The sequence below is a fragment of the Quercus suber genome, unplaced genomic scaffold (assembly GCF_002906115.3).
Source record: "Quercus suber isolate HL8 unplaced genomic scaffold, Cork oak 2.0 scaffold_22, whole genome shotgun sequence".
NCBI lineage: Eukaryota > Viridiplantae > Streptophyta > Magnoliopsida > Fagales > Fagaceae > Quercus > Quercus suber.
In genome coordinates, this window is record NW_027069487.1 from 773,204 (window position 1) to 845,292 (window position 72,089).

The 72,089-nt window shown below is 35.4% G+C and overlaps 4 protein-coding genes and 1 long non-coding RNA gene across 6 annotated transcripts; 3 read left to right on the forward strand and 2 right to left on the reverse strand.

Annotated features, from left to right (window-relative positions):
• Positions 1-10,802: 10,802 nt before the first annotated feature.
• Positions 10,803-12,339, reverse strand: LOC136063946 (uncharacterized). Its single transcript, XM_065765000.1, has 4 exons — positions 12,208-12,339; positions 11,627-11,711; positions 11,480-11,545; positions 10,803-11,070 (listed from the first exon to the last, which is right to left on the reverse strand). Exons 1-4 carry the CDS (start codon positions 12,234-12,236, stop codon positions 10,957-10,959), a joined length of 294 nt encoding a protein of 97 aa, XP_065621072.1. The 5' UTR covers positions 12,237-12,339; the 3' UTR covers positions 10,803-10,956.
• A 14,672-nt stretch (positions 12,340-27,011) lies between these two features.
• On the forward strand, positions 27,012-37,260 carry LOC111998925 (uncharacterized). 2 transcript variants are annotated; one of them, XM_065764490.1, is made up of 8 exons: positions 27,012-27,257; positions 28,512-28,817; positions 29,124-29,323; positions 29,457-29,807; positions 29,950-30,150; positions 30,258-30,328; positions 35,538-35,677; positions 36,632-37,260. In XM_065764490.1, exons 1-8 carry the CDS (start codon positions 27,218-27,220, stop codon positions 36,976-36,978), a joined length of 1,656 nt encoding a protein of 551 aa, XP_065620562.1. In that variant the 5' UTR covers positions 27,012-27,217; the 3' UTR covers positions 36,979-37,260. The 2 variants fall into 2 exon arrangements, with proteins under 2 accessions (XP_065620562.1, XP_065620565.1); XM_065764493.1 differs by lacking the exon at positions 27,012-27,257 and adding an exon at positions 27,287-27,591.
• On the forward strand, positions 30,336-33,930 carry LOC136063712 (uncharacterized). The gene is made up of 2 exons (XR_010625331.1): positions 30,336-33,219; positions 33,312-33,930. It is a non-coding gene; the product is annotated as an uncharacterized LOC136063712 (long non-coding RNA).
• Positions 37,261-54,878: 17,618 nt separating the features above from the next.
• On the forward strand, positions 54,879-56,457 carry LOC111998864 (LOB domain-containing protein 29). The gene is made up of 2 exons (XM_024030985.2): positions 54,879-55,690; positions 55,804-56,457. Exons 1-2 carry the CDS (start codon positions 55,412-55,414, stop codon positions 56,221-56,223), a joined length of 699 nt encoding a protein of 232 aa, XP_023886753.1. The 5' UTR covers positions 54,879-55,411; the 3' UTR covers positions 56,224-56,457.
• Positions 56,458-70,191: 13,734 nt separating this feature from the next.
• On the reverse strand, positions 70,192-71,907 carry LOC136063868 (uncharacterized). Its single transcript, XM_065764859.1, has 2 exons — positions 70,994-71,907; positions 70,192-70,789 (listed from the first exon to the last, which is right to left on the reverse strand). The coding sequence occupies exons 1-2, from the start codon at positions 71,905-71,907 to the stop codon at positions 70,192-70,194; spliced, it is 1,512 nt and encodes a 503-aa protein (XP_065620931.1).
• Positions 71,908-72,089: the final 182 nt, after the last annotated feature.

Below are 72,089 nucleotides of genomic sequence, written 5' to 3' on the forward strand. Positions count from 1 at the left end.
TTTGAATGGAGTCTTCCATAACAACTAACAATACAATCACCTGGCACATTGCCAAACCTGATATATGCAATATATGACCAAAATGTTAATCACTCTTCCATAACAACTAACAATACAATCACTGTCATTGCCTAGCACATTGCCAAAACTTGATATATTTAATATATGACCAAAATACTAATAATTCTTCCATAACAGCTAACAAATGTTCTCATAAAGTTTATGTAAATTATTGGCCAACACAAAATAGGATACTTATGTCCAGTATCACCATCATATAAGCTTATGAAAAGCTTTGCAAAACAACGACCACAAAAAGGTTCTAACAATTAACAGTCCTACAAACTACTATGCTGTTGCTCCTCAACCTTTTTCAGCTCCACTTCCAGCTCTTCCTTTTCCAACACTAGCTCCAACACCTTTTCTAGATCTACCAACTCCATTGCTTCCAGCAGCACTTGTTTGAGTTGAGACGTTTAATAATAGAAACATAGTAAGTATGCATGCACAACAAACTAAATGACCAAATGTTGGCAATTTGCAAATAATAAGCACAATGTATATAATATAGTATGGAAAGTACTATAGTTGATTGGCTTCCAGTAACACTTGATAGGCGACAGTCCTCTTCCACTCTTAAGCCCATAAACACACGATTGCCTTCTGTTCTCCTAATCTACAACAAGCTTAAAAAAATTGCAGTTAGCAACTATAATAAGTAGCATATACCAAAACTTAGTTAGCAATAAACATGTATTAATACATGATTTTGTCTCCTTATAGTAGATGTTGCTTCTTGTCTCTGCTCAGTCTGGCCTTCACTAGCATCATTAGATTTGGGGGGTACTTTGCATCCTCTTTTGTTGTGACCTAATTGTCCACAATTGGTACATTTTTGTGTGGCAGATAACTTCTTCAACTTATGTGAAATCCTTTGTGCCTCATCAACAGCTTTCTTCCTCTTGTTCTTCTTTGGTCTTCCAGGCTGTACTGGCATCTTCGAAGGCAGAATCTTATCACTTGCTTCCTTGGCAAAAACTCCTCACCATTGGTAGGCTGGATAAGACGTGAGTAAGTTCTAAGGTAAGTCTCAACCTTGTAGTAGTGATGCACATAATTTTCTGCCTTTTCTTTCTTGTAAGCAATTGCTGAAATTGCATGCTTACAAGGGATGACTATTAAATCTCATCTATAGCAAACACATGTATGCTTATCCAAATCAACTACAAACTGTTTTCCCTTACAATGCACTTCAAACTTTGATCCACTGACCATGTAGATGTGTAATCCCTAGTTGCTTCCTTGTTAACTTCTAATTTATCTTGAATCTTACGACAAATTAGGCCAAAGTTCTTCAACATTGTATCCCTATTTCTTGGGGTCCTTTTCATAAGATACCTCCTAATCATCTCACACATAGTCAATATGGACTTATCCCTAGCATCAATTATCTTGGAATTAAATGACGCAAAGGTTGTTCAACAACATGTCACACTTAGGCCAAGTTCTAAAAGCATGTCTGCTCCAATGTGCACAGTTAATACCCATCAAATGCCCATAAGCATTAACATCTACATTTCTCATCATCTCCATCTTTGCCTCAAACCCAAGTCTGGTGGTCTCTCTTGCTGCTGCCCACATTAAATCTTTCAATAGTTTACCCTTATACTTCTTGAAGTTGGCATATAAATGCCTAACACAGTACCTTGTATGTGCTTCAGGAGTAATTGTTGCAAGAGAAGGAAGTAAGCCCTACATTAAAAACCAAAAAAAAAGGTTATTACGTAGATATTAAATAATTTGAACACTAAATTTAAATATAAATATATAAAATGAATACAACATCCAACTTACACAAAAAAAGAAACACATACCTTCTGTTGGTCAGAAGTAAAGGCCCAGCCACGTTCCCTCACAAGACCAATATCAGCTAACAACAACTCTAGTAACCATGACTAACTGGCATTGGTCTCACCCTCACAAACAGCAAATGCTATTGGGTACATCCCATCATTCTCATCAATCCCAACAGCTGCCAATAGTTGCCCCTTCAAAAACCCTCTTAAATGACAAGCGTCACGACTAATAATTGGCCTACATTCCTTTGAAAATCTGATTCTACAAGCAGCTAGGCACACATACATTCTCTTGAAGTGCAATGTGGGTGTGTGTAGATTAATTTTGGATATAGTGCCCGAAGTAGAAACTCTCAACTCTTTACAATAATCTCTAGCTCTTTCAAACTGATAGGCAAACATTCCTTTAAGCATTTCCAATGCAATTTGCCTAGCCCTAAAGGCTTTGTCTAGGGAAATGTCTACTTAAAACTGATTTTTTATGCCTTCCTTTATCTCAACACTTTTGATGTTGGGTCTCCCTCTAAACACCTCTAGCCCTGCAACTACAATCCACCTTGCAGAAACTATCCTACTATGAAAAGCCCTAGAGCATGTATGTTTTTCCCAATAGGTTTTCACAAGTAAAGAGTTTTCTTCACAGTCCCATGAAGCATAAATATACCACTCACAATTCTCACATTTGTAACTCACCTTGCGAGACTCATTCTTAACAATTAACAATGGATATCCGTGCTTAATTCTATAAGACTACACAGCCCTCTTAAACTCCTTATGGTCACTAAACAATATCCCTTTCTCAAAAACGGGGTCAGGCATATCCACCTCAGCTCTAAATTCAATGTACTTGAGGTGCTCTTTATCATCCTCAGAGTTGACAGGAGTGCACAAAACGTCAAAGTGCCCATAATCACTTTCCCCACTTTTTATATTATGCTCCTTATCACTAAAGCAAGTGGACACCCAATTTGATGTGTTCTGCTCATAAGGGTTTACGTTTGATTGGTCATAGGCAGTGGTTTGGACAATGTGAATGGGTCAATAGGGGAGGATGGTCTTTCATATCTATCAAATTCACTATCACCTACCAAATCAGCATAGTCTTCATCAAAAAAATTGTCATCTACTCCAACTCCTTCATCAACTTCTTTATGAAACTCATGCTCATCATCACCTTCATTACCTTGATCCTCATTAACTTTTTCCTTATCAGCTTGTTCAACATACTCCACATATATGTGTACTAACCTTTCAGGTGCAAATTCTAACCAATCACGTACAGCCCTAACGTCATCATCTTTTTCCAATGGAAATAGGCCATTATGAAGTTCCATATGAGGAATTTGGTAAAAAAATTCTACTACATTTGTAATACCAAGATCTCTGGCATACTTAGGCATATCAAAAACAGTAAAAGTGTCAGGATATACATCTGAGACCCTTGATTCAGTCCATCTAGCATATTCAACATGTGTATCACTATGTGTAATGAATACCCCTCCATGATGTATAGACATATCAAATGGTTGATCCATATTCAAAGCCTTGCACACACATATAAATGCATTACTAAAATATTTCATTTAATTAATAAAATATAATTCACATACATGTATACACAAGAGACATTACTATAATATAATATTTAATTAACACATTACTAACATCACCATCTTCTTTCAATGGACATAAGCCGTTATTAAAATAAATATAATATTATATGCAGACAAGAGTTATAAAGCAAAACACATGGACAGGTTGGACCACAACCATTCCACTTAGTCAATTTACCAAGTAAAAATGTGCATTATTTTACACCGTTCAATACACACAACTCATCATCACAAGTTGACCCACCAAAATTATATATCAATAAAGTAAACAATTCTAGACAAAACTCAACCAAATATACCATAAACCATAAACAACAAATCCCACCATAAAGTTCCAATAGCCAAGTAAATGAGTTTAAATCACACACACATAGAGAGTTCTAGCAACAATCCATCACCCAAAAAATTTAACAAAAACCCCAAACATTCTGTGCATCCAACAACAAAATCCCAAAAAAAAAAATTTAAACAAAAACCTCAACAAACCCAAACAACAAAAGCCCCAACAAACCCAATAAAAAAACCCAAAATTCCAATCCAATAATGGTAAGAAAAATCCAAAAAGAGAGAGAGAAAGAGAGCCATAGAGAAGAGAAATACCAAAACTGTTGGCTTGGCCGTAGCTGTCACCGCCGCTATTGCCACCTTGGAGCTGACTTGGAGCCTTCGATGAACTTACTCACGTCTGGGTTCACAATGCAAGAGCTGGTTGCAGAGCCGCTACGGCGGTCTAAGTTCATAAGGGTTAGGAAGTTATGGGCTGGGTTGTGGGTTTAGTTTTAGGATTTTGAGTTCATAAAAGTGTCATAACAAAATTTTGTTTGCTTTCTCTTTGGGCAAAACAGCATCGTTTAGCAATTGCCAAGTCACCGCTACATTTCCTTGCAACTGTGTCGTTTTGAGCTTATTTCGCAAAAAAAAAAAAAAAAAAAAAAAAAAAAAAAAAAAAATCACGTTAGCAAAATGACATGGCAATTAACACCGAAACTAACCGAGGGGGTGATTTGCTAATGGGACCAAACGCTAGATTCTTTTTCCTTATTTTCGTGGCTATAATCTATCCAACTGGATCAAATAACATTTAATCATCAAGTTGTTTTGGGTTACACATGTGTTGCGTCATGCGTGGATGCATTCTTTGTTTTATAAATTTACTAGAAAAAAAAAATTACATGAATTATAAAAGTAGTTGATAAGAAGACACAACTGCTACTTTATTCAAAAAAAAAAAGTTGATAAGAACGAAATTTAAAATATATTTTATCAACTTAGAAATCATAGGAGAAGAAAAACTATATATATTTTTAAAATTTAAAAATCTAAAAAATTTCTACAATACGGTGAAGTTACATAGCGCAACCACAACATCTAAGTTTAACTTTTATTATATAGTATATGATATGGCCAACATAATTAGTTTATTAAAAATCCATACTCAATAAAAAAATTTAAAATTAAAGAGTGATTGCTGTTGATGTTATTTTATATCATTATTGTTGTTGATTTATTTGAACTAGCATTTTAAAATGGAGACTCCCTTTGGAAATTAATATAAATATAACAACCATTCAATACATATAAATATTTAAACACCGTTGACCTTTGGACTAGATGACAAGATAGTTAAAATAGTGAAATGTTTTTTTTTTTTAAGATTACTATTTTAAAATGGAGACTCATAAATAACAACCATTCAATATATACAACTATATAAATACCCATGGTCTCTGGACTTGATGGCAAGATAGCTAAAATGCTTCTTTTCTTTCCGGGTTTTTTTTTTTTTTTTTTTTTTTTTTTGGGTTGGTGGGAGGGGGGGGGGTTACAAATTGCTAATCCAATGTGGGTATTTTTTGGATTTATTAGGCAAATTTTAGCCAAAATCGCAGTTTTCCTAAGCTATTGCAAGTGCTCTAATGTGCAACAGTTTGGTAATGTAATTTGGACAACAGTTTTTATTGTTCCACAACACTTTCACCCACACGTATTTCCACAGAACTTAAATAATGTTACTAGAACAACATTATCAAACGAGCTCTTAGTTCTCCATGGCATGTCAATGAGCATCTTGGTTGAAATGTGATAAGATAGTCATCATGCAAACATTTGATAACTATGTCAGATTATATGGTTGTCAACCTGCTACTTGGATTTGCATCTACCAATACACCCTGCTTTAGTAGCATCTTTTTGTAAATAAGATATCAAAAATGAAGGAACCCTCCAACAACGTTGTTGAGATCTTATGAAAATTCACAAAAGACAAGTTGGTCTGCCTCTTATAATGACATAACCTGCGACAATATCTACTCTGCTACTCCTAAAATAGCCTTATCTTGGGTTAGAGTATTCCCATTGGCAATGGTAAATAGTGTAGAGAAAATTTAGCATAAAGACACAAAAATAGCCCCGCAACCAAACACATAAAATCTTCAATTGCAAATTTTTTTGCAATTATACTACAGTGTCATCCTAAATGTAAGATGGCATTGTAGCACTTTAGTAAAAATTATAATATATTTTAATTGATAAAGTGGAAGAGAGATAGAGGAAAAGAAAGAAAAAGAGTTGTATTGGGATATATTATATTATTTTTTAGTATGTAACATATATTATTTTAATTATTAGAATAGAAAAATAAAAGTTGGTGATAAAGCCAAAAATGTGCCTCGTCAGTATGTTCCTCGTCAGAATGATGGACGACCTCCAAACCTGTTGTCAATACAAAAAGAAAGCAAAAAGGGTACCAGTGTCAGGCCAATTGGGAATACTCCGATACTTAAGTCAGATTACACAATCCAAACTTAACTTGCTCACAATTTGCTATTTTCTGGTTTTTTGTTCTCTTACCTTCTTCTTCACATCGGGCTCACTTTTTATATCCTTCCCTGGGTCAGTGCAGTTATGTTCGTTAAATGCTGGGTTGAGCGTTTCTCTCCTGACCGTTGCATTTAATGAACAACGATTGCCTCAGTTACGGTGTAACGGACGACCGTTGCGCCGCTTCTATTCTCGTAACTACTCCTGACGTAATTAGGGAAGGCCAGCTGTCCGGTGGGTGTTCAGCTGTGTTATTAATTCACGTATTCCTTACTAATTATGATGACGGGGTCTTGCCCCTATGTTCGTCTTCTACAAGGACGCAGAATAGATCGTCTTCCTCGTCGACGATCAATCGCAGGTATCCGTCAGTTGCCCCCCCCATTCCGTAATCGTCATGAGTTTGGACGATATTCGGAATGTGATTGGACGCGACGATCCAATTTTCTGCAATTTCCAATGCCAATCATCCCAATTTAAATGTGAAGCGACTGCCTCTTCGGGAAATGGGCACGTGTTGACTCTTGGTTGGAGGTGTGTGCGATTTTTCATCGTTTTTGGCGCGCTTTAATTTTAAGTTTTCTTTTTAGAGAAAACTGTTCCCCTACCTTCCTCCTATTTTGCCTGCCTCTCAAAGCGCCAAGTGATTCATCTTCAGAAATCCTGGTAAGGTTTCTTTTCTTTTGCTTTAATGGTTGGTTTTGAGCATCTTAGTCAAGAGTGCCCTTCGGTCTCTTTTTTCTTTGCCAAGTTAGGAGTTTTTCTTGAGCATTCTTCCAGTCGACGTCCTCCATTGGGTCTGTTTGTGTCTCGTGACTCTGTTATTAGGCCTGTTTTATTTACTCTCTATCCTTTAATCCACTAGTCTTTAGTTAGGTATCACTTAGAGATGGATCCAATCAAGTATAGGGCAGACAATGTTAGGTCAAGCGAATTGGAGACTGGGTTGTCTTCCAACACTGAGTCTTTGAATCAAGTGATTGATACAGCAGTTTCAAGGCTACCCTCATCTTCTTCTTCTCGTCCCTTACATGCCCTTTCTGAGTCTTGTTGCTTGAAGGTGAGTCATTTGAAGGGTTTTAGGAAGAGGTTTTAGTTTCCCAAAAGCACTTCTGTCAGGTTGCCTCGTCTAGGTGAGAAAGCTTGCAACTTTGCTCACGGGGAGGTTTGTTTTTATGAGGCTCAGTTTTTGTGTGGCCTTCGATTCCCAGTTCAACCTTTCATTTTACACCTTTTGAACGCCCTTCAGATTGCCCCTGGTCAGCTCGTCCCCAATGCTTAGAGGACGGTAATAAGCTGTATGGTCATCTGGGTATCTGCCTGTGATGGAGAAATAATTACAGTAAATGAATTTTTGTTTTTGTACCGTTTGAAGCCGTCTACCTATTATGGGTATTTTGAGCTTCTACCCTGGGATAGGAAATTCAGAGTAGTGAGGGATTTCCCTTCGTCCTTCTGTGATTGGAAATCACGGTACTTTTTCGTCTCTAGATCAAGTTGGAAAACCTTATCCGACGATTTATGGGGTGAAGTCCCAAGATTGCTCCAAAAATGGGAGGTTCCAGCACTTGGTGCGTATTCTTGTGATCTCTTTCTCCTCTTTTCCATGCCTTGAATGCTTATCTAATGTTGTTAATGTTTTGGTTTGCAAATCTTGATCGTCCAAATCTCGAAGACCAATATCGTCATCGAGTTCAAGCTGCTCTTGATTATGCCCGTGAAATAGAGGATTTTGACGATCTACTCGATCCTCGTCACTTATATGATTGCTGCTTAGCTCCTAAGCCGTCAAAATACGTTTTAGAAAAAATTCGTCGGGAAGAGAAAAGTAAGTTCGTCTGTCAACTACTTTATTTCCTCTGACTTTGTCTGTTATCTAACCGAGAGTGACTTCTATCTATATCGTCTTTCTCTTTTTGCATAAATGGCAACTCGATACAGTAAAGACAAATATGCTCAGATTAAGAACTTGAAGAGCGAACCTCTAGCCAACTTGACTTCAGGCTCAAAGAAGAGGAAATGAGGTGATGAGAAGGCTGAAGCTTCTTTTCTAAATCCTTCCGTTCATGTTACTCCTCCCTCTCCAACTCCATCTTTGGAAGTGACCGCTGTCACTCCCCTGGTGACTCGTGCCAGGGGTAAGAGCAAAATTGGGATGAATGTATGGGACGATCCCGCCACAGCCTTAGGCCGTGCGCACAATGTCATCACAAGTGACAAACTGAAGAGTTTGTCGTCCGTTCCTTTACACGAGCTCATTAGTCGACATATCCACAAGCTGGTGCAGGTATGTCACCTCAATTTCCTTGCCTTACTTATTTGTTATGGAATGTGTACGACCTTCTTTTCCCTCTCTTTAGGTACTTGGAGAGTCTTTGCGTATCACGACAGATTATTTGAGTGTGGAGGAGAAGATTGTGATGGCCTTATCAAAAGCAGAGTCCGTTGAGACTGAATGTTCTCAGCTGAAGAAAGATCTGATCGCTGCAATGAATGAACGGAACGAAGCTAATCAGAGAGTAAAGGAGCTCACTGAATCCTTGCGTGTGGAGAAAGCTCTCGTCATTCAAAAAGACGAGGAGATCCAAGCTGCCTTGTTGAAGACTGACGAGGAAAGGGAGAATGTTATTCAAAAATTCAAGCAATCAAAAGAATTCTCAAACCTCCAATTCTTGCAATACTTCAAGGGGTTTGAACTTTTACGTCGCTGGACCATGAAGCATCATAGCTCAGCTATGGATTTTTCTAGCCTAGACTTGGAGAAAATTGACACTGAAGTCCTGGAAGACAAAGCAAAGGAATTGGAGGAAGCTGAATCTGGGGTGCCGGAGAAGGATAAAGCGGCTGAAGACAAGGAGGAAGACGGAGCGGTTGGAGATAAGGTTGCTAACGAACCTCCAACCCTTCCTTTATAAGTGTCTGTTTTGAAAACAATATATTTTCCCCTTCTATGTTTGGGGGTTTCTTTTGTTAACAAACACTGGTTACCTCCTGTTTTGAGGTAGATATTTCTCTTTTTTGTAGTGACGGGTTTCCCCTTGGTTTTGGGGCCGTCTATTAAACTACTTATTACTTTATTTATGCTGTCATATGCTATTGCTTCTCTTGCGGAATCCTTTGTTCTTGCAATTTTTTTGATACCAGCTGAAGTTTGTGCTTGATTTGGGCATGGAGTTAGTAATTGTTTTGATTTCGTCGCATGAGGTGAATCTCACCCCTGTGGGATTTTTATCCCGTGGTTGTTCTTATGAACCTTATCCCGTGGTTTTTAGGATGATTTTTTACCTCGTCGCGGGTTTTCAACCATGCGACTTCAACTATAAATTTCCAGAACTTAGGACAAAAATCTCCGTCAATAATAATGACGAGATTGAAGTCCAAACTTAAGTGATAAAAACTACAAGTTTAAATCACATGGATAAAAATCTCCGTCAATAATAATGACGAGATTGAAGTCTAAACTTAAGTGATAAAAACTATAAGTTTAAATCACAAGGATAAAAATACTGACGGATACCTGCGATTGATCGTCGACGAGGAAGACGATCTATTCTACGTCCTTGTAGAAGACGAACATAGGGGCAAGACCCCGTCATCACAATTAGTAAGGAATACGTGCATTAATAGCACAGCTAAACACCCGTCAGACAGCTGGCCTTCCCTAATTACGTCAGGAGCAGTTACGAGAACAAGAGCGGCGCAACGGTCGTCCGTTACATCGTAACTGAGGCAATCATTGTTCATTAAATGCAACGGTCAAGAGAGAAATGCTCAACCCATCATTTAACGAACATAACTGCACCGACCTAGGGAAGGATATAAAAAGTGAGCCCAATGTGAAAAAGAAGGTAAGAGAACAAAAAACCAAAAAATAGCAAACTGTGAGCAAGTTAAGTTTGGATTGTGTAATCTGGCTTAAGCATCAGAGTATTCCCAGCTAGCCTCACACCGGCGAATGTACCATTTTTGCTTTCTTCTTGTATTGACAACAGGTCCGAAAGTCGTCCATCATTCTGACGAGAAACATACTGATGAGGCACATTTTCGGCTTTATCAGTTGGGATGTTAGTTATGTTATAAAACGATATGATATAATTGATAAAGTAACTTTTTAAGATGACAAAAAATAGAATACGATGAAAATTGCAGATGAAAATGCTCTAATACATGCCAAAAGTAGATTACCCTTTCTTCTTTTACAAAAAGTTTTTATTACTCTAACTTTTTAACTTTCACTTTGTCACTTATTTTTCACTTTTTTCATTCCGTAGTTGAGATTAAAGGTTGTTTTTTCAACTCCCAACCTTTGCCATTAAACTCAATTGCACATGGTGCAAGACCTACCTGATCTCAATCCGGTTTCCATTAACCTATGACTATTATCTTCTTTTCAGCGCACTTTTACTTCAGTTGCAAAGAAAGTCACGTCCGCTAGGGTGATGCATTCTCAAATGTGCCCAGTTCATTGCGCCATAGGCTCAGTCAATCATTGGTTAAGTAAATGAAAAAGGAATTGGATAATAAAGAAAGACCACAAAATGTCAATTAAAAGAAAAACCAGAGGAAGTACAAATAAGCAAAATTCCATCCAGCATATTATGATTGACAACTACAACCACTACATAAGATACAATGAAAACTTGATAGGTTATATTTTAAATCCCAAACTACCTGGGGCTAAATAAAGGTGACACCCTCCTTTGAACTATCTCCTGAATCTGTTCAGATGAAAGAACAGATACTCCACCTTCATAATTGGTATTTTCCATCTGCTGACGCAACTGTAAAACACAGGACCCAGTTGAGAAAGAAAGAAAGAGAATTAAAATTCCTTCCCAAGGATAATTAAACTCAACATTGACCAATAAACCACACCAATATGTTTTAACAAATTCATGCTTGTAAGTAAATTTTAGTTGGGCTCTTTATCATGGGACCAATACCATGGCTCTAGAAAGAGCAAGAGTATGGCTTTTGTGTGTCAGATAACAGCTTGCAATAATACCAAGAATGGACATATACCATAATAGTACAAAAAATGTTGTAACTTTTGTGTGTCAGATAACAAATAGCTTTACAGATTCCAAGTTGGTAATGGATTAATAAGATGGTTGATACTGCATAAGTTCACTATCTCCACAAAACACAATTTATACTTATGTGAGCTAAAAAGCATATATAGGCCTGTACCTTCTCAAGAATTGCAGATTGATCATCCAAGTGAAATTTGCGCATGTGCTTTAGCATCTCCAGTTGCTACAAAAGAATTCACCATCTGTACTTCAGCAATATCCATTTTTGACCGACTTTCTTCATCACAAGTTTGAGAAATATTACCTGTTCATGTAGTTTTTGTTGACTATGCATTCTTTCAGTAAACTCATCTGGTCCAAGCTCAGCTTCATCACAGGCCATCTCTTCCCTATCATTGATGGTATGAGTACTACTAGGAATACACAATTAAAATAAGATCTTTTAAATCAGCTAAACGCTATTGAAAGAATGAAGAAACCACTAATTAAAAACTTCACTCAAACTAATTAAAAAGGGCACTGGGGGAGGGGTTGGGGTGAGAACAAGGGAATGCTATGGAACACCAAGCAGGAGGAAAAAAACCATGTATCGTTTGCCTACTTTTGTTTTTCAAAAGCACCTCATCAAAGACACAGTGACACAATACCCTTTTCTACTATACATGACAAAACAGTAGCACCAGAGACCAGAATAAAGTAAACTTTTGTAAACCATGGAACACCATTCATTGGAAAGAAATCCAAGCGTATTAAAAAGTTCATCATACCATTATCCAATTATCCAAATAAAAGGGTATATAAATTGTTTCAGCAAACACATACACAAATATATATATATATATATATAGAGAGAGAGAGAGAGAGAGAGAGAGAGATAACGCTTACCTTGCAACAAATTTTAAAAAGCAAATCATCAACTCCTGATCATCCTCATAAATATTCACTTTCCCCAGGCATGATAAACCAAAACTTGGATCTGGAGCACAAAAGAATATCAATTAAAAATATTACACCAAGTCGACATCCTAGTACATTGTATCTTGGTTATAGGAACTTCCCAGGGGATAATATTGCAAATGGACAGCAGAAATATTGGTTGATCTGATTGTGTGACCAACAATGACTAATCTATTGTCTGCAAATTGTCATGAATTCATAACTAAGGGGCTCCGAATTGTATCAACATCTACAAATTAAGATTCATGTACTAAGGTAAATGTCATACATTAAGCCTTTAATAAGCAATTAATGATATATTTATAAAGACACAGGTTCGAGTCCAGCAATCAACCGGCCCATAAAAATATCAGAATGATGCTACCTACCNTTGACTTTTTCGGGGTTAGCCTCTATACCCTCTGTAAGACCATGAAGCCCAAGAACTTGCCAGATGACACCCCAAATACACACTTAGCTAAATTCAACCTCATTTGGTACTTCCTTAATACATCGAAAGCTTCCTTAAGGTCGTCTAGATGTTGCTCGGCTTTTCTACTCTTCACTAACATGTCGTCAACATAAACTTCCATATTTCACCCGTTTTGCCTTGGGAACATCTGGTTCACTAACCTTTGGTATGTAGCTCCTGCATTCTTCAAACCGAAAGGCATGACCCTATAACAATGTAACCCTTGACTAGTAACAAATGCAATCTTTTCCTAGTCTTCTTCACTCATGTGGATCTGGTTATAGCCTGAGAACGCATCCATGAAAGTTGGTAACTCATGGCCTGCTGTTGAGTCCACCAGCTGATCAATCCTAGGGAGGGGAAAGCTATCCTTAGGGCAAACTCGGTTAAGATCTGTAAAATCCACGCACATGCACCATTTCCCGCTGGACTTTTTCACCACGACGACGTTGGCCAACCACTCTAGATAATATACCTCCCTAATGAATCCAGCTATCAAAAGCTTCTCTACTTCCTCCATAATTACTTTGTTCCGCTCTGGGGTGAAAACTCGTCGTCTCTGCTGGACGAGCTTTTTGGCAGGATCGACATTCAGCTTATGTTCTATGACCTCATTTTCTATCCCCCGCATATCTTTGTGGGTCCAAGCAAAGTAGCTCTTGGGACGATTCTTTTGATTCCTCTTCCACTACCCATGCGTGGTTTTCTTTTGAGGCCAAGACTACTTGGTAACATTCCCTTGCCAACAGTTGATCTCCACATATCTGACCTACCCCATTCGGAGTCGAAAACTTCACCTTCAAGCAGTAGGTCGATGTTACTGCTTTGAGCCTGCTCAGTGTGGGTCGTCCCAGGATGACATTGTAAGATAATGGGCAATTGACGACCAAGAAGTCTGCTTGGATTGTCACCTGTGCTGGGTATGTTCCAGCTGTAACGGATAGTATGACGATTCCCCTTGGGTAAATTTTATCTCCACTGAAACTGACCAGGGGAGAATTAAAGGATCTGAGCCTCTTAGGATCCAATCTCAGTTGTTGGTAGGCCGTCATATACATTATATCTACCGAGCTTCCATTATCCACTAGCACCCTCCTCGTGGTAAATCCTTCCACCTCCAAAGTGATGACAAGTGGATCATCATGGGGTTGCTTTATTCCACTCACATCCCTTTCAGAAAATGTGATGTCATCATCATACGACCGTCGATACTTCTGGGACGGGTGCTTCATATGAACACTATTAACCTGTCTACAGTACGTCTTCTTCAAAGACTTGTATGAGCCTCATGATACCAGCCCTCTAGCTATTGTCTGTATTTCTCCCACGACTTGCTTTGGATGATCTCGTCTGTCTTCCTTCGCATCGTCATGATTTTTATCTTCAGTCCTAAGCTGAGGCTGATGGTCCCTTTTCACAAACTTATGAAGCTTTCCACACTAAATCAATTCTTCTATTTGTTCTTTCAGATCGCGACATTCATCAGTGTAATAACCATGATCCTTATGAAAACGACAATACTTCTTTGTTCACGTTTCCTTGGCTTAGGCCACTTCAACCCTGGCTCATCCTTTATTTGCATCGGTATTTTTCGGCGGGCATAACCAACGGCGTGAAATTCATCCTTTACGTCGAGGCGTCAGGACCGCTCTTGCAAGCCTTTGTGTCCGAATACCAGTCCTTGCGATCCCTTTTCTTTCCATGAGACTCGTTGGTCTCGTCCTTCTTTTGTTTTCCCATTAAGCCTTTAGCCGTAAGGGCTCCTCCCCGTTCATATACTTCTGAGCTTTAAACAGCAATCAGTCATGGAGGTTGATGGTGTCTTGCCCAATGAAAAGATAAGGTCGAGATTATTGAGCCCCGCCTGGAAGGTCGTCATAATGACCTAATCATCAGCTTCATCGATCTCCAATACAGCCTTGTTGAACCGCTTCACATAATCTCTCAAGCTCTCCCCTTCTTGTTGTCTTACCGTCAGCAAGTAAGAGGTTGCCTTTTGTGCCACTGTCCGCCGATAAAATGGCGAACAAAGGAGTCACTGAGTTGCTCAAAATTCTCAATGGAAGACGTTGGCAACTTGCTAAACCAAACTCTTGCAGCTCCTCTAAGGGTGGCCGGGAACGACCTACAGATAACCTCATCCGGGGTTTGTTGCAGATTCAGGATGATTTTGAAGGCTCCTATATAGTCAAAAGGGTCCTTTGTACCATCATAGAATTCTAGCTATGGCAGACGAAATTTTGGAGGCAAGGGACACTCTAAGACACTGGGCGTGAAGGGCAAATCCGTCTGTTTCAGCAGACCATCCAAATTCTTTGCTGTTTTTCCCTTCATGGCATTTTTTACTTCATGAAGCTCTTTCCTTAGATTCTGCATCAAACTACCATTGCCAGGTACAGACTGTCCAGTTACTCCGTCACATCCTTTCCCTTGCATTCGCAGGGCTGCTGGCTTCTTCGTCATGCTTGCTTCACTTCGCCGATGAAGCGAAGTGTTGCTCACCTCCGGACGGGCTCGTCGTTTCAGTTCTTCATTTTGCTTCATTAACTCCTGTACATTTGCTGTCAAAGCCTGGATTTGCTAGGCCATCACCACAGGATCTGGAGGTGTTACTGCTTCGCCGTCCATCTCTAGACCGGAACTTTATCAGTAAGAGCACGATGGTTGATTTCCCATAGACGACGCCAAACTGATAAAGCCGAAAATGTGCCTCATCAGTATGTTCCTCGTTAGAATGATGGTCGACCTCTGGACTTGTAGTCAATACAATAAGAAAGCAAAAAGGGTACCTTCGCCAGCATGAGGCCAGCTTGGAATACTCCAATACTTAAGTCAGATTACACAATCCAAACTTAACTTGCTCACAGTTTGCTATTTTCTAGTTTTTTGTTCTCTTACCTTCTTCTTCGCACCGGGCTCACTTTTTATACCCTTCCCTGGGTCAGTGCAGTTATGTTCGTTAAATGCTGGGTTGAGCATTTCTCTCCTGACCATTGCATTTAATGAACAATGATTGTCTCAGTTACGTTGTAACGGATGACCGTTGCGCCGCTCTTGTTCTCGTAACTGCTCCTGATGTAATTAGGGAAGGACAGCTATCCGGCAGGTGTTCAGCTGTGCTATTAATGCACGTATTCCTTAATAATTGTGATGACGGGGTCTTGCCCCTATGTTCGTCTTCTACAAGGACGCAGGATAGATCGTCTTCCTCATCGACGATCAATCGCAGGTCTCGACGACGATCAATCTTTGGTCTTCGTCATGCATAATTGGGCAATAATGGCTCTTTACTCATTTAGCATTTGGACATTAAATACTGTCTGGAACTAATGTGTTTACACTCGTCCATACTTTTACTCGTCATTAACATGGACGGTTTGCAATATGGATGAGCGTTTTATTGTTATCCATTAGTTATGGTTGAGTGGGAGGCTTAAATGCTCATTTAATAGCCACTTAACTTCCCTATTCTATGTTCTATAACAGCTGTATAATGATCAGCTTGAGGTAGTTGTAACAGCTATGAGCTGGTGGCTAGAAAGGCTGTACATTCGTTAAACTTGCACCATTTAAGTGAGGAATTTATATCTGAGCATTAATGTGTGCGTACGATCGTCCTTAGTAATGATGGTTGTCCTTAGTAATAACAGTCACTTTATAGACGACTATTTTACACTACTCGTCAGTATGAGCTTGACAATATGGACGAAGCTTTCTTGAAGCCATGATTAGCGAGAAGGCCATCTTTTCCATGTAAGGATACTTCACTTTGGCACCTTGTAAGGCCTGACTAGTGTAGTACACTAACCTTTGTATCTTGGATTCCTCGCAGATCAAAGCAGAACTGACTGTTGTTGGAGATACTGCCAAGTATAAAAACGGATCTTCTCCTTTAACTAACGGGCTCAGTAATAGAGGCTTGGCCAGATACTCCTTAAGGCTCTGAAAGGTTGCCTCACACTTGTCCATCCACTGAAAAGCCTACTTAAGAACTTTAAAGAAGGGAAGACACTTGTTAGTGGCCTTTGAGACAAATCTGTTTAATACTGCTACTCACCCCATCAGTCTTTGCACTTCCTTGACTATTTTGGGAGAAACCATGCCGAGTATGGCTTTGACCTTCTCTGGGTTTGCCTCAATTCCTTGTTGAGACAGCATGAAGCCTAGGAATTTTTCAAATGGAACTCCAAAAAGGCACTTCACAAGGTTAAGCTTCATCTTATACCTTCTCAAGGTATCAAACGCCTCTTGAAGGTCTACAAGATGGGTTTTAGCTTCCCTACTTTTTATGAGCATATCATCCACATAGACTTCCATATTCCTTCCTATTTGCTTGCCAAACATTTGATTCACCAACCTTTGATAGGTGGCTTTTGCGTTCTTCAATCCTAACGACATGACTTTGTAGCAATATAGGCATTGGCTAGTGACGAACGTAGTTTTCTCCTAATCTTCTTCCTTCATTAAGATTTGGTTATAACCTGAAAAAGCATCCATGAAGGTTAGTAGTTCATGGCCAGCCATTGAATCAACAAGCTGGTCAATTCTAGGAAGGGGAAAACTGTCTTTGGGACATGCATTGTTCAGATCAGTAAAGTTCACACACATTCTCCACTTTCCATTGGACTTCTTTACCATAACCACATTCACAAGCCACTTTGGATAGTAGACTTCTCTAATGAAACTAGCAGTTAAAAGTTTTTCCACCTCTTCCATGATTGCTTTGTTCTACTCTATAGCAAACACTCGTCTCTTCTGCTGGACGGGCTTCTTTGTTAGGTCAACATTAAGACCGTGCTCTATCACTCGTTTGTCGATCCATGACATGTCCTCATGGCTCCATGTAAAGACATCCAAGTTCATTTTCAAAAACCCCACCAATTCGTCCTTCAAAGTCTGTTGAAGCTCTTGTCCTACCTTGGTCGTTTTGGAGGGGTCTCTTTCTATCAGCACTACATTTTTCGCCTCCTCCATGGGTTTGGGTGGTTCTTCTTCTACCATCCAAGTGTGATTTTCCTTAGACGCCAAGACCGCCTGGTAACATTCCCGTGCCAAAAGTTAGTCCCTTATGATTTTTCCAATTCCGTAGGGGGTCAAGAATTTTACTTTCAAGCAATATGTGGAAGTTACTGCCTTAATACGATTAAGGGTTGGTCACCTAAGAATCACATTGCAGGACAAAGGGCAATCGACAATCAAAAAGTCTACCATCCTCGTCACTTGAGCAGGGTAGGTCCTTGCTGTGATTTGTAGTGAAATTATGACTTTTAAATAAACATGATCTCCGCTAAAGCTGACTAATGGAGATCCAAAAGGCTTGAGGCAATTTGGATCCAACTTCATCTGTTGGAAAGCCTTTATGTATTACGTCTATCGAGCTTCCATTATCCACCAACACTCTTCGAGTATTAAACCCTTCAATGGTTAGCATAATGACTAGGGGATCATCATAGGGTTGCTTAATCCTCTTCACATCTCACTCAGAGAAGACAATGTCGTCATTCCCAGTGTGACGATGTTTTGTCATTAGGTGATTAACATAGAGGTTGTTCACCTGCCTCTGAACCACCTTTCTCAGGGACTTGTATAATCCTCCAACAATTAATCCCCTAGTGATTGTCCTTATCTCTCCCATGATGGGTTTGAGATTGTCTCAATCCTCCTCTGCTTGGTCGTCAGTGGGTTTCTCATTTGTCCTCTGACAAACTTGATAATCTTTCTTAACAAACTTCTAGAGCCTTCCCTTCTGGATCAACTCCTTTATCTGTTCTTTCAGATCTCGACACTCGTCTATGTAATGTCCATGGTCTTTATGGAAGCGGCAGTACTTCTTTAGATGTCTTCGCTTCGAGGACAAGCTCAATGGCTTAGGCCATTTCAAAGTAGGGTCATCTTTTGTCTGCATGAAGATCTTGTCCACAGGCATTATCAAAGGGGTGAAGTTTAACTTCTCCTTTGATGATGCCTCCTGATTACTTTTGCTGGTCTTAGCTTCCGTATGACTATTTTTATGCTCCTTCTTCTTGCTTTGAGACCTTGCACCTTCGTCCTTCTTTTGTTTTCCCATCAATCCCTTTGCCATCAACACGCCTTCCCTATTCATGTATTTTTGCGCTTTAAACAGCAGATCTGTCATTGAGGTTGAAGGAGTTTTCCTTAGGGACAAAACAAGGTCAGGGTTGTTCAGCCCAACCTGGAAAGTCGTCATTATCACCTGCTCGTCAGCCTCATCAATTTCTAGGATTGCTTTGTTGAATCACTTCACATATTCCCTCAAGGTCTCTCCTTCCTGCGGCTTCACAGTTAGTAGGTAGGAGGTAGGCCTCTTATGGCGTTGGCCTCCGATGAAATGACGAATGAAGGAGTCACTTAGCCGGTCAAAGTTTGCAATGGATGCTGCGGGCAATTTACTAAATCATACCCGTGCTGCTCCCCTAAAGCTTGCTGGGAATGTCCTACAAATAACTTCATTTGCAATCTGTTGGATACTTAGAAGTGTTTTGAATGCTCCTATATGGTCTAGAGGGTCTTTAGTACCATCTAGACCTCCAGTTGAGGAAGACGGAATTTGGGAGGCAAAAGGCACTCCAAAATGCTAGTTGTGAAGGGTGAGTCAATCCTCTTGATCATACCATCCAAGTTTATTGTTGTTTTTCCTTTAATGGTGTTTTTGACCTCGTCTAACTCCTTCCTCATGTTTCTCATCATCTAGTCACTATCATGAGTTGATTGCATTGTATGCTTTGATATGCTATTCTTTGGACTATGAGCCTTGTCATCATTCTCATTGCAATTGCGTCGAGACTGTGACATAATAGGAGTCTATAGGTGTGCCCTCTACTTCAATTCTTCATTCTGTTTCATCAACTCTTGCACGTTAGTAGTAAGTGCTTGGATCTGTTAGGCCATTACGGTTGGATCCATAGGAGGTGATGAAGTTGAAGTGTCCACGCGTCGCGAGGAACTTTGCTGGTAGAGATACAATGATGACTTGCTTAAGAGAATTGCAACTCAATCTTCTCTTCCCCATAGACGATGCCAAACTGATGAAGCAAGAATTTGCCTCGTCAGTTGATGGACGACCTGTAAAACCTATGTCATAGAAAGCACTCAGTGGATAAGGGCACTGGTGTAAGGCCTGCCAAAGACCCTTCGATGCTTAAGTTAGCTTATTCTCTTTCTGGAAAAACTATAATTTTTATAGTTGTGTGTGTCCGTGTCCTTTTACATATTTTTCCTAGCTTTATATAGTCTTAGCCTGAGTTAATACTCAATATACCGTTATATTGTAGCTGGATAATCAATGCTTAATGATGGCAATTTAACTCTAACGTCTTCTGCTCATAACTGATTATTAATTCTACATTATTGAATGAAGGTAACAATTTTGTGCTATTCATTGCTCACTTATTGATTACTGCCTGGAGTTAATGCACGCATGTTCGTCCATACCCTTACTCGTCACTATTAGTGACGGTTTGTGAATGATGGATGATCATTTGTATGCTACTCATTAGTATCCATTTAAACTTTTCCACAAATAATAGTTTTTCCTTGAGTTTATTATAAGAACTTGTTACTAACTGAGTTACTCAAATGCAAATTAAAAATTACACAAATACCTTGACATAAAGACTTAAATGGCCTTGATCTCATGTTGGCACAACTTTGGGTGGGGGTGCTTGGTCTATCTTGGAGTGAAATGTTAATGTGTCCCAAGGTTAGGCTTTTTAAGAAATTGGAGTAAAAGGTTGTGGCTAAAGAACTAAAAGTGAAGAAATGAGATATTTCTGGAATGAAAAAGGCTATGTGTTTGAAGGTTAGACTTTAATCATCTTATATGTTCTTATTAGCTAAAATTTGGTTCTTAATAATGATTGTTATCCAAATATTTAATGGATACATTAATATGGGTACAAATGTGAAGAACATTTTTTTTGTTTTTATTTTTTCTCTTAAAAATCCCAAAAAAAAAAAGTTTTTCTTTTAAAAAAAAGTGGCCTAGCACAAAGGTTCATTACAAACCAATTGCGTTAAGCCATCGTTGAGGCTAGTTAACTAGCTATCAATAGGGTCGAGTGGTTTTCAAGAAGGGGAAAACCAACCAAGGTTTTTTTTTTTTTTTTTTTTTTGATAATATGCAATTCATTAAACAAAAGAAGAGAAACAAAGGGGGGAATCCTCCTTACAAGCTGCAAACAAGGTAGATGGAAAATTTTCGAAATTTAAAAAAACAAGAGAAATTAGAACCTAAAGAAAACTTGCTTGATAACCGCACCATGCACACCCTTATTTGTCATGTCTAGTTAGGTCCTAAGCAATTGGGCAGGCCTACTTAGGCCACACCCAATAATATAAGGACGACATGAGTTTTCCCTCTAAAAAACATACAAGAGAAATGTGACGTCGTGAGGAGTGTAGATGGGAGGAGAGATGACATGAGAAGATAAAAGAGATATGAGAAAAATGAGGTGTGTGTTTGAGAAAATTAAGGCCAAAGACAAAGGCCAAGTAGAGGGTTGTTGGCAAAATATTAGATGTAGTATATAAAATTTTTGGTCAAATATTTACTTAGCAGTAATCCTTCTCCTCGTAATGGAGGGAAAAAGAAAGAATTTCAATTTTTCCTTACTCTCTTTTGTTTATTTAACAACGAAATGAAACTTATAAAAAAATGAAATTAAAGGAACACACTTCAAAAATTATTTAAAAAAAGAAGAAGGAAGTAAACGACTTCCGTTTTAGCTCAACCCTTTTACCAATAACGGCATTAGTAGAGGTGCAAATCAAATTATGCAATATATAAAACATAGAAATGCTATTACACAATATCTTCACAACAAACAGGGTGGGTTGTTATTGGTTGTTATGGAAGAGCAAAAAAGTAATTTAAATTATGAATTCAAATTATGACCTATTAGCCCTTCTTTGTAGGTTTTCTCTACCCGTAAGAAAATACCTAGGGTTTTCTTCTCCCTTCATCTTTCTTCGGTAATAGAATTGTAGTCCCACTTCAGGAGGTTGTTGTGTTCCCTGTGGTACCTAGTGTATTACGAGGGCTTGTGGATTTCTTTTTCAGGGTGTTAGGGAAACAATAAGTGATTCTCTAACCTTTTTCCATTTAGTTTATTTTTTTTTATTTGTTATTTTTTCTTCTTATATTACAAGTCATGAAAGATATTATGGCCAAAACCTTTAAACCTATTTGGAGGGCTAGGAATGGTTTCAAGATTCGAAACCTGGGAGATCACAAACTCCTCTTTATCTTCAATAATAAGCCTGATGCTAATAGGGTTCTGAACAATGAGTCGTGGAGTTTTGATAAACATTTGGTTGTACTACAAAGATATGGCATGGATATTCTGTTGCAAGATTTTTCACTCAATGAAACAACACTATAAGGTCCATAACATCCCTGTGAGTTACATGAACAGAGAGATAGTTGAAGAATTTGTATGGTAGCAAGGAAAGTTATATGTTCCTCGGGTGATCCAGATTCAGGTGGTGGTGGTTTCATTTGAGTTAGAGTGATAGTGGATGTGGCATGTCCTCTTTGTCAGGGTATAGTTGTCCCCCTGGAAAGTGGAGCCAAAACCTGGGTTTCTTTTAAATACGAGCAACTGCCCAATCTTTACTATTGATGTGGTTGCTTGGATCATGATGATAAAGATTATGAGGTTTGGATTGATAGTGATGGCACTTTAGATTTAAAGAAGAAAAAAAATATGATTCGAGTATTCAAGCTCAAGCAATTTATCCTTCCAGTAAGAATGCAATCAATGTTTCAGGATTCTACAAAGATTTTAGGAAGAAAGCTATGGATAGGACTGGCTTGACGGTGGTTAAGCCGGTCATGGTGGACCATACCCTAGCATGACATCTGATGAGACGTTTTCCTGAAGGTAATGAAGGTGAGTATATCCTGGTAACAATTAATGCTAATTTATCTTCAAATCCCACAGAATCTGTGTTGCTAGCTGATATTGACACTATTTCTTGGGGTAAAAAAATCAATCTAGAGGATTTTGAGGAGAGAATTAATGAGATTGATCAAGAAATCAGGAATTTTGATATATCATCAAAAACTGTCAGCGTTACTCAAGATTCTACTACATCTACTTCTACAGGTGACATAAATCCTAGTAAATCCACGACTGGCAATCCTAGGCCCTCAAAAACAGGCCCACTTCAGGATGTTACAAATGTAAGGTTGGGCCAACAAGGGGAGAAGCTCACTAAATAGCTTAGGATAGATCACCTATTGGCCTTAGGAGCGAAGACCTTATTGGTGCTGCACTAGGTAAATGTAACAACTCTCCCCCTATTGATGAGACTCTTGTTTTTAAACGATGTTATACGAAGACTCAGACTAACTCTGAGAATTATGACCCAACAATGTTGGCTAGTGTCCAGCCCCACCAAGAATCATGAGTTGGTTATTTTGGAATGTACGTGGACTTGAGAACCAAACTACAGTTCAAGAGCTTGCAAAGTTGGTGTAGGCACAAGATCCCTCTATCGTGTTCTTAGCTGAAACATAGGCAGACAAAGTTAGGCTAAAGCAACTGTGTGATGATTTACGTTTTGATGAGAAATGGATAGTTAATAGAATTACTAGAGTAAGTGGTTTAGCTTTGCTTTGGAAAAATTCTGTGGAGATATATGTGGACTCCTCTTTTCTTAATTATATTGATGCAATTGTAAATAGGGGCAAGGAGGATTCATAGCGGTTTACAGGTATTTATGGTATCTTAGAGGTAGGTAGGAAGCATGAGGCATGGGAATTGATAAGGCAACTGAATGGCAAGTTTGACATCCCGTGGGTTTGTGCCAGAGATTTTAATGAAATCTTACGAGACCATGAGAAGCTTGGGGGCGTGCCTAGGGGTGAACCGGAGATGAAAGCTTTTAGAGACATTATGGATAAGTGTGGATTTGTGGATTTGGGATACACAGACCATAAATTTACTTGAAGAGGAAAGTGAGGTGGGTGAATGGTATTGGAAAGGCCGGACCGAGCCTTGGCAACCAATTCTTGGATTTCTCTCCATCTAGCCTTGACAAATGGGGTTGTATGACTACTATCTCTTACTCAATTCTTATAAATGAACCTTCTGATATTATTCATCCCAGCTGAGGTATTAGACAAGGTGACCATCTTTCCCCCTATCTTTTCCTTATTTATATCAAGGGACTTCATGATTTGATCAACCAAGCTTCTACTTCGAGCCATATTAGAGGCATCTCCATTTGCAGAAGTGGTCCTAGACCAACCCTTTTTTTTTGTTTTTTTTGTTTTTGTTTTGTTTTGTTTTTTTTTTTTTTTTTTTTTTTTTTTTTTTTTTTTTTTTTTTTTTTTTTTTTTTTTTTTTTTTTTTTTTTGCAGATGATAGCCTATTGTTTTGCAAAGCTTCTGTCCAAGAGTGTCATTACATTATTCAAGGTTTACTTAAAACCTACGGGGCAGCAACTAAATAGAGACAAAACAATAAATTTTTTTTCAGTAAAGCTACTCTTGTGGAGGTTCAAGAGGATATTATTCAAATATTGGGAGTGCCGAAGATCAAACAATATGAAAAATATTTAGACCTTCCTTCTTTTGTAGGTCGCAGAAAAAAGCCAACTTTATGTGCATAAAGGAAAGAGTTTGGTGAAAACTCCGGGAATGGAGAGAGAAGCTTCTTTCTCAACTGGGTAGGGAGGTGCTTCTGAAAGTAGCAGTGCAAGCTATTCCCGCTTATTCGATGAGCTGTTTCAAGTTAACCTAAATACTTTGCCATGAACTAGAGACTATGATACGCAAATTTTGGTGGAGCCAAAGAGGCGAGAGGAAAATTCATTGGATTAAATGGAGTAAATTGTGTCAGCCTAAGAATGAAGGGGGGATGGGTTTTAGGGACTTGCAGAAATTTAATGATGCTATGTTGGCGAAACAATTTTTGTAGCTATTGAGTAATCAAGGCTCTCTTTTTTATAGATTCTTCAAAGAAATTTTTTTTCTCTCATGGGACGATTTTTTATGCTAAAGAGAATAGAGGGTCCTTTGCGTGGAAGAGTATGCTCAAAGGAAGAGACATCATCAGGAAAGGTTTGAGATGGAGGATTGGGGATGGATCATGTGTTCAAATTTTCAAAGACAACTATCTACCAGAATCTCAGTCAGGAAGAGTACTCTCCCCTGTTGGGGATATTCCTCCTTTTGTTACGGTTTCTACCTTCATTAACCATAACCTACGTGGTTGGAGAGCCAATGAAATTGATAGAAATTTTCTGCCTTCTGAAGCGGCCATCATCAAAGCTATACCGTTGAGTTTTTCTATGAGTGCAGATTCTATTTATTGGCCGAAGACACTAGATGGAATTTATTCAGTTAAATACGGATACAAACTTCTTTTTGAGCAGGACAACGAAGACGTAGCTGGTGTGGCTACTACAGAAGTGATGAAGGGTGTTTGGAGTAGCATTTAGAAGCTCAAGGTGCCAAACCGCGTTAGAAATCTTCTCTGGCGTGTAGAGAATGATTCTCTACCAACTAAAACAAATCCATTAAAGAGGAAATTTTTGGATAATGCTCTCTGTCCCTACTGCAAACTCAACCCCGAGGACGGCCTCCATGCCCTATGGTCTTGCCTTGAGTTATTAGCTATGTGGCAAGCTAATTTCGCAAACTTACAGGCTACTTCAAGCTACACTACCTTCCTAGACGTTATCCAACGTGCCCAACATGATCTATCATGTTTTGATTTATCTGCTATGACAGTTTCTATAATATGGTTGTGAAGGAATAAAATGAGAGTTGGTGAAGATTCCTACCCACTGACTCGAGTTAGCTCCATGGCCTATGATTCACTTCAAGAATTTCAGCAACTCCACCCCACTCACTGTAGGATTCCTTGAATAGCTTGGTTAGTACATTGGCACCCTCCTCCACCTGGGTTAGACAAGGTAAATTTTGATGGTGCCTTTTTCTCTAGAGAAAACATTGTTGGTCTCTGCATAATAATTCAGAATGATCAAGGATTAGTTCTGGCTACTTTATCACAACAAATTCCATTACCAACTTCAGTAGAGATAGTAGAAGTGTTAGTGGCATGTCAAGCTCTCCTTTTTGCTCAAGAGTTGCGCTTTGAGAATTTTGTGATGGAAGGTGATTCTAAAATCATTATTAATGCTATCAAGGGCGACAATATGAACTTGTCTGACTATGGTCATCTGCTGGAGGACATTAAGGTGACGTTTGGTACGGGGTAATGTTTTAGGATTCCTAGAAATGTTGAAAGATTCATACGTTTGGTTGCAAATCACACAAGGGAATTAGATGCCAGTGGTATTTGGATTCCCACATAACCCCATTCTATTAGGAATGTGGATTCCCTTTGAAATGGGTGGGTATCTAGATTCCCACACTTAAAAAATTACATTTGTTATAAATTGACAATTTTACCATTTTTCACTTATCATTTAACAAATGGAGATAAAACATACTTATAAAAAAAAATTGGAAATAAAACATAAAACAAATTGTCAATATCTATTCCTTTATTTTTATCTCTTCCCACCACAACAATATAAATGCTAAAATAAAATAAAATATTTATATCTCCTATTTGGGATTGGTTATTTGCTAAAATAAAATACTTATTTTTATTAACAAAACATGATGTTGTGATTTCCATAAAGAACAAGAATTTAAATAGTTATTTTTTGTATTATACATGTCATTTTGAAATGTTAGACTATAGTTTTAATAAATTTGTCTTAATTTATAGTTTATATTTTGTTTTTTATTATTTATTTAGAGGAAGATTAAAAAAATTGATATTGGGTTTATACATCTAAAGATAGTACGAGAAAAATAAATAATTTCTTTAAGATTGCTACGAATAAACTAAACATAGGAATAGTTATATTTCAAGACATTCAGATTACAAGACATCACATTTCAAAGAATCTAAATGTCAGGGGTAATGTGAATTCTCCCATACCAAACGCCTATCTAAACTTCTTAACTCTTCTTTTAAATATGTTTCTTTTTACCATGTTAGAAGACAAGGAAATTGCGTAGCTCGTTGGTTAGTTAGAAGGGCCGTTTGTCATTTTCTTGTCTATCCAGATATTTTTGACGTTTCATCTATGATTTATGTTTGATTAATGAATAATACTACCACTTTCTAGGGGCTTCTTTTTTTATAAAATTAAATAAATAAATAAAAACTTCAATGTAAAATGACATGAATAACCTCATAAAAATGAAAGTTGAATCTAATCAATCTATCAATTGTTTGTGCTGTCACTCTCTAGGGTCTAGACTCTACGACACCTTTCTTCACTCAGCCTCCAAGCGAAGGCGGTCCGCGGTCCTCTACTCTGTACGGACGACTCGCCAAACACCACGTGCCACCCTTAACCCTCTCAACATTAACAACATATATCCCAGCCCCATTTTATACATGTAACCCCACACGCACACAAACTCTCTCTCTAAAAATGGCAAACCAATACTTGAAGCGTATCTTCCTTAACAATCGTAAGTCCTAATATCCTGAAAATCCCACTCTTCGATTTCTTTTTGTTTCAATTAACTATATATTTTTTGGAAATAACTAAATTTCCATTGAGTGACTGTAAGTCAATAGTTCTTAACCAACCCTTTTTCGCCGAGCTTTATAAAGCGAATAGGGAGTAAGGGGGACCTTCGCTTCATTAGAAATTTGACCCGGACCTTCTTTCTTCTCCTGCGGAGTGTTTCATGATTTCTCGTTGTGGTTGTTTGTTCTGTATCATTGTCAATGTAATAGCAGCTAATTAAGAATAATTTTATCTCACAAAAAAAATTATACCATTGCTGAATTCAGTCATAGGTAATTAATAATTTTTACTGGACTGGTTCGATATATATATATATATATATATTTTTTTTTTTTGTTGAATATATAATTAATCATGTTCAATGTGGTGCTATGTGGTGATTGAGAATTAGTAGTATATAAACAATGGTTCATGGTATAGTCGATGCTACTAGCTATGCTGTATATGTTATGAACTGGTTAACTTTTTTTTTACCATTGATTGTTAAGAAAATAAGGAGTGCATGATTTTTTTGTGCGAATTGGGTCTTGTTTGATCTCTGGAGGATCCTTGGAAATGTGTTTAGATAATGAGGAAAAAAAAATTATAAAAAGAAGAAGAAGATATAATAGGCAATGGGATAACTTTTTGAGCCGAGGGAGAGTCGAGGATTTAAGAAGGTTGAAGGCTTAACTAATAGCTCTGTTGCTCACTATAGAACACTCTTACAATGTAAAGGGTGCACTTGGAGATGCTTTTTCCTATCAGATAGAATCTAGAATGCACAGGTATGGGTGCGATATTGTGACATGAGAAAATTTTGAAAATTCATAACATGACATGGCAGATAGGATACCGGTATGACACTCCAAATAAAGCGTCCATGCTTCCTATTAGAATGTTTGTTGTGGGCGACCAAGGCTACTTTGTAACAAGTGAGGTATTGGAAAACAATACGGGGTGATAATGCTAACAGAAATGCAAAGTAATTTTATTCCCTGCTTATTAGTCATGTTTAAAAGTGGAACTCTAAATTTGGGAAAACATTATATGTTACCCGAAATGCAAAGTCATTTTGTTTTCTACTCAATAGTCATGTTTTAAGGTGTAATTCTAAATTGGGAAAACATTTTCTTGAATTTTAGATTTTTTCTTGTTTGTCTGAATGATAAATTTTTGTTTGTCAATATTGCGTGGTTGGTTCTTTTGACAGATTATACCAAAAAATTCCTGAAGGGACACGGAACATGTCAGAGTTATGTGTATGGTATTCTTAATCGGTTTCAATGGCAACGGTCGAAAGCGGATAAAGCAGAAGCAGATTTACTAAAAGAAGCTACGGATGCATCTCAAGTTTCTTTGAGGTCTAAAGTTGAGAAGATGGAAGATGATTCTAGGCTCAGCAAATACAGTTCTGATGAGGAAGATTTCACTGATGGAAAGTGGAAGTTAGAGCTTGCTTGGCTCACAAAAGCCCTTGAACCAGCTCTGCAATTGTGTAGGTGGGCTCTGCCAACAGGTCTGTTTATTCTAGTTCGTGTTCATCTAATGGGATAACTTGTGGGGAAGGTGCTACACTTGGCTTACTGTATAAATCAATCATGGCACTATGATAGAGTCTTTTTGTTTGTGTCAATTTGTCTGACATTGGAACTTTGGAACAAGCATCTAAGAACAGACTACTCAATTGACTTTCAACATTTTTAAAACTGAACCACATTATCTTTAATTTTTGTTTTTGGTCTTCCAAAGAAACAGAGGTTGAGTGGGAACTTTTCAATATCCATGTCATCATGTTGGCTGATATAAAATTCAAAATTTGCAGGAGATGGAATCGGAAACAAATCCTTACCCAGTAGTCGATCTGTTTCAGAAATCATTGCAAGCATTCAACGGAGTAAGATTGGGATCGAGGATTGGAGCTTGAGTGACCTTACCATTGGCTTGTATCTTATTTATCTCCGTCAAGTAGCTACAAAACCATTTGAAGATGTTAAGGGTGTTCAGATATCATCAGATTCAATAGTAATTCAATGTCCTTGTTATTGATGAAATATATGATATGCACACTCAACAAATATTATTTTTCTTACCTTCTGTTTATGTATTTTGTTTCAGTAATCCAAAGTTCTTATTAGGTAGTGATTTCATAATTTAGGTGCATGACCTCATCTACCACCTGGAGTTAGCAAAAGGTTCTTATAAGGATAGTCCTGCAATGCTTGCAAGGAACAGCATGCTTCGAGAAAGCAATGTTTTGAAGTTTGTAAAAAATTCCAGTGTGATGAGGCCTGGATATTATATTGGGATTGATAATCGTAGGAAACTAGTGATTCTTGGAATTCGTGGAACTCAGACTGTCTATGACCTCATCACTGATATCGTTTCTTCAAGTGATGGAGAAGTGACATTTGAAGGTTATTCCACTCACTTTGGCACTGCTGAAGCTGCTCGTTGGTTTCTCTTTCATGAGATGGGAACCATTAGGAACTGCTTGGAGAAATATGAGGTGTTGAAAATTTAACTTTGATCTGTTTACAGATGTTGTTTTCTTTCAATCCTCCCCACATTCCCCCCCCACCCCCCCCCCCCCCCCCCTCTTCCTTCTTATTTTTTTGGGTACCATCGTAGTGAGCCTAACTCATCAACAGGGATATAGGTTAAGGCTTGTGGGTCATTCTCTCGGAGGTGCCACAGCTTCTTTATTAGCAATAATGCTTCGCAGAAAGTCATACATGGAACTCGGATTTAGCCCTGATATTGTTTCTGCTGTTGGATATGCAACTCCACCTTGTGTTTCCAGAGAACTTGCAGAAAACTGTTCTGATTTTGTTACAACTGTTGTGATGCAGGTAGGTGGATGTAATTGATGGTCTCTCAGTTATGTGTTTGTTGTTTCCATTCTTTAAATGATCATGCTTATGTCCTCTTATTGCTTCTCATTTTTCCTTCTATTCAGGATGATATTGTACCTAGGTTAAGTGCAGCTTCTCTAACAAGGCTGAGGAACGAAATCCTTCAAACTGATTGGTAATCAAAACCTAACCTATTCAAAGCTAATACTCCTGTTCTTTTATGGCATGCTAAGTTCAAATACACACATGAGTTAAGGAAGTGTTTTTGAGGATGAGGGCATTCTAGATGCTAAAAGGAATTATAAATCAAATTCAGCCATTGGTATCAAGGAATTATTTCATGCTTGCTAGTTCATTTGATGCACAAGTATTTTTTCTCTCAAGTCTTTTAAGGAATTATGAACTTTCACAATATCAATTATTCAGGTTTTTGAACTTGCATTTTTAGATTGATGCTTGTTGGAAATCTGGAACAACATTATCACACAATAGAACTTCTTTCTTTTAAATGGAATGAAACCCTTTGGCCGTGCCTATCTTGCAGTTTTTGTGTCATCTGTCATCATGAAGGCAACTTTATCAATCTGTTCTTAAAGGGGCTTAAATTGGCCTAAAACTTTATTTCATAATTTCCCCTTTGACAAACCCTAGATTTTCAGGTCATTTTTTTTTTTTTAATTTATTCTTGAATGAGTTGTCCCTTGTCTATTGCCTTATCGACTTTCATCGAATTGAATTGACTCTTGTAACAATCCGAGGATCATGCATTTTGCATTAATTTTCCTTAACTCCAAGTTTGATCATATTTTTGAAGTTTGTTGAATAATCAAATTGCCTAAACATCAACTGATCATAATTCAATTTTGAATTGTATGTAGCAGTTGTTGATGTTGTATCGCTAGTTTTTATTAGGAACACATTAGAAGCTGAAAAAAAAACAAAAACCCTAGTTTTAGGGGATTGCTGATTGACGCTCAAAATGGTCCAATCAGCAGTCCCATCCCACATTAGAGTGCCAATCGGTCCTCCTTGGTCCAATGGCTTCTAAACTTCTGTGGTAGCTCCTCCTCATTGTCATGCGCATGGAACAACCTTGGTTGGTCAGTCTTGAGCTCAGTTGGATCAGATTACAACCTTGGCACTTGTAGTGTTAGTTAGTTACAAGTAGATAGGGTCAAACAGGGCTCGTGCACATGTAACACATTTTTTCGGAGCACATGCTTAATTAGGAGCCAATAGAAGTGAGCCATGTGTGGCCAATTAGAAATTAGAATAGGGCATGAGATGTAAATAGATTCATGTAACCATCAATTGGGAAATCAATAAAGAATAACCATTTTGTTTTATAAGTTTTGTTTCTCTCTAATCTTTTTTTGGAGGTAGAGACCCTCTTGAAGAAGTCTCATCATTTTTAGGTGGTGTTTCTTTTGAAGTAGTCACAAATCATTCAATTAATCTCCATTTGTATGCAACCCATCAATTGGATCCATCACCAACCAAATCCATAGTCACAATTTGAACCCTAGTCTCATTTCCCTTAAGCCCTAGTTTCATTTCACTTCAAGAACTCTCATCAATCATTGAAATCACCTTAACCAAGGGCCATACTTGAAACCCGAATGTCTTCAACATCAAACCTCTAAGCATCCAAACCATCAAGAATTTACATCAAACTTCCAAAACAAACCCATTCTTAGGTGATATTCAAACCCCTTTGGTTCCCAAAACTCTAAATCTGAACATTTCTAAACCAAGAACTCACTTGAATCTTCAAGGAACTCTAACCCTAATTGTTTTCCTAACAGTTTGAAAGATCACTCATTTTCTACCGTCATCACCAATTTATGTTATTGTTGCACTTTTCAATGAATCTGTAGTGGCATTATATTTTTGAGATCTCTCCAAAAGTCCTCTTATCAAAAAAAAAAAAAAAAAAAAAAAAAAAAAAAAAACTCTCCAAAAATCCTGAAAATTTATTTAACTCAAAACAAAAGTAAAAAATGTATATACCAATAAACCTTTACTGTAAATAAACTTATATATATATATATATAAACGTGTATGTGTGTGTTAAATTTTATTTTATTAAATGCTTAATAATAAAGTTCAATGGATTTCTTTTCTCTAATATGAATCCTATTGGTGTCAACACATGTATTGATGGTCAATTGGGCAATTTTAGCCATCACTATATAGTTAAATAATAGTAGAAGCAAATAGTTCCCTAGACTTTTAAGATCCTTGCTTGCAACAATACTTGCAGAACCCTATGCAATCTGAGAACCATCCATACTATTTGCATAACGTTTTTATTTTTTATACTCCCAGCCTTCCCATTTGTGTCTTTAACAGCCTTTAATAGCAGTTGAGCATTTTGGCAAGTTATTAGGATTCTATAATTCAATTCATCACCTAGATTTTGGAGAAATACTTCAAATCCTTTGAAAATCCATATTTTCTGAACATATCTTTGTTGTTTTCAATTATTCTTGCTTATAACATTTATATATTGGCAGCATGTGGTAAATTGACATAAACAGTCAAATTGATCAGCTACAATTCTAAGGTTATCTGTTCTTCATATTGTGTAAATAATAACTAATAACGAAACAGGAAACAATTTCACTATCCAGTAGTAATGGGTATATTGACAATAAAAGGCCAACATGCAAAACACCTCTTGGGATTTGGGTCAACTGACCCCTAGGGTTTCAATTCTTCCTTATAACTCCCTGAGGTTTATAAATCTGTGAAAGTGATCCCTATGTATTACCAAAAAAATCATTTTAACTAAAATTTAATGAAAATAATCTAACATCCAATTAAACTATTTTTAAAAACAATTAAAATAATTTTAAAAATAAAAATTAATAAAACAGATATGAAATCTCTCTCTCTCTCTCTGTCTCTCTTGATGAGAGATCTTTAAAAGTGTCAAGAACTGTGCCTGAAAACCTGTTGCTGTTGAGATGGAGTAGTGACATATCAGTGAGTAAGATAGTTCCTGGACAAGAGTGCCTTGAAGATTTGCATGATTGACGTCTATCCCTGCAACCACTGTAACAGGTGATGCATCCATCTCTTGCGAATCCGAACAAAAGACTCCTTTGTAAGAATGCACGTGTCTAAAATCTTCAATGGGTCATCTGTGATTGCAGATTACCATGCTTAAGAGCATTATAAGCTCTGCTGAGCTTTCTAAGCTTTGGAACTGAAGACCCAAAACCAGTTGGAGTTTTGGATTTGAAGTCATTTTCTGTGGAATTTTAGGGCTTGCGCAAATTGAAATTGAGGGAATGGATTGTATCTGTTAGTGAATTGTAGCTTTCGCTGATTATGCCAGGGGAAATTCTTAGACGCTATCTGGCTGTTGGGAAAATTCAGGAAAATAAAATCGACGGAGATGGTGGTAAGCAGTAGCAATTGATGGAGAAGACGAAGCCCGGAACTAGGCCATGGAGGTCCAAGTTGTGGGAGAGAGAAAGTGTTAGAGAGGGAGACACAGAAAAAGAGAGTTTCTGTCTTTGTTTTTATTAATTATTTTCATTGTTCTATAGCATATGAGTTGTGGTCTATGGTTTTTTGTTTGTTTGGTATCCATTGGGATATGCCATATAAAGTTAGTGAGCTGTTAGCTTCTTGGCAAAGCAAGTTCGGTAGACATCGAAATATTGATTTATGGAGGTTTGTGTCACATTGTTTATTCTGGAGTTTATTGTGGGAGCGAAATGCTAGATGCTTTGAGGATTATGAAAGGTCTACTCTTGACATTAAGTCTTTCTTTTTCCATACTCTCCTTGATTGGAGTTTAGTTGTGCCACCTTGTTCTTGTTTATCTCTCCTCGATCTTTTTGATCGTTTTAATCTGGGTTCTGATTTGTGCCGCTGTAGTACACTACTAGTGTACCTGGTTGGCTCTTCTTTTTTCTTAATAAAAATACTTACATTACTTATATATATATATATATTCATTGTTTTTTATAATAATTTTAGTAAAATTTTATATTATTTTCATTCAATTTTATTTAAAAATGATATATATATATATATTTTATATAATACATCCGGATCAATTTTTCAGATATTAAAACCTCAAGAAGTTATAAGGAAGAATTGAAACCCCAGGGTTCATTTTGCAATTGATCCAAACCCCAAGAGGTGTTTTTCATTTTGATCAAATTAAAATTAATAGAAAGAAATTATGACGTTAACATAACTTAGTAGAAAGAAAAATCTTAGCACTTAATAGGCACATCCATTTGAGTATATATATCACAATATATGATAAACATATGTCATATTTTGAGATGAAAATTGCTCTAGAAAATTCTGTATTATACCTTGATATTAAAGTATTCAATGAATAGAGAAATTTGTTTGATGATAGGAATGCGTTCTTGTGAAGGATATTCAGCATCAAATCTTCATGTTCTGTGATGGTCTTAATAAGCTGGCTTGGTCTTCTTCTTGAAGATATATTTAATCGTGGCAGCAAACCATAAAAGCTTCACCTCAAAATCAATGCCTGGTCTTGAATTGATAATTTGGAAGAGGCATAGGACAAGATAATGGTGACTGAAGAGAGGAACTGACTCCCATGAACCAATTCCCTAACAAACTCAATGGCTTCCCAATAATAACATCTGTTAAAAGAAATCAAACCAAATTAAATCATAATTTGTTTAGACTTGGGTTTCTTTAGTTTAGTTCAATAGAGGAGTTATATTTGGTTTCAACTTACATATAACAATTTTTTTTTTTTTTTTGAGAATCAACTTACATATAACAATTTAGCACAATAAAAACAAAATTAAGAAAATTAATATTATGATGTCGTCGTGGAAAACTACCAAGAGCCTTGTAGCTAAACTAGCACCTCCTAGTGTTTACAATGGAGATGTCCAAGATTCAAATTCCCCTTCCCCATTTTAACTATTAAATTATCATAATAGAAGAAGAAAAAATTGTTGACGTGGAAAATTGTGAGCTTTTAAAAGCTGATATGGCTCAAAAAGAATGAGTCAATAAAAAGTATAAGGCTTTATTTTATATGGATTATAGAGAAAGTTTCATTACGATTTACAGTCTGTCAATTTCATTTTTAAGGTATCTAATATTATTCTGTGGCAGTGGTTGGTAAACACTGTAAACAGTTATTTACATCAAAGAACTTTTTCCTCCCTTCAAATATAGATCACCAAACATGTGAAGGGCTAGTTATATTTTGTAGCATATAGAAGCTGGTTTCTTCTGTATATTGAAGGTAGCTTCTCTTGTTTCATACATCACTTCTCCATGCACATGGAAGTTTGTTTTTGTAATGAACTATTTTTCTTCTCTCTTATTAAAAAACTTATGGAACTTAATTCTTGCATTTTTGTCAGGATGAGTGTGATTGAGAAGGAAGACTGGAAAAATGTAATAGGTCTGGTTACAAATGCAAAGCAAGTTGTGTCTTCAGTGCAAGATGTAGCTCGAAAGCTTGCTGATTATGCAAAATTCAGGAACAATGACACTTCCTCTGGTAAGCTCTACCTGTGCTGCCCTGAATGTTTGCAGATGTTATTGTGTTAAACCTTGACAACTATAGCTTTGGATTCTGCCATCTGAATTTTTTTTAATGACTTTTGCCCCCCCCCCCCCCCCTCACCCCCGCCGCCCTTTGGAGGGGGAAGGGAAAGGGAAGATTTAAACTTGTGACCTCCATTTTATGAAGCATGGTCCCCAGCTGATTGTACTACCCCCTTGGGGTTACCATATGATGACGTGGTGATTATTCATAATTAACAGGTGTTTTATCTTTATGGTTCTTTCATCAATGACTTGTGCTTTAAATGTTAAGATGGATCCGGAATCAGTAAGTCCGTTTAATCCGATGTTGGATTTTATCATCCTTTTCTGGGCACTTTTAGAATTGGTGCTGGTTCCCCCCCAACCCACCCCCAAAACTTCTCTGATCTCTCATTTTCCTTTCATTGTGTGTATGTCTGTCTGTCAAACATATCTACCCCCACCCCCTCCCCCTTATTTGATTCTTTCTAACTGCCTGAGGGTTGTTCATAGGAAAGTTGTTACAGCAGCCGGGTAAGAGAATGAAGTGAACTGTTGTTTGGAGTTCATTTTGATTGTAGAAGTAAAGTTATGGAATTCTCTTTTCAAAGAAGCTATATGCTTCTCATGATAACAAAAATGTAGTGAACAGTTCTCTTTCCATGGGAAGGTTGTTACAGAAGCCGGTTAAGAGAATGAAGTGAACTGTTGTTTGGAGTGCATTTTGATTGTAGAAGTAAAGTTTTGGAATTCTCGTTTCAAAGAAGCTATCTGCTTCTCATGATAACAAAAATGTAGTGTTTACTTTAGTTGTAGCAATCCGTGGATTAACATTAATCTATATAGTTAAGCTTATCATGCCATACTTATTAATTTGCCACATTTGCAATCTCCCATTCACCAAAGTGTTGTTTTGGTATTTGAACAGAAAGTTCATTTACAAAGGAGTCAACTACTGCCACTGTATTACCTTTTACCTCCAACACAGCAAAAGAGAATGCTGTTGTCATTGAAAAGGAAGGAGCTGTCTCTGCAGTGCCTGAGGAGTTATTTGTACCAGGAACTCTTTTCTATCTAAAGAGGAATACGGACACGGAGGCTGGCATAGGCGGGGAGTATTTCACACTTTTGAAGAGGCATCCAGGGGAACATTTCCAGAGGATAGTGTTCTCAAACAACTTAATTTCAAACCACAAGTGTGATAGTCATTTATATGCTTTAAGAGATGTACTCAAAGGCTTCCCAGGACCCGAGGACGAAAGTATTTTCAGATGAATGAAAGCTTAATGTTTTATGATGAGTAGTGTTATACAAACATATCATACTACGTTCTCCAAATACACGGGGTTGGATCCAAGATGCAGTCTCGTGAAATCTTTGCCTCATGTTTGTATGAAAATTTTGTACAAAGGGCTTGTTTGTTGTGTTATTTTTTATTTTTTACTCCGGTACTCTTCAGTAATGTTAATAAATGTTATTATGGTTTTCTGTAATTTGACAGATTTTTAGGGGGAAATAATGTCAATCTTTAGTGATTAAGCTTCATCATTTTGTTTATCTTTTGGTATCAGAATTTCCCATATTAATATGCAGTTTTGTTTTTTAGTCGTAGTTTTTCTCAGAATGGCAACTTCAGAGTAGTCAATAATTTCAAATCATTCTGGATGGAGACCTTAGCTAGTATTGTTGAATATAATTTGCAATGGCACATGTACAAATTTCTTCAAGTACTTTGTCTAAATTATTCAAACCCTACCCACGAGTGCCTATACATCTTGGTAGAGAATCTAGTAGATTGGGTTAAAATTGAGGCAAATGGAGTATAGCTTATGCTTTAGCCAAGTCAGTTAATTTTGTTGATAGTTATGTCGGTTGTAATAACTCTGTCCTCTGGGATTCTGTTTGGGGTGTTTGGAGAGGAAAGACTACTTCTAAATTAGTTTAATGAAAGTTCGGATATATATGTATAGGGTGCGGAAGTGAATAAGCTTAAAGTAAATAGGTTTAAAATAAACACTTACAGGAAGTAATAGTAAATACAAAGTTTTCTTGAGCAGGAATTGGGAAAATGTTACAAGCTCAAGACCTTTAAGAGGTAGCCTAGAAACTAAGGGGAAATTTAAAGCTAGTAAAAATTAAGTTCTGCTTACAACTTGAAGGGACAACCCTTTTATAAGCAAAAGAAAGCACTATTTAAACTATGAATAGTGAATTGTGAACAATACAATTGACTTTTTTACTGTTCACAGTAAATTTTCAATAGATTGATTGACTTAAGCAATGATGTCAACAAAATTGTTGATTTGTGCCATTAGCAATGTGAATCATCCCTCGTGGAGCGCAGCTTTAACATGTCATTTTTCAGGAGTAGTGAAGATCAATTCTTGTAGGGAACAACAAGAATCAAAACAGTAAGAATGAGCTTTAACACACAGACAAAGACATACATATATATATATAGGTAGAGAATCTGCTACTGCAAATTTGCATGGGCTTTTGAGGGCTATTCATATTGTGTTAGCAAGGGTTATTGCTAGTGGTATTTACTCTGACCAACAAAAATCTGAATGCCTTAACCATTTGATGCATGGCACTCAATTAATTCTTAGTGCTCTTTGTACTAAAACTTATCTAATGTGTAGTCACTCTTGCACTTAATTCATCACTATTTCACTACTATTGTTAATTTATATTTTTCAGTGTGGAGCCCAAACCCCATGAAAATGTCCATGCCACTCATTGTTCTTGATTAGCATACTCGTAGTTGAGTGGATAACATGAATAACGTTCTCTAAAATAACTTTAAATAGCAATTTCTCAAGTCATATTATGAAAAATATATAGTGAAAGAAAATTTCTTTGTAGGTACAAGTTAATAATAGATCTTTCCCACCATTACCTACCTTAAAAAGGCATGTTTAGTCATGGATTGGCTCTATTGTTTACTACAAGTAGGGCTGTCCAGTCCTAGGGTTCTATAGCATCCAAGGTAAAGTAGAAATGGGGGCAATCAATACTGGGACCCCTTTTTTTTCCCTAGTTGTGGAATAGGGTATTAGGTATACTACCTTTTGTTTAAATAGCAGTAGCTTTAATAGACCATAAATTGAAAAGAATGAAATGCCAGTTTCTATGATAGTTTAGACAAGGATAAAGAATAGATTGTACAATGAGGATAACCCTTCGTCTTTCTAATCTCTCCCATGTCATGAGTTGATTTAGAACTTATTTGCAACAAGTAATCATAAGTTGTGGCATGAGTTAAACAGGTTTACAATGACCTATTTCAAGACTATGACCTCTTTCTAACTCCGTAAAAGTAAGAGCTTTATGCACAATATACTACTTTTTTTTTCTTTTTATCCTTTTTTTTTTTTTTTATCTCACTTCCAGCCAGAAAATTAGTTGTTGCTCAGTTTTTCTAGAGAAAACTTATTTGAGTAAAGTGACTGACAGTCTGAAATAAATAGTTGTTGCATGCAGCTGCAGTGTAAACATAGGTTTTTTTTTTTTTTTTTTTTTTTTTTTTTTTTCAAGACAGGTATCCTTGTTGGGCTGACCATGATCTTAGGGAAAGAAAGCATCTATACAGGCCCAAGCAGGGCTCATCCAAATAATGTTATTAGAAATGGTGGCTTAGCCCAAACAAAAGAGGAATGGTAGAACCATGAATGGCAGCTCGGCCTTGTTGCTGTTCATCTACTCAAGCTTTTCCCCCCTATTTCTTATTATCATGGGGAAAAAAAAAAGGTGGGTGTGTTTGGAATGTACAAGTAACTTGACGGTGGTTATTATTATTATTATTATTATTATTATTATTATTATTATTTTAGTGAAATATTATTATTAAAAATAAATAAGAACTTGACGAGACTTACAAATTACTATCCTCATACAGTAACATGAATATATCATGTCTACAGTACTCTCGTGGCAATATTTGACTTATAATAGCGGTGATTGTTACAAAAATTATATTGTAAACATAATTGGAAAATTTATAACTGGGAACATGCGTGATGAAATCAAAATGGTACTGGCTTTTTATATGACATTTTAAATTGAAGATAAAGATAATATTTTGTACGCAACACAAACCAGTTTGTGATTGATCCTAACGCATTGGCCACCAGCTCATAATTGAACTGAGAAAGAAAAGTATATTTTTTTCGTGATAAGAAAGTAATGTACTTTATTTTTCTTTTGGTTAACAAAGACCATTGTACTTCAGATCAGAAGTGAAGTTGATAAGAAATGATAGAAAATTCATAAAATGTGTGTGTGTGAGAGAGAGAGAGAGAGAGAGAGAGAAATGGGGTTTTGGTGGGGCTAACATGTTCAAGAGAATTAAGACCAACAAGAATATGAAGTAACCATGTTTGAATTTCAAGCTAAACAAATGTCTTGGTTTAGTTTTAGACTCATACGCACACGTTGAGACAAAGTAATTGGACTCCCTAAACTAATTCTGACAGGAAACTTCTCTCTGAATTGAAATTAAATAATGTTTGGTTTTTATTTCTAGATTCCTTGACCATATTTCCACATCATTACTACAAGTTAATCCATTGGTCAATAATTCTATCACATGATGAGGTTAAATTGTGCTTTGGACTCCCTAGCTATCAGCTTTCCCAAGGTTGTCTGGACCTGTGAGTTATATTTTCTTAGGCATAAATTTCAAAGTTTACACCCAGTTCCTAAGTCATGAAGAACCCCCTTCACCATCATAAAAAAAACAAACCCATCCCTCTCACAAATCTTCTATTACAGCTCTTGATTTGACAACCACCATTGTCCTTATTGTTCTTACTAAAAGATTTTCTCAGTCCCTATATTATGGTTTAGACTTTGAACGAGTGCACCCCATTCAAACTACACGAAATTTTAATATATAAGTTTAATGAATTTATTTCCACTAAACTAAATATTTGAAACATTTATTTATACTTGTGAAAATTATTTTAAGGTATTTGTTGTTGGGATCAAAATCGGTGGTTGAACGTCTAGAATAGATTGTATTAGTTGCAGCAGGATAGTTTACAATATTATCAACGTAGCTTTCATAAAGACCTCGAGGTATGGTTCAAATTCTGAGAATTGTTAACTTGTGTTTTAATTTTGTTGTTATATTATTCCAATTTATAGAAAGAAACAACACAAAGTTAGGTTGAAAGAAAAAATAGAAGTAATAGAAACAATGTGGCTCGGTCTAAAGGTATAAATCAAAATAATACAACAATAACAAAGTCTTAATTCCAAATTTTTTGAGGCCGGTTATAAATCTTCAACAAGATTAATTAGGATTTGCCACATATGTTCTAGGACACCCATGACCCAACTAGTATTTGTATTAGATTTATTTATAATAGAGTGAGGGGGCATGATCCCCTAACCTTTGATTTTTCTTTGTAATAGTACATATTTAAAATTACAAAAGTTACATTTAACTACCTTTCAAGAATTAAGATGATTCAAAGAGATCCCAAAAAATGAAAATGTCGAACTAATCCACACCTACAATCTCCTTAGTCCCTCCCAAAGAAGGGGGAAAAAAATACTTTTTAGTTAATAAATATATAAATTTAAGTGATGCTATACCATAATTGAAGGCGTCAATCATCATAAGAAGTGTTTCCAGCTTATTCATGAACAATCACTACCTCGAGATCCTCAACACTGCCGACGATAGTAGTTAGAATAAGAGTTCTCACTCATGTTTCTCCACTCCCTCTAGAATTATTTTTGAAAAAAATGAAAATTTTGGATCAATATTATTAATGATTATATTTTATTGAGTAAAAAAAGTTTAAACTTTTGGGTTGGAAGATATATATTTTCCTTTTTCATAATAAATTAAGAGTGCTATTTTTGTGTCAAATTATTTGATTTTACATTTTTTTTTTAAGTTATATATTTCTCTCGCCATCATAATCATCAACTCATCATTTTTTTTTTTTTTTTTTGGGGTTTGAAATTAGGCATGGTGGTTAGGATATGAAAACATAATTTTGTTTCTATAGGAGAATTTAAGATATTTTCTGGCTTTAAAATCGAGAGAGCTTGTTAAAAATTTAATATAAAAATAATTATAGATGATTTTCAAGATTTAAAAGGATTTCAATTTACATTTTAATAAACGATTAATTTAAGATATGTATGATAAATGCTACTTTTATTTTGTCATGTATTAATTTAGTATTGAATCTTTCATTTTTAAACGGTGATTTTTTTTTTCATACCTTATCCCCTCCCAAAAAAAAAAAATCATGCTTTTTGTCACTGTTTATAATATCTTAATATATTCCCAATATATTCTAACATGTGTTATCTTCTTTGAATGTTAGCAGGAAAATTTGAGTGTTATCTTATAAGTTGTTTGAATATTACCAGGAAGTCTGGGAGTAAACAATGGAGGTTTTAGATTTCCTCTAGATTGGAGAAGCCAAAAAAAGAAAAAAAAAAAGAAAGAAAAGAAAACCCCAGATATCTGGCAATCATCCATACACGTGCAATGGCCCCATCTGCAACCATAGTGTCGGCTTGACTGGTCTTAGTGGAACATTTGTCACCATCATTTTCCAGCACCATCTTTGTCCATACAACCAAACTTGTCCTTCCATTTTATATTTTTAACAAAGCATGCTTCATTTCTAATTCTAGATTCTTTCATTTTAATTTTTTTTTATATCTGTATTGGTTTGGATTTCATGACCATTTGTTTATGAGTTTATCCACAATATTCCAATGCCAAACTGATAAGAGCGTATCATTCAAATTATTTATTTATAGGATTTTGACTCATTTTTCTTTTCCAATTTATAAAGTTTATTTAGTTCAAAATAGTAAAACTATCTGATTGTATAGTGTTTATTTATTGAGAGAATATTAGATACTACAATTTACAAGTTACAACACCTGTCATACATATATAGACACCATCTAATCATTTAAATAATACAACGATGGTGTAACGCACAAGATCCATTATTTTGAAGTTTAAAACTGCGGTTTTTTTTTTCCGGTCCTACGAACTTAATTATATTCAAATATCAAATTGTTGGCATGTAATTATTTATTTACAAGATCAATTTTTTTTTTAATTAAAAAAAAAAACATAATTTGCACACGATTATTGACTGAAGTCTTTGTATTGTAGGATTCTTTAGTTCACTTCTCAGTTCTTACTGACATTTTCGGCTTTGTCTGTTGGTGTATAAAATTATATGAACATTTTATTTTATTTTATTTTATAAAATCATATAAACACAAACTTGGTAAAAGANTTTGGGGTTTGAAATTAGGCATGGTGGTTAGGATATGAAAACATAATTTTGTTTCTATAGGAGAATTTAAGATATTTTCTGGCTTTAAAATCGAGAGAGCTTGTTAAAAATTTAATATAAAAATAATTATAGATGATTTTCAAGATTTAAAAGGATTTCAATTTACATTTTAATAAACGATTAATTTAAGATATGTATGATAAATGCTACTTTTATTTTGTCATGTATTAATTTAGTATTGAATCTTTCATTTTTAAACGGTGATTTTTTTTTTTCATACCTTATCCCCTCCCAAAAAAAAAAATCATGCTTTTTGTCACTGTTTATAATATCTTAATATATTCCCAATATATTCTAACATGTGTTATCTTCTTTGAATGTTAGCAGGAAAATTTGAGTGTTATCTTATAAGTTGTTTGAATATTACCAGGAAGTCTGGGAGTAAACAATGGAGGTTTTAGATTTCCTCTAGATTGGAGAAGCCAAAAAAGAAAAAAAAAAAAGAAAGAAAAGAAAACCCCAGATATCTGGCAATCATCCATACACGTGCAATGGCCCCATCTGCAACCATAGTGTCGGCTTGACTGGTCTTAGTGGAACATTTGTCACCATCATTTTCCAGCACCATCTTTGTCCATACAACCAAACTTGTCCTTCCATTTTATATTTTTAACAAAGCATGCTTCATTTCTAATTCTAGATTCTTTCATTTTAATTTTTTTTATATCTGTATTGGTTTGGATTTCATGACCATTTGTTTATGAGTTTATCCACAATATTCCAATGCCAAACTGATAAGAGCGTATCATTCAAATTATTTATTTATAGGATTTTGACTCATTTTTCTTTTCCAATTTATAAAGTTTATTTAGTTCAAAATAGTAAAACTATCTGATTGTATAGTGTTTATTTATTGAAATATTTTAGAAATGTGTGGTTTAAAAAATATGTAAATTAATACCATGTATAATTGTGATTTTTTTTTAATGTACCAGTACATGTGCATTATAATAGAGGAGATGGGATTTGCACCCTAAATATCTTTGTTGAAAACATCATAATAAGAAATTTTAGTTTAAAATGTGATGTATACCGTGCGTATGCCTTACTAAAAAATAGATATGCTAATTTATTGTTAAAAAAATGAAAAGTTAATGGATGCTTTAAAGACATTGGTTTAGGAAATATTTATAAAAACTATTTCAAGAAAAAGAAAAAAATAATTAAATTTTTTAAAACTGGTCTATTAATAAATGATCTAAGCACACCTGTTAATCGAACCAAAAAATAAATAAATAAATAGAGTAGCCTCTTGGCCCTCTTCTGTTATTTTTGCACAATGAATTCAGTTCTCAGTTAGCAATTAACTTTGTACTCAAGTAACTTCTTGGATCATCACATACCCTTGGCGTGATAGTCACTTTACAAGTATAAGTATTTGTAGGTTGTGAAAGGCAAACAGGAGTGGAGGGAAGGGAGCAGGGGAATTGCCCCCTGACCTCCCCAAAAATTGTCAAGTAATATTTCTATTCGTAAGGATTGAGATCGGGTGCAATTGCACCATGCAATTAACCTCATTCCTTTGCAAAATTTTTTATATTTTTAACTTTAACTTTTTACATCCTTTTAATACTTTTTTTTTAATTTAACGGTTGAGATTAAAAGTTACTTTAATCTCAACCCTTCACTACAATTACATCAAGTACAAAACCCTAAAGGCATGTTTGGTAAACTGTAATAGGCGCTGTAATGTAATAGTTATTACTATAGTTTAGTTATTCTTTAGTTTGGTTATGTTTTTATTACAAGGAATAATCATTCCTTATGAATAGTTATTATTCAAAATGAAGAATAATTATTTATCTTTAAAATGTTGTATTAGCTATTCCTTAGTAAGTGCAATAATTTTAAAACTTAATATATTTCTAAATAAACAAACTTTCCATATACATCTAACAATTATAAAAATAAAAAATCATAAAAATAACACATATCTCTCTTAAATTTAAAAATAACAATTTTTAAGGAGATATAATTGTATGAATAAGATATTTCCTAAAATAAATATTAAGTTTCATTCTAATGTTATAACTCACAACCAAACTAATGAATAGGTTTAGTTATTACATTATAACACACTTTATTACTAGTAATAAAGATTACAATTCCTATTGTAATCCCCATTCAGTATACCAAACATACCCTAAGTATTGCACCAAATCTCAATCCTTATTCGTAGTTACACAGTAAAAAGACTTATTTAACTCTTTAATAAGAACAATCGACTCTTTTACATACATATTGTACTGTGTATTAGTTTATCACAGGAAGACAATTTCACATTCCTACATGCCGCTACAACACTCTTAATAAAATATAATGGGTCCTACCTTATAATAATATTATAATAAAATAAACCACTTATACTAAATAGCCCACTTCTCCCCCACTATTTTGCGAATAGAACTACGAAAAAAACCTTACTTTCACTCACTTTAGTGCCTCTGTCTCCTATAACTCTCAACCCTGAACTTTTGCTATAAAACAGATTTTAACTACTTAAAAGATGAAGATAAAAAGGCCGAATTCTACATAATTTTTTAAAAGCAATCAATGATTGAGATACCTATACAACTTCACAGGTATATATTGCTATATTCTTAATATTTTTACATTAATTTATTTTATCAATTTATTTTAAAAAATCAAATTACATAATTAAACTGTGTGTATTTTAGATTTATCTCTTGGTTTGTCTATTATTAACTATGAATTGATAATTATTTTCTTTATTTTAATGAAAAAGAAATATATATTTCTAGTTAATTGAGATTATGGAGAAACCTTATCCTGATAAAGAGTTTATATCGAATTATAAATGAAATAGTATCAAAAGAGTTTTTTCATCAATGAACATAGTTAAAAATTGATTATCCAATTGAATAGGAGATCAATGGATGACTGATTATTTAGTCACATACACCAATAAAAATATATTCAAAACTACTAGGAATGAAGAAATCATTCAACAAATTCAAAATATGGAAAAAGTCAAAGGCAATTGAGTAAATTAAGCCAAAGATGAAAAAAAAAATAGTTTATATTTTATGCTAGATTGCAAATAACAATTACATTCACATATAGTTGTTTATTTATTTTGTTATTAATGTTGATTAATATGTTTTTAGATTAATTTGACACTCAATCTTGTTCTTTGATCTTGCCCCCCAACCTTAAACCCTGATTCCGATGCAAGAGCCAGAAATTCAAGTCTCCAAAAGTGAGTTTCACTCACATATATATTTAAATTAAATTATAAAATTTCAATCTTGCATATATATATATATATATATATAAAAAGGAGCTTCTTGGAGGAAAATTATAAAATTTCAATCTTGCATATATATATATATATATATATAAAAAGGAGCTTCTTGGAGGGTGAAAAGCTATGATTCAAAATTGGATGATTAATTGTTGAAACTTGAAAGTGTATCCATGTAGGACTCAACTTGTGGGTGTGGAGAAGTTTTCAAGTAACTGACTAACCTTTTTTATGTATATAGTCTAGAAAAATCCTTAAAATGTCTTAAGGTATTAGTCAAAAAAAAAATTATAAAAAAGAAAATCGATAATTATAACAAAAGAGACGGGATTTGAACCGTGATGACATCAACAAAAGGTGCGAACCACCAATTGAGGGAGCTAGACTGAGTATTTCATAGATCACATATAATGCTAAAGAGAGTTGGGTATTGCTTGATTTCTAGAGGAAGTTATATATAATAATATCTGCAAGTCCCTATAAATTTTAAACAAGATGCTCTCTTCGTCGATCTCATATATGTTAATATATGAAGTTAGTGGACCGTTTATATATCTATACCACGCATTTTGATTGGACAACAAGTATTTTCGTGGAGACCAAATGGAGGGTGGGGCATGCAAGCATCAACAAACGACACACACATAACACAGACAATAGACATGCTGCACCTGCATGCTTAGTTTATGTAATTACAATTTGGACTAACTTTTCTTAAACCACTTGGTAAAGAGGTTTTAGTGGACACAGCTCGATCGGGTGGTTCAATTGGGTTTTGGCACTGTTTATTGGCTCAAGATATACTATAATTAATAGGGTTTATGTTGCATCAAAAGTCCCCAATGCCATTACTTTTACACAGATTTTACTTCTAATTAATCTAGGATTGGATTTGGAGGAATGAGATATTAAAAAAATGGTGAATGGCAGTTCAATCTGTAGTTTGTAAACTTGTCAATGTGAAATTATCTTTTTTTTTTTCTGTCTGTTTAGCTATATATGGAGGACCCTTTTGCTCATTCTCTCTTACTTTTCAAGCATTTAGCTTGTATGCCCTCTGATCACTCAAATATTATTAAAAAGTTCTACTGTTTTTTTATTATGTCCACGAATCTGCATATTGGAATTAATTAGCATGATTATTATCAACAAAAATTACACAAAAGATGCATGAAAATGACCTATATATATTTCTTGTTCAATGTAATGATTGTTCGTAATGTAAATTGGTTAGAGCAAGAATATATACTAAATGCTTGATGTGAGTAATCATATATCAAGGATGTTGCCAGCATCTTAAACCATATGGGTAAGTCAGAATTTCATTTTTCGATCATGATTAAGACAAAAAAGTTTTTAAAACATTTGAATTACTGACTACTAATTGGGTGTAAGACAAACTTCCTAATACATGCATGTTAGGTATTGAGTGTCAAGTTATTAATTTGTGGTGGTCTCTTAAGGTACGTAATTGTTAATGTTTTGATCCACGCCATGGTGAACCACCTCAGATCATGTGAGTTCACGCTTAAAAGGAAAAGGAGAAATAAGTTTAAAAATGAGAAAAGTCACATAAAAATATGTTGCTCAAATATTATTTGAATTCGTGTGTCTTCAAATAGGAGGACAACAAACCATCCTACAAATATTACCGGCAAAAATGTTCTTTCTAAAGATTCAAAGTTTGAAATAGTGTTTGGTAAAGTTATTCGAAAATGGAAGGAATATATGCCACATAAACAAAAGTAGTCTAATACGTCATACGCAGTCATCATGTTTTATTATAGAAACTAATTAAAATGGTCAGTACTTAAGGAACTACATGTAGTCGTGGCCAAACTACAAAGTTTTGAGCTTTATAGTATGGTTTTTGTTGAAGAATCGGTGTAGGTCTTTTATTCGTTTCCAGAAAAGAAATACACAAAAAGGTACCTTTGGATTTCAAAAAGGCCTTTCACGAGTGTTTTATATATTTATAAGCTAGAATAAAGTTGAGACGACAGAGGAGTGTTTATGGTGTGCTCCTTTAAAGATTAGTTGAACCCCTCCTACATTATTGTCTAAAGTGAATATTATTATATATAATAATAAGCCCCATTTATTGACATGCTTTCTTGTCTCCAAGATCATTCTTTCCTTTCATGCTCAAGTGGCCAACAAGTACACATGACTCAAAGGCAATTCTCCATTGTAAATGATAATGGCTGCCAATGAGGTTGAGATGCCGCAAACTCCTGTTGATATGTCCAACTGTGTTGTCCAATTGTGCGTCAGTAGGTTAGCCTTGTCATCATCCCTTCGGCTAATATTGGTACATTTTGCATTTTCCACATATCGTGACTGATTAGGGACCAGATTCATTATACTTCTGTTTTTATTTATTAGAGCCCACCTTTGAGTTGAGTTGGGTCATGGCCCCTTAATTTGGTAATGTAAGGCTAGTGAAAAAACATGGTAAATTAGTACCAAAAATATTTTTCCTAATGAAAAACAATAACCTTTTACTAGAGAGGGGGAAAACAATTTCCTCTTCTCAAACACAAGAAGTTGTCTTGAAACCAACTCAACCTTGCGCTGCCTCACTCCAATCACTAACCATCATTCTTGCCATTATCTTTCCAAGATGACCCCACTACATTTTCCAACTAAATTTGTGTCATTTGTGCTCCTTGCTAGTCATCCTTTGATTTTTGATGACCTTTATCAGTAATTTACCTAAGAATTTTGTAAGAAACTCATTATTGGTTCTATAAAAAAAAAATTGAATGGAATTGACTAAAGAATTTGTTGGTTTTTACGGGAAAAGAATGAGAATTAACAAAATTTGAAGTTGTCACCTTCCAAAAATGAAGAAGGATAAGAAAGGAAAATGGACAAAGAAAATCTTGAACAAGGAAATTGAGAAGTTGCATCTTATTTCTTCAATCTATTCCATGATAAGTTCCAACATTTTACAAGGGTATTTATATATTTACAAACTTATTTCTCATGGTTAACTTGTTACACGTGTTAAATGGTAATGCCTAACTATAACTAACTACTACTAATTGGGCATGTGCTAACTTCTAATTAACTCATATATCATATGGTAATTGTGCTTTAATAAGTTAGAGCATGTGCTACAAGTACAATTCTAATGGGGTATGGTCACATAGCATCCATATCTGATAGGGTTGCTCTTCCTCAAACAGTAGATGAAGTTAAAGCTATGGTGGCATTGAGAGCTTTACTCTTTTCTGAGGAACTCAGCCTCTCTTCTATCATACTTGAGGGTGATTCTAAAATAGTCATCAAATCGCTGTTAAGCGAGGAGATTTCTTTAGCTTCATATGGTTATCTTGTAGATGATGAGGCTAAACTTCTAGCAGATACCTTTATTTAGGTTAAATTTTCTCATATTATCAACAAAGTTATCTTCAATGTAGTATCCCATATACTCACTTTTATTTAACGCCCCACACTTGGTTAAACTACACATCTCATATCACAATTTGAATTTCATCTTCATCAGAGGATTAGAAGGTTTCCGCCTGCTTCTCTATGTTGTTAAGTTGATGATTAAAATTAACCAAAGACTAAAATACAACAACTTTGGACATAAAAGACTTAAACTGAAAATGAGAGAAGAAAGGAAAAAAAATATTTTCTATCTAATTTTCTTAATAATATTTGCTATCTAAACTAAGTACCATTTTGAAGATAATTATGACTGATGAGAATTATTCCTTTTCCCTTTTGTTATTATTTTTTTTTTTTGGTGCACAAGTAGAGAAAGGTAGGAAGAGGATAGTTAATGGGCAGTCTAGGTCACAATCATATTGCAGTAGTATTAGGCATGAACTTATGAACAAATCGAATAAAAGGTAGTGGTTCATTCTACTTACTTATTTCCCTTCTACTAGGGGTGTGCATGGGTTGGGTTAGATAGGTAGAGGGCAATATTTTTAACCAACCCACCAATGGCATTGGCATGTTGAGAAAATTACAATCCGCCACTAACCCACCAATCTATAAATCGGCGGGATGATTGAAAATCTTAACAGTTTCAACTCTGTGATTTGAGCAAGTTGATAAATTCAATTGACTAAATAAAATTATTTCAATTAAATTAGATAACTGTTTGCTCCCTCAAAGAAAAAAAAAATGAAAGAAAAAAATTACAATTTTTATTAAAAATCATTACCAATACTACATTATTTTTTATTAGAATGGCAAATTTTATCACACTCAAAAGAAAAACATCTCATCAAAATCTAAAATTAGACGTGTACATAAAGTAAGAATAATAACAAAATCTTATAGAGAGTGGCTAGAGTTTATTAGGGTAGAGAAATGTGAAAATGAAAAAATAAAAAGATGACAATGTGTATGTGTGGGCAGGGTTAGGTTGTGTCGTGTTATAAATATCTCAACCCGCTATCCAACCTAACCCACTAAATTATCTATCTAACCTACCCAACTCAACCCGCCTCACTTAGTGTCCGTTTGGGATCCGTTTATTTTGCTAAAACTAAAAACTTTTTACTGAAAGTATTGTAGATAAAAGTAAATATTAGCTGAAATAGTATAGTGAGACCCATAAATAGTACCAAAAAAATGAAGTGAGACCCATAAATAACACAAAAAAATAAGGTAAATAGTAAAATGAGTTGGCAAAAATAATACATACCAAACGGACACTTAATGACCCACATAAGTTGGGTCGAGTTAGTGCAGGTTAGGCAGGTTGGTGAGTTATGTGGTTTTTTGGCACAGCCCTAACTTCCAATTCTCAACTTCTTAAAAAAAAATTAAATTAAATTAAAAAAAAATATAAACCATGAATGAATAGAATATTAAACCAAACAAACAAGATTTGAGTACAAACGAAGTTCAGCGATATTACTTAGTCTCCTTTATAAAAAGTATTAAGATTTAAATTTTCCTCTTCATTGAAATAAACACAAATAAAATAATGAAAACGTTTTCAAGTTTGACCAAATTTTACAATGAAATAAACACAATAAAATAATGAAATGTTTTTCATAAAATATTTTACAGTGAAACAAATGGAGCATTATAGTTCATCTTTCTTGGGTTGTAGTTGATCGCCCAAAACAATTTATGAGAGAATAGTGCTAGAATGATGAATAGAACCCCGGCTCTAATACCATGTAAGAATTGCAGGAAATTGTGTATTTATTTAAAGATAATTAAAATATGCTGCTAATCTCTTAGTTTAAACCATTTTTCCCTAAACCCCCAAACACTCTATGTATATGAAAGTGACAATTGAACGGTAAAATTGTGTATTGAATAATGAAAAAATGCTATTCATTATATAACCCTAGTGACCTAGGGTAATAGTATAAAAGTACCATTGTACAATACAAAAGGTACAATAATACAATATACTATAGTTATATTGGTACAATAAACCAACTTTTAATGTGTTTGGACCTATTTGGCCTAACAAACCCTATTATCAAAAAATTACTACCTTATTTCATAAGAAATAATAGCCAATGAATTCGAATTAAATTACTTCTCCTCTAATTAGAAAAAATTAAAAACTCCTCTTATAAGTAGAGAGTGGAGGATAATGTCATTGGGGGAAAAAATTATAGAATAAAAAACATATTTTTGAAAATATTCTTCTTATTGAAAATAATTTTCAGTCAAAATCTTATTTTGCACGCAATAAATAGAACTGTAAAAGTTTATTAAAAGAATTTTCAAGGGCATTTTTTTTTTGGGGGGGGAGGGAATGGGGGAGAGAGAGAGAGGGAGGTGGGGTGTCATTATTAGAATTAGGGTGAAGGGTCCCAGTGCACATTTGGTAGAGGTCTACATGTTGGCGCATATGTGTGACACAAGAAAGTGATTAATGATTATACATAGTGATTAATTAATGATAATAATACAGTATTGCTCGACAAGCTGTACCTTGAGGGCATAAATAAATCAAAGACAAGTCCTTTCCCCTTCTCTCCATCTAGATCTCCTATTTGTGCTTCCCTTTGGTCAAGTGTTCTATCCCAGTGTCACTATCTTTTGTTCTATTCAATTTTGGAATATGCTTTTTTCCTTTTTTCTTTCTTTGTCTCTTTTGCTCCTTTACATTTTGATTATCTGTTCTTCTTAATCAGTATCATTAATCCAATAATGACATACCACCAGTTAGTGATTAACATGTTAACGAGCACAAAACTGAATTATTATCTAGATTTAGTAATAAATATATATAGTAATATGCACACTAAAACAAACAGTAATTAACAATGAAAAGTAAAAATATAAACAAAATGAAATTTTCTGTCAATAAACGTGAATTATATATTTTGGAAAATTCCTAGCTTGATCCGCGAAGGGAATATCAATAATATTAATACAATTTTTACCCACCTCTCACCAAACCTGAGGGGCAATTCTCCCATGCACTCCTGACCCAAGGGCGGTGGTTAATGGTCAGTAGCCTTACTCCCTAATGGACCATGGTTAGAGGACATTATGTCCTCCTGAGTCTGACTTCTGCAAAGGGGGAGCCTATAGATTATTAGTGAAATATTGATTTAGTATTTATTGATACCCCGCTAGGATAGTTATAGCTCACTAAACCTTGTGAGTAAAATGTTATTATGATCAGTGGTCGCCCCCTAAGTAGGGAAACCACTTTTAATTGCTCTCTTCTACCCTTTTTTTACTCATTAAAAAAAAAAAAAAAAAAAAAAAAAAAAAAAAACCTCCAACCCTTAATTCATAGTTGGACAAGATTTCCGTTCTTGGCAAAATAAATCTTTATCAAACAAAAGGAAAAAAACACATTTTCTAATAATTTATTGGTCTGTATGCACAAATTACTTGTAATTGAGAGTAATTTAATTTCTTGATATTTATACATATTTAAACTCATTCTTTGAAAAATATATAAAAATATTATATAATAGAGCATTAAATACATCTTAATAAATAAAGTTGCCTGGGCCATGAGCTTCATTGGGTTCGGATTTGCCTATTAAATACTTTAAACTTTTCACATATTGGTTAAAACCCAATTTCAACTTTGGACCACAGTAGTACTATACCAGTAGGGAAGATAGATGAGGCTTATAATAAATTTCGCATCTCTAATGAAATCCACTATTGGATTTTGGTGCCCTGGACCTAGAGATTGCAGAAGAATAAAGTCTACTTCTAGGAGGACCATAGCAGCTAGACTTTAGGGTAGGGTCCTTATAGAAATGTATTATTCTAGATAACATGATGCATAAGTTCTAGTGTATGTTTGGATTGCACTAAAAACAGTAGACGTACAAGTCTGTGTTTTTTTTTTGTGGATTCTGTGCATTGTTCACAGGACCCGCATGTACAGATTTCAGCAAATATTTCTTTAAAATTGGGTCTCACAATACTATTTACACATTTAAAAATTATTTTATTACAGTATTTTCAGTTTTCAATTTTTAACAATAAGCAGTATCCAAACAGACCCTAGTGTTTGGATATGTTTCATTTGTTTCTAGGTTGATCCACAGTTTTGACTCTTAAACCAATTTGACTATTAGTTATTAGCTTTCAGATCCCATAATAAAGTTAGCTTAACTAAATCTCCTATTTTTTTGCTAAAATTAAATCTCCTTAAAACTGCCCTTGATTGGTACACTAAATTAATGTATGAAACACATGTTATAGGGATCTCTGACCTGATTCCAACTTTAGAGTAGTTCAGCATAGGTTCTTATAAAGTTAAAATATTTAGATTTTCTGATATCTGACACTATTCCTTCAATTTTTTAAAGTAATTATTATTTATACCATATTAAAAAATGTTTTTTTTAAGTTAATATTTTAACCATAAGATTTTCAATTGCCCTGAGAAGTTACTGGCTTTGAAAAATGTGATGGAAGACTAACAATATCTAAATTTGGATATTCCATATCATCATAAGTACAAATAAAATCTAATATCCTTCCCAAGATAATTCTCATCTTTGATCATCCTGGAATATATTCTAATTAAACACCCATCCTCCATAAGAGCCTGCCATTTGTTATTGCCAATTTAGTAGATTTAAGCACATAATTAAGGTTCAATGCCAAGTTTTCACCTCCTATTAGGGAAAAAAAATCCAATTTTTTACACCATTGTTCACTAAGGAGTCGGAAAATCTCCCAAGGTTTTCATAAATAGCGTATCGCAACCCAAAAAAAAAAAAACTATATTCCATCCAAAATGAAGTCTCAAACTATAACATGTATGACAATCAAAAACCTAAATGTTATTACAATTAAAGGTACATAAATTCAATTGTAATGTGATTCATGTGAACATGTGAAGTGTTTTAGATGAGTAAATGGAGTCAGGTAATATAGGTTGGACTTAAGACGTCCCATGGCAAATAATTTGGTTATTATATCAGTTCTCAATTTATGAGTCCTACCCATTTCCATCTAACATGATGTATGACTTTCAAGCTAATAAGCATGATGTATATATGTCTCAAATTTGTAGACTAAGCATACAACACAAGTTCAAAGAAGTAATATGAATAATCATTTTCCACTGGAGAGATTGCTTCCGGGTGATGCATTAAATAGTGGGTATTAATCTTCAACACAGAAACTAATGAAGAAGTTTACACAGTTCAATTTATGGAGGTGATTGTTTTAATTATGTAAATGTAACAAACATCTTTTTAACCTAAATTCCTTGTTTAATCCTCATTCTCTCAGATTCTAATAATATTCAATCTGTAAATGTAGTTGTAGCTATCGCATATGGGACCAATACATTCAGAAAATGAGCTATAATATATCCAATCATCAAGAAAACTAGAAAACAAATGGGTTTGGTTTATGCTAGCTCTTTTGTCCTATAAGGATGATGAATGGAATCTTAAATAAAAGGATAAAAATTTGGTATGGAGGGGGTGACATCCAGTTTTATATTAATAAATAGTGAAAACTGTAGGCCATTAAGGGAACCTATTGTAATTAATAATTCATTATAATATAATCCATCCCCCTCTTCCTCTGGTGTTTATAAACATGGTGATAATGCCTGACACAAAGCTAAGAAACCCAACAAGCAATATCAAAACCCCAAAAGATAATTAAGATGACAGGTTCTGGTTCTCCTTGTGGAGCTTGCAAGTTCTTGAGAAGGAAATGTGTAAGGGGTTGTGTTTTTGCTCCTTATTTCTGTCATGAACAGGGAGCCACCCATTTTGCTGCCATTCACAAGGTTTTTGGTGCAAGCAATGTATCAAAGCTTCTTGCTCACCTCCCAGTGAGTGATCGTAGTGAAGCCGCGGTCACAATCTCATATGAAGCTCAAGCTAGGCTTCAAGATCCTATTTATGGCTGTGTTTCACATATTTTTGCTCTCCAACAGCAGGTTTATTTAGTACCCTTCTTTCCTTTCTCTTTCATTTGATGATTCAAACCCTAATTAATTTGTTTTTTCTTGGTCCTGACTCAATCCATGGTATTTTGCTTTGTTCTCCGAAGGTTGTCAATCTACAAGCTCAACTAGCATCTCTTAAAGAATTACAAGCAGCTCAAAGCTTTCTCAATGGCTCTGCTAGTACAAACCCTAATGAAAAGTACTATGGAAAACCTTCTCATCCACAAGATGTTCAAAGTTGGTTTCAGTCAGAAATTTCAAACATGATGCAACAATTCAATCCAAACATCAACAATAATGCCTCAACAATGCCATACCAAGAGAACATGTCCATGTCAAACTCAATGGGGAACTTTGGAAATTCAAACATCCCTGAAGAAATCAATGCTTCATATGGCTGCAGCTATGAAGAGGCTTCTCATTCCATGTCTTCTCTAGACATGAATATATACGATAGGCAATGGTCTCTCCAAGAAACTGATGACCTTCAGTCAGCAGCCTTCGGCTATATTCAGCATTCATGATTGAAGATATGGGACTTGGCGTGACAGATGTGTAATCGGTGAAGACGACCTTTGTCAATTTTGAATTGCTGCACCATACTTTGAAACATGCACTTTTGTTGCCATAAATAAGCTAGAAACCCTAGAAATGTTCATACAATTGGAAACCCTAAAATCCAGCCTATGATTGTTTTGTTTAATCTAGTGTAATCTTGGAATATATGAGTAGAATAATAGTGTACTTCTTGGACAAAACTGAAGATCTGCCTTATGTTTGAGCAAATTTGCTTTGTTTATGGACCTAGCTAATAAAGACCCTAAAATTTAGACTTAATAAATACAGTTACCTAGTTTGCTAGTTTGATACTTTCCCTTCATAAACCTAAGAAGTTGATTTTGCAGACCTTCTTGTTTGGTATAAGGGAAGTGGGTAATACTTTTAAGTTAAAAATCTACTAATTTATAAACCCTATATGCTATATACTTTCATGATCAGTGCTGAGGAACCTAAGGACTCACTTTTTTATTTTAAAGAAAGTTGCTTATATAACAAGAAACTGGTGTTGTTATTCATGTAATTAACAAATCACTTGAGCAACTAGCTTCATACTAATTCCCACATTGAGTGAACTTTTGGAGAATAACTTAATATCCAGTCTCTGTAGCTCTGCAGCTTTGGTTGCTGTTGATCATGGGTCATGGCCATACTAATTGTCTTCTATTTTCCCTTTCTAGATGATTTATAAGCATATGGATGTCTGAAACTCATTTTGTTTGTAAAAAAATTCCTCTGCATATGACACACAGATGTAAAATATAAATATTAATATTTATGTAGTTGAAGAAATTACCAAAGCATACTTGTTTCTCTACCTAAGCCTTAAATTGAATGAACTTCAGTAGTTCATCTTTGCTTAGTGTCTCTGCGATCATTGCTTTATTAGTCATATTCTTTTTTCTTTTGTGTTGTAATAGAAAAACATATGGATTATCAAAACAAGTTAATGACAATAATTTTTTGAATAAGCATTTGCATTTGTGTCTCAGTTTGTGCATGAAAATTAAGCAGTACCTCGTTTTCACTAATATATGCAATCCCTAGAAAAGATTCCTCTAACTGTTAGTTTACTCGGGATTAAACCTAAATTTGGTCTTCATCTACCTTCGTTGTTTCTTTATTTATTTAGTTTATCCCTATTCCCAATGTTTCGAATGCTTGAGAAATACATCTAACCTCCCATTTCCTAAAATGAAGTAGTTTTCTCAATTCTTTTATTATCAACAACATCTCTTCCCTCATTTGCTAGACAGGTTTCTCAAAATGATAACATACCTCTGTCAAAAGTGTACCACATGTTATCCTCCCTAGGAACCTTATATTGTATAGTACCATTCTTTAAGCATTTTTATTATTCTGTAAGAACTTGCAACCTAAAGAATAATGTTCCACAGTGCAAAAGATTTTATGTTGAGTTTGAGTTATTGAATTAAGGTACTTCATTTATAGTCTCTCCTTGTAGCCTTTCAAGGATTCTTCTTTGCTGATCCACATAAATGAAACTTGTTGTACTTGATTATATGTGGCATGTAGACTTCAGAATCCTGAAAAGCTCTAGAAAACTTTTGATTGTTCTTTCTTAGTGAGTCAGCCCTTAGCGTATTGGAAATTCCTCTTAAGATCAACTTTAACCTGCTTTCAAGCATGTAAGAAGTATTGGACTTGGTTTGGTTTCCTCATTGTTCTTATGCTTTTCCTAGATGAACAATAAGAGGAAAATATAATGCATGCAATTTCCATTTTTGTCAAAACAGTTTGAAAACCTTATGAGAATCAACTGTAGAGTGTATATTCTGAAGCATTCGGAGAAACATAATCAGAAAACCACCCAATCTAATCTACTGATTGATATAAGTTCTAAAGCTTCAGTATATATTTTCTTCAGTCTCATTAAGTGTTAGTTTACGTGTTTATATAATACAATATGTGGATGTTCCAGCTAGATTATCATGTAGGTAAAAGGCAATTTCTTATATCTGTCTGCATTACACCTAGAGCATTTTGTGATGACAAAAATTCTCATTCTTGTTCATGCATCTCACTGATATTCAATGATTTATAGCTTTGTTTCATTAGAATTAAGTTTTAAGAAAAAAATTGGTCGTTCTCATTTACTAAAATGTGCTTGGGTGCAACATGTTTAGCCCTTGCATTAAAAATTGTTACTGGCTTACCACGCATTAATGAAAATGGCTTGGCTTTGATCATATATTATCGCTAACTATAGCCCCATATATACTAAATATCCACATGCAAGTTCTGCAGTACTAGTACAACTTTGGTATTCAATTCTTACAAAAGCCATGCCTTTGTGCTTTTTAATGGAAGTTTATGTCCCAATACTTAATAACAATGTTCTTGTACCATTATTGTACGAAGTGGGGTGTTTGGACCACCATTACAGTCAAAGTGAATCCATGTTCTGTTTCCCAGAATACTAACAAATTTGTAAAATAATTGTCTTGATTGATCTTATGACACCAATCAGAAGAACATAAAGGTGCTCTTAGGTTGTCATGTCTTTTATTCTCTTTTGCAATATACTCTGAGAAGCAAGAAAAGCTCTTCTGGAATGCTACTAAAAAATAATGCTTATTTTAACTTTCAGATTTAGCTGTGTGCCAAAAGTTGAGGGGAAAAATAGAAGTAATATGATATAAAGCAAGACACCCATCCTTGTCTTGTGCAATCCATTTACAGCATTGCTGCAATAGCTTTTCCAGCAACTTTTAGATGAGAAGACCTGGTTACAACTTACACCTACAACTGCTTTTAATGAGAAAAATCTAGTTGGCCCAATCCAAATTCTAATAATATATGAGGCCCTGGCCACTATCCTTTTTCTTTGGACCAAGAATAAACATATAAGACCCAACTTCTGTTTTGCAAACTCTGACTCAGAAAGCGTTAGATTGTAGCCTCCACCCAACAATAAAAAATAAAAAATAAAACCCTCCTCCCATAAAAAATAATAATAATAAATAAAAAAAACAAAAAAAAAAACCCTCCTAAATTTAGTTGGGCTTATAGGGAGTTATAGTAAATACTGCTTCAAAACAACAAGTAATAATCCTTCATTTACTAAAATATTAGATTGTAATTCAAATCCATTTACTGTCTTCTAATTACCGATCATTCTATGGAACACAATTTATTTTTGGTTGTGAGATGGGTAAATAGTGGAGGGAGAGGTGGTTTTAGAACCATGAATATTGGACATTATAAAATATGTCATTACTAAGGTTTAAATTAGATATGTATCCGCATCTTAACGTATTCAGTGCACTGGACACAAGCAAATATCCCATTACCAAAATAAGAAAAATGCTTATGCCTACAATATTTTCATAACAATTCTAAAATAGTAAGTTTTTATTAGATGTTATAATTGAGCAAAAAAGTAATTTAAATTGTAGATTCAAATTAGAACTAATAACTTACTCAAAAAAAATTAGAACTAATAACCACTATTATTTATGATTTCTTATGAAAATTAATGGACGATCACTTCCTATACATTATTTATTTGAACGTTCATTTATTATTATTATTATTACTATTATTATCATTATTATAGAAAATTATTGTGTACTCCTAGACTACCATAAACATGTACTCCCTCCTCTCACATGAATGGTAGGTTTTACTAATTAAATTCATGATAAGACCTACCATACATGTGAGAAGAGGGAATATATATTTATGGTACTCCGAAAGTACACAATAATTTTTATATTATTATTATAAACAAGTTCATTGAAATCGCCTATATGACAAGTTAGAAGGACAACACAATTTTTTTTTTCTTTGTATTTTAGGAAAACAGATATATGTATATTAAAAAGAATAAAGAAAGGGCTTTCCGCACGAGCAAGCAAGAGCGCAAGACCTAATTCAATTGGACCGACTTTATTCAAAACCCACGTCACCAACTTTGGACTTTCCTCGGTGAAATAGCAAAAGTTACATGGAATTTTGAGATTAGCATCGTCACCGCACATGGGCAAAGTAAATAAATAGATAAGAAAGAAAATAAATAAAAGTCTGGTTAGACATTTTAGGATTTTTAAATAGCGTTTATAAAATTCAAAACTATGTTTTACAACTTATTATAAATATTTTTACAAAAGTTCATTTTAAATTCAAAACACAAATTTTCAACCGTTTATACAAATACACTAAATATATATATATATATATAGATTTTGTTTGTGATATGATGAAAAGTTCAGCTTTTTTGAGTTTTTAACTTTTTTTTTATACTACTACTGCATACCTTTAGTGCGATGGTCACTTCACAAATATAAGTGCTTATGGAATATAGAGGGCAAAAGCCGGGGTTCAAGTCTCCAATAGGGAACTTCACATATATATATATATATATATATACACACACTTAGATTATGTTATAATAGAAATTCTATTTTGTAAAAAAAAAAATTAAAAAAATCTTTGTTTGGTACTATTCATGGGTCATATTGCACTTTTTGTATTATTCATAGGTCTCATTATACTATTAAGCTAGATTTTAACTTTTTTTTTTCTATACTTTTAACAAAAAATTTTCATTTTCAACTAAATTAGTCGTTCCCAAATGAACAATAAAATAGGTGGAGGGGTAAAAAAAGGCGAAATTTGAAAATTAATTATTTTAGTATTAATATTTAAATCGACATTGTTTTGAATTTATTTGGGATCTAATCTTTTTTAATCATATTTTAGAAATACGATTTCATAACTTGATATTTTGTTTATTTACTATAAAATATTTTTCAATGTATAATGTTTTTAGAGAAAATATTTGTTTTTTTGGTGTTTGGTTGCATTACTGAAAATGCTTCGAAAAATATTTTCAATTGTTTTGTGCAGCGTGAAATGAAAACATTTTCCAATTTCACACCCCAGTCCATTGCCACACACAATCTACCAAATCAGTGCCAACCCAACTAAATCCATCCACAAAACACCATTATCAACACATTTTAGACCATATCCACCCAGGAGTGGCTTGATACATTTAGAGGCCTTAGGTAAAAATTGACTTGAGACTTTTCATTATTTAAATATGACTTTTTTTATAAAAAAAATTAATATTACTTAAATTATATTATCTTGTTTTAAATGAAAAATTACTAATATTAACCATGTAGAATCTTTTTTTCTTCAAAAAATCTATATACACAAAAAAAAAAAAAAAATTGACAAAACTTTTCACAGTTGTTGTTGTGGCAGATTGGTAATGGTAAGTAAAAATGTGATGTTAGTGATAGATCTAGATGAAAACTTGTAAAAATTTGCCAGTTCAACTGTTGTGAAATTATGTGTATTGCTTCTTCTTCTTTTTTCTTTTTCTTTTTTTCTTTTTTTTTGGTGAAAAGTGCTATCTTCACAATATTTTCAAAAATTCTAAATATTAAGTTGTTACTAGTTTTAATTTAAACCCACCACTAAAATTACTTTTTTCCCTACCAATAACAGCCAATAACAACCTACCACTTCGAATTTGTTGTGAAAAATGTTGTGAACATAGCATTTTTTTCTCTCCTTTTTTTTTATTTGATAAAAAAAATGTTATTTTATTTATTAGCTAATATTTTTGGACTTAATGAATAAGTTTATAATAAAAAAATTACTTTAATAGCTAAAATTTGAAAGCTTTTTTCTACTTTGGGCTTTAGGCGACGGCCTCACTTGCTTTCATGCTATAGCTGGCCTGTTTCCACCCAGAAAAGCAAACGATTTGATTCAAATCAGACTGTCCACACACAAACCCATTGGATCGCATCACAATCTAAGCTCATGTCGAACATAATGCCACTGTGCCACCCCTTACGTCCACCACAAACCAACGTTGACTAGTGTGAGGTGGTGCTTGATGTCTCTTGGCCTTTGAGGTTTGAACTAGAGAGAGAGAGAGAGGTTTGAGACTTGGTCAAATCAAGTAGATATAGGAGCAGGGGAGCCTTGTTGGTGATGGTGGTGGCATGAGCAATGAACAATGATTTGAGGTGAAGCCTAGGCTAAATTGGCCATGGATGGGTTTGACTCAATGAAAGAGAGGTTATTTTGCCACAAAGCCGCTTCTACTTGGTAGGTACTGCCGTATTACCAAAAACCATGTATAAGACCTTATTGATCTTCACTACAACTAAATTTTAAAGGGGTAAAGTTTGAGTTTAATATCCAGTTACACTGAATCCGTTAAAATGATGACACATGTCTAGAAATGAACATATATTATCATTTTGATAGGTTCAATAATACAATTGGACACTAAACTCAAGGCAAGTCCAATTTTGAGACACCCATATGTTGGGTTTACTGACCCAAATTTTTAGTTTCAACCAATGTACCATCACGATTCACGATTATGTGAAAAAACCTAACTAGGAATCAGCTATTGTACGTTAATAAGTCGATGGGTTCACATCTTTTTCTTGAGATTCACATGCAACATCCAAAGGCTAGTAGCGTGTACAAAACTGTATAATTTAGCCCACCAGGAGAGTATTTTGCTTTATCATCAGCAACATTTGGTCATTTTCACAAAAGACACTGCACACAGCTCAATGAGCTAAACTCATTTTTTTTACACTACTCTTTATGTAAAGTTGCAATTGCCAAACTTCTGATTTCTCTTTCTCATATAATACTACAACATTTAAGTGTTTTAAAAACAATGGTAGTTACTTGTAAAGACAAAGTCTCTTGTTTGAACGATTCTCTTTTTTTTTTTTTTTTTTTTGTCTCTTGTTTGATAGGTCACTTGGCCCCAATATCGGACGGCTAAGGTCGCACGTGTGCTCGAATTCAATGGTCAAATTTTTGTTTTTTTAAAGCCAAAAAGAAACTATGACTCTTGGTGTTTTTTATATGCTTGGTCCAATCTTTCAATCTTTCTGTTTTATATTATCTATTTTCCTTTCTTTCTTTCTTTTTTTTAAATAGCTGTTTCTGTTTATTAATTAACTAATTAGATTGATACATAATCAACACTGCTGTCATGTGAATAAAACAACTGCTTTACAAACAATCACTTGGTACTAAAAATCTATATTATTTTCTGTTTGGGAACAAGGAATCTATACAAAATTAATTTGATGAGGCACTTATAAAGTTCCAAAAAATTAAAAATTTATACTGGTGGCAGTGGCAACATGAGTTTGCATTGATTAGTACTAGGAGTATATTATTTCCCTTAGTGCAGCTATATATATAAAATTTCATTTTCTTTTTAGAAAAAGAAATTAATTCCAACTTATTCCACAACATATAGATAGAAATTAAGAGGGAAGATGGGGAAGTGTTTGTCATGATTCAAACACATATAACATGCGTCCCTCTCCTAATGGAAGAAGACTATCAAGGAAGAGACCACACTTTTTTTCTCTTTTGAACTCTGAGTTACATATCTATTTTTATATTGAAAAGTTCAATTCTTTATTGTCTTCTTTTTTTGGGTCCTTATTCTACTTTTTGGTGACAGCTTTTGCCCTCAAACTCACATTCAACTAATGATCACTCATTACCAATTAAATTATGTGTCTTTGGAATAATTACTTTCCAAGTGCAACTAATGAAAGTCTAATTCGGGGGGGTGGGGATGAACAAAATGGGATTCTAGAGCTAAAGTTTTCAATTTCTTTTTTTCTTTGCTATTGTTTAATGCCGACTACAAAGTATGGTAGTGATTACATGTCCCTTGACTAGATGAGTTATAATATACATTTTATCCATGTCATGAGCTCGAAGAACATGACATTTGATTAATAACAATAACAATGCGGCTTGACTAAGACAATTTGTTCACTTTAAATAAAATGCATGTATTTTTCGAGTCCAAATCTTCTGTCCCACTTTTCCTGCTCCACTCTATACTCCACCAATAAATACTTGCCACGTGATACTATTAATTAATAACTGTAGGATTAATAAGTCAATAATGATAATATTTAATTAATTAGGTGAACATGTGACAAGTATTTATTGGTGGAGTATAGAGTGGAGCAGGAAAAGTGGGACAGAAGATTTAGTATTTTTCCTCTCTTTGTCTTACGTTTTAAGGTGGTCCATGACCAGAAGAGCACCAAAGGCTAGCTTCAATGGCCATTATTGCACAACAATAATAACACCCCCTTGCCCCTACAACATTTGTAAAGACTTATTTAGCGATGATGATCTAATTAAGGTGGATTTTTGTATATCAACTTGTCTAATGCCTGATTTGGTGGGGCGGAAGTTCTCCAAGTATATATGAAGTTGTGTGCACGAAATTACTAACACATTGCTCAACTTGTCCAAGTCCTTTGTTTCATTCAATATGCTTGATTCTTTATCAGCTTGAGCCTTCAACCTTTAACTTCACCGGAAATGGATGTGGCTCTTTTGCTTTGAAGTTTTCTTAATCTGCAGTTGAGTGAACCCTTCATTATTATTAGTCATGGGATTTTGATTCTACATGTCTTACTTCTAAATAAAAAATTGGAACGAATCGGTGGATTCAGTCGAAGGATTCTTATCCCATCAAATTCAAACAAAGCTCATAGACCTTTACAGACAAGATTGATTTAATTTATTAATGAGCTTGTTAAATTAACCTCTCCTTTTTCTTTTGTTCTTTTTTTGTCTCCAAGTGCATGATCTCATGTCATAAATAACATCAAATCTTTACCCAAATTTGTTCCTCATTTACCGTCTTCATCAAATTAATATTAGCAAGCTAAGAAAACATACAAATTTGTCAGTGGGCTTACAGTCCAATAGTATCCTACCTCCTCTCCCTTTCTCTTGTTGTTGGTTCTATTTTGCCTCTCATTTCCCTCGTTAAAATATTATATATAAACTAATACATAACATAATTTTTTTTTTTAATTGAGATTTATATTTTGTTTAGAGTATCATGACCAAGCCCACTCTTAGGCCTATTTATTGTCTTTGTATTATTCTTGAACCACCTTATAAAATCACACTACGCATTTACTATATATAGTTATGTAGTTTTATTGTACTACTAGATTAATCGGCCTTTATATATTGACCTTATAGAGTACTCGTTACTTATTCATTTATTAATAATTTAATATATTCAGCTATAGTCTTGATCTAAACATGGATTTTTTTTCAAAATAACACCTATTTTTAAACAATTTCGTTAGTTAGCATAGTTTCCAAACTATTTAGGAAACTGACATCTCGAGTGTCTTAGACTCGATTTCACTGTAACAACTCAAGTATTAAAGACTCAATTTCTATGAAAATCAATGTAGAAATTGAGTCTCTAAGACTCGAGTTCCACAAATTCACTAAGAAAAAAGAAGTAGAGATCACAAAGAAGAAGGCAAATCAACAAAGAAGAAGGGAACAACAAACCTACATCAATCAAAAACAACGAACCCACTCCTCTGCTCTCTGAACTTCCATGGCCAAGCTCCTTGGCTCTTCCTCCGACCATCATCGCCACCATCGGTAGTGGTCTGATCCCCAGCTCATCTCTCTCAACCCAAACCAAAACCATTTTTGTGATTTGTGGGTTTGTTCCTAAAGTGGGTGTGGTTTCTGCCGTGGGTGGGTGTTTCTAGGTTTGCTTCTGGGTTCTTGAGGTTGTTATTGATTTGGTCTTTGTGGGTTTGTTCTTGATTTGGTCTAGAGAAAGGGTCTAGCCTCTGGAGAATGAAGAACGAAGGAAAACGAAAAAGAGCAAGGAACTCAAGTTTCTAAAACTCGAGTTCCATTGAACTCTAGACTATTCCACTCAATTTGCTACAATGAATTCAACTCTCACAAACTCAAGATGTTAGTTTCTTAAATAGTTTTTGATGAGTCCTGGGAAATCAGTGGGCTAAAAGGTCTTCGGGTGTTGATGATCTTGAAGGGTGAGTCCTGAAAAACCAAAGAAGATAAGAGAAAACCGGTGGAGGCCGGTCTTGAATCCTCTGATGGTAAAGTTTGTGGATTGAAGAAAAGAAAGCATTTCAAAGACTTCACCAATTTTTCTCCAGAAATAAAAAGTGTCCCCCTACCTTTTCGTAGAAGGGTCTTTATATAGTGTTAGCCTGACAGTTATTTTTCCTATCGTCGTAGAGTTTGGAGGATTCAGTGGTAACTTCCATAACTGTCATGGAAGTTACCTCATCGGGACTTGTGTTTAACAGTTAACAAAAGGCTTGGTTCGCAACAACGTAATTCTTGGCTTTTGGAAGAGTGTCATGACTCTTGGTAAGCCCCGTCCGTCCATCATTAAGGACGGACGAGGTTCGCTGCTAGTACATCCCCCCTTGGACGAATGAATGAAGGACGAGTGGAAAAGGACGGTAAGAGAGGGATGAGCGTAAAAGCCACTCATTCTCTACTTTGTACGTTGTCATGGACGGCCATATGGACGAGAAATTAGCTAAACACTTTCCTTACAGCATCAGTTGCCCCCTCGTCCATGGGTCGTCCAAGAAAATATAGGAATTTAATTGTCTGGAAGGACGAGCTTCTTTCAACAATCAGAGATGCCACGTGTTACAACTTAAATGGTGGTCCATTTCGTCGATTCATTTTTTCGAGACGAAGACCACATGTCATCATTTGGTTGGTTGCGTCGTTTCATGTGCTTAGGTCAGCCATCTATAAATAGTGGAATGCCTTCACTACCCTTCACACTTCTGAGATTTTCCTTCCTTGACATTCATCGTCTAGAGCCTCGTCTAAGAGTTTCCTCGCGTCCATAGTTTCAGTTCGTCCTAAAGCCAGGTATTCCCTCTCTTCTCATCTTTTAGGTTTTCAAAATTTTCTTTTCAGAAAATGTCAAAAATAACCATCTCCTCGTCTAGCGATAGTACAGAAAAAGCTATAGACGAGTATTACAACGAGAGTAGTGATAACTTTAGTGATACCAGTAGTAGTAGTAGGGGAAACACCACTGACGAGGAGTATGTCTCAGGGGTCCCTAGGCTTCCCTTAGAAGTAGTACAAAAATAACTTAGAAAAACTTTAGGGTCCCAGGTAGGCACCTCGTCTTCCATCCCTCCGTCTAGTCCTTTGGACGAGATGGAGATAACTGTATATAGTTGTGCTGTAGATATTCCTTCCAAGACAGACGAGGAAAGATTAAATAACCTTAGGGAATGGTACCAAATTCCAGACGAGTTTAATCCTAGATTACCCGTACGTGGAGAGTGGTGTTGTAATCTCCATTTTGGGATAGGTGTATATGAAGCCTACCTTCTTGGAGGTCTTAGGTTTCCTTTAAATGCTTTTACCAGATAGCTATTAGTTAGGTTAGGTTTAGGAATGTGTCAATTCAACCCAAATGCATGGAGATTAATTATCTCTATGCAAATTTTGTGGAGGGAAGTGTTTGGAGGGGACCGTCCTATTATTGTGGACGAGTTCCTCTACTGCTATAAGCCCTCAGAGATTCATCAATCTCCTAGCTTTTATCAATTCACAACCAGAGGTAAAGATTGTAGATTGGTGAAATCCTTGGCCTCGTCTGACAGAAAATGGAAGACGGAGTTTTTCTTCATCTCTGGGTTTTGGGCTGGAAATCCTGTAGACGTTAACCGGGATACCTTTGGTCGTTTTATCGGGGACCTAGAGAACCTTCGTCCTGAGGGTAAGTCCCTTAGCTTTCCCCCTCTTCTCTCTCTTTTCTTTTATTTATTATTATTATTATTTAACTTCAATTTATTTCATTGCAGCCGTTGGACGACCTGCCTTGAGCAAGCTGCACCGTGACCGCGTCCACAGGGCTTGTCTACACACAAACAGGGATTTCCATTCCTTGGTCAATCTTAGACGACTAGCCAAGTGGGGGTTAGGCCCTAATCCATCTGACATAGCAGTTGCACACGAGATTATTGTAAGAAAAAGTAAGTTTTAAATTTCAACATTCCTTGTATCTTTTATTTTCATTTTCCTGTGTGTCGAAGTGAACTCTCTTCGTCTCTTTATAGGAATGGCAACCATGAGAGGCAATAAGGGAAAGGAGGTAAGTGCTGAGGGGACTCGTCTTGAGCCTGATCGTCAAGCTTGTCCTGTAGCTGGAGATAAGAAGAAGACCATATCCAAAAACTTGGATTTGGAAAACCTCCCTAGCAGACGTGGCAAAAAGGTCAAGCATGGCTCGTCCCAAGTAGTCAAGCCTACTCCGTCGTCCCATCAGCTAGCCAAAGTCTTTGATATTGACTCATCTACTCCTGTTAGTCCACCCCGTCCAAGACCCCACCGTCCAAAACTGTGTCAATCTCGTCTCAACCGTCCCAAAAGGCCCCTTCAAATATTATTGCAAATGAAGACCTGGCCTGGGAACGTTTCAAGAACGTTGTTTCGGACAAGGATATATACTTCTGTTACGACATATCCCTCAAGGACTTTGAACACTCTGATGTCCATGACCTTTTCAAGGTAACATTTATCTTCGTCTTGACCAAATGTTCATTTCCCTTCTTTTCTTCTTTTTTTTTTTTTTTTTTTTTTTTTAACTTTTATTTGTTGTTGACTTTTATAGGGCATGTCCAAGTTTATAGCAGCGTCCAGACAGGCCACAGGGTTGGACAAAACGAGGATCTTGTTAGAGACGAGGATACAGGAGTTGAAGGAAGAAGCTAAACAATGGGCTGAGGTGGCTGCTAAGACAACGGACGAGGTGAAAAATTTGAAAGTTTTGGTTGAGGATTTGAAGGCTAGTGCTGGGGAAAAAGATGCTCGTCTTGAAGACTTGCAGAAAAAGAGCGACGAGCACAGCATTCTCCTCTCCAAGGCTAAGGAAGATGCAGTGGCTGAATTCAAAGCATCTAAACAATATACTGATGGTTTGGATACCAACTATGCAGCAGGGTTTGAATATTTTAGGATGGACACTGTTGAAAAGTTTCCTGATGTGGACTTTAGCTCCATTGTACTCAATTTGAATGCTGCCACCACTAGCTCTCTCCTTCAACTCGACTCTGAGGATGCCAATATAGAGGACGATGCCACGACCCAACCTCAGGACGACCCCAACATAGATGCCTCAGCTTAAAAAATATCTTGATGACTTAGGTTTTTTTTTTTTTTTTTTTAATGTAATTCAAGTACATTTAGCTCGTCCATGTTTAAGGATGAGTTTTGATAAAACAGTTTAATTTTGTAAGGGTGTTTGGACGTTTCTCATCCGCCTTTGAAACAATCAAATGAATGTTATTTCTCTTATATATGCATGGATGAGAGTGTTTATTTTCATATACAGGATTCCTTGTTTTGCTCGTCTACATTTCATATATATATACTTAAACCATTTTTATTGGAATTCCACTTGAGTGTGATTTGTCCATGTGAAATGGTAAGTAAAAGCATTACTCGTCCTTAGACTTGTCTTTGCATTTTTCTCGTCCTTAGACTTGTCTCTACATTTTGCTCGTTTGTGGACAGTTTTTTAACAGGTGACTTAAACAAGTTCAAAACATCCATGCTTTTCCTCGTCCATGGTATAACTATGTATTATGTTTTACCTTGCCCATTTTATGGACGAGCATGCCTCGGACTTGTTTGTAATTTGATCTTAGGCATGGGCTTCATCTTGTCCTTTGCTTTGGACGAGCATGCCTCGATTTCACTTTTTAGGAAACCTTGAGATTACATCTCTGCGTCCAGAGAATTTTCTCGTTTTGAGCTTTTTAGCTTTTTTCAAGTCAATATGAACAAAAAGTGGTACTGAAATCATGGATTCACACAACATTATGTACATTCCACAAATATTGTTCACAACATAGATATTGTTCATAGACGAGGCATGTTCTTAAGAAACTAATGCCTGCCTTTAAAGAAAAACAAACACAAGCCAAATCATAATTTTGTCCTTAGCTCAACATAATAATAAGACAAATATAAATAAACAAGTCTTTTATGTAGATAGACAGCCTCCAGACTCGTCCAAAGTTATGTTCATCTAGGCTGGCATTTTACTAGCAGTACCTTCTCAGGTGCTCAACATTCCAAGGATACTCCAACTTCCTCCCGTCTAAGGCCTCCAAGTAATAGGATCCTTGTCTCTTGCAATTGACAACTCTGTAGGGGCCTTCCCAACTAAGTCCCAACTTCCCATGAGCTGGGTTCTTTGTGGCTAAGGAGACCATTTTCAAGACAAGGTCGCCTATGTCAAACCGCCTTGGCTTTACCATTGCATCATATTGCCTAGCCATAAGGTTTTTGTATCTTGCCATCCTCTGTTCAGCGTCCATCCTCACCTCGTCTATTAGATCGAGGTTCAAACTAAGTTGCTCCTCGTTATCTTTGTCCTGATAGGCTGCCACCCTATGATTGGCCATGTGCACTTCTGCAAGTATGACTGCTTCAGTCCCATAGGCTAGCTTGAAAGGAGTTTCTCCTGTAAGAGTTCTCACTGTCGTCCTATATGCCCACAGAACACCTGGTACTTCGTCTGGCCATACTCCCTTTGCTCCCTCAAGCCGAGTCTTGATTATTTTTAACAAAGATCGGTTTGCAACTTCAGCTTGTCCATTTGCTTGTGGGCGGGCGGGTGAGGAGTAGTGATTTTGAATCCTAAAGTGTATGCAAAAATCTCTAAAAAGTGCATTGTCAAATTGTCATCCGTTATCGGATACCAGCACCCTGGGCACGCCAAACCTACACACAATGTTCTTCCACACAAAGTTCTTGACATTTTGTTGTGTGATATTAGCTAAAGGTTCTGCTTCTACCCACTTGGTGAAATAATCGATACCAACCACAAGAAACTTCATTTACCTTACATCTATTGGAAAAGGACCCAGGATGTCTAGTCCCCATTGCGCGAAAGGCCATGGGGCGGTCATTGGGGTTAGGTACTCTGATGGTTGTTTGGGGACGTTACTGAACCGTTGGCATTGATCGCAGACATTGACATAGGCCTTAGCATCAACTTGCATGTTTGGCCAGTAATATCCTGCACGGACGACCTTGTGGACGAGTAATCTGGCTCCTGAGTAATTGCCATACGCTCCCTCATGAATTTCTCTGAGTATATAGTTCGCTTCGTCTAGAGCCAAACACCGGAGATAAGGCTGGGAAAAGCCTCTTTTGTACAGAACCGCGTCCATAAGAACGTACCTGGCTGACCTTACCCTCAGCTTTCTTGCTTTGTCTTTTTCTTCTAGAAGTCGTCCCTCTTTCAAGTATGATACAATGAGAGTCATCCAATTTCCTTTGCTCTGCACCTGTTGCACTTCTGGGATGTCTATACTCGGCATGTACTGAATCTCATCAAACTTGTCGACGACTTCACTCGCCGAAGCTTCTTTCGCTAAAGTATCTGCTTCCATGTTCTCCTCCCTTGGGATTTGAATGAAGTTAGTTTCCTCAAATTTTTTCATAAGTCGCATAACCCTGCTAAGATACCTCCTCATTCGTTCTTCCTTAGCCTTGTACACCCCATTCACCTGGCCCATGATTAGCTGAGAATCTCCCAAGACAAGTATTGACTTAGCTTCCACGGACTTGGCCAATTCCAGCCCTTTAAGAAGAGCTTCATACTCAACTTCATTATTGGTTGCTTGGTACTGCAAGCAAACTTTGTGTTTCAGTTTATCCCCTTCTGGAGATTGCAAAACCACACATATTCCTCCGGCGTGCTGCGTAGATGATCCATCTACATGGACGATCCATTTCTGGTTGCCTTCCATCTTACTTACATCGTCATAACTTGGGATGAACTCTGCAATGAAGTCCGCCAGTACTTGAGCTTTTATAGAATGTCTAGGTTGGTACTTTATGTCGAATTCACTGAGCTCGACAGCCCATTGAATCAATCATCCTGCAGCCTCCAATTTGTTCATTGCTTTCTTGAGTGGGTGGTCCGTCATGA

Coding starts and splice junctions, on each gene's coding strand:
- LOC136063946 (XM_065765000.1), bottom strand. CDS start 12,236: ATGATTTGCTTTTTAAAATTTGTTGCAAG. Junction 11,712..12,207: donor TTTTTAAAATTTGTTGCAAG/GTAAGCGTTATC, acceptor CATCAATGATAG/GGAAGAGATGGCCTGTGATG. Junction 11,071..11,479: donor AATCTGCAATTCTTGAGAAG/GTACAGGCCTAT, acceptor TGTGTTTTACAG/TTGCGTCAGCAGATGGAAAA.
- LOC136063868 (XM_065764859.1), bottom strand. CDS start 71,907: ATGGAAGGCAACCAGAAATGGATCGTCCATGTAGATGGATCATCTACG. Junction 70,790..70,993: donor CCTTTTCCAATAGATGTAAG/GTAAATGAAGTT, acceptor CATACACTTTAG/GATTCAAAATCACTACTCCT.
- LOC111998864 (XM_024030985.2), top strand. CDS start 55,412: ATGACAGGTTCTGGTTCTCCTTGTGGAGCTTGCAAGTTCTTGAGAAGG. Junction 55,691..55,803: donor TTTTTGCTCTCCAACAGCAG/GTTTATTTAGTA, acceptor TGTTCTCCGAAG/GTTGTCAATCTACAAGCTCA.
- LOC111998925 (XM_065764490.1), top strand. CDS start 27,218: ATGGCAAACCAATACTTGAAGCGTATCTTCCTTAACAATC. Junction 29,324..29,456: donor AGATATCATCAGATTCAATA/GTAATTCAATGT, acceptor TTCATAATTTAG/GTGCATGACCTCATCTACCA. Junction 35,678..36,631: donor GAACAATGACACTTCCTCTG/GTAAGCTCTACC, acceptor GTATTTGAACAG/AAAGTTCATTTACAAAGGAG.